The 72,089-nt window shown below is 37.9% G+C and overlaps 4 protein-coding genes across 4 annotated transcripts; 1 reads left to right on the plus strand and 3 right to left on the minus strand.

Moving 5' to 3' along the window:
• The first annotated feature begins 935 nt into the window (after nt 1–935).
• nrsn1 (neurensin 1) lies at nt 936–3,968 on the plus strand. Its single transcript, XM_085919067.1, has 6 exons — nt 936–1,016; nt 2,884–2,999; nt 3,096–3,188; nt 3,288–3,406; nt 3,547–3,734; nt 3,818–3,968. Exons 2-6 carry the CDS (start codon nt 2,901–2,903, stop codon nt 3,919–3,921), a joined length of 603 nt encoding a protein of 200 aa, XP_085775193.1. The 5' UTR covers nt 936–1,016; nt 2,884–2,900; the 3' UTR covers nt 3,922–3,968.
• Nucleotides 3,969–7,631: 3,663 nt separating this feature from the next.
• On the minus strand, nt 7,632–18,446 carry LOC147052160 (uncharacterized). The gene is made up of 9 exons (XM_085918266.1): nt 18,160–18,446; nt 17,517–17,571; nt 16,845–16,921; nt 16,475–16,609; nt 16,211–16,360; nt 15,956–16,010; nt 15,700–15,874; nt 9,146–9,213; nt 7,632–8,855 (listed from the first exon to the last, which is right to left on the minus strand). The coding sequence occupies exons 1-9, from the start codon at nt 18,444–18,446 to the stop codon at nt 7,632–7,634; spliced, it is 2,226 nt and encodes a 741-aa protein (XP_085774392.1).
• A 2,983-nt stretch (nt 18,447–21,429) lies between these two features.
• Nucleotides 21,430–32,325, minus strand: slc6a3 (solute carrier family 6 member 3). Its single transcript, XM_085917930.1, has 15 exons — nt 32,232–32,325; nt 31,494–31,704; nt 30,851–30,982; nt 28,610–28,826; nt 28,035–28,173; nt 27,711–27,845; nt 26,828–26,931; nt 26,112–26,236; nt 25,085–25,197; nt 24,590–24,718; nt 24,309–24,408; nt 22,867–22,967; nt 21,860–22,027; nt 21,678–21,749; nt 21,430–21,568 (listed from the first exon to the last, which is right to left on the minus strand). Exons 1-15 carry the CDS (start codon nt 32,316–32,318, stop codon nt 21,545–21,547), a joined length of 1,857 nt encoding a protein of 618 aa, XP_085774056.1. The 5' UTR covers nt 32,319–32,325; the 3' UTR covers nt 21,430–21,544.
• A 3,024-nt stretch (nt 32,326–35,349) lies between these two features.
• Nucleotides 35,350–44,895, minus strand: LOC147052162 (lysophosphatidylcholine acyltransferase 1). The gene is made up of 14 exons (XM_085917931.1): nt 44,489–44,895; nt 43,590–43,729; nt 42,826–43,040; nt 42,119–42,231; nt 41,508–41,568; nt 41,283–41,341; nt 40,783–40,817; nt 40,502–40,556; nt 40,324–40,406; nt 39,881–40,006; nt 39,542–39,695; nt 39,307–39,405; nt 38,647–38,788; nt 35,350–38,442 (listed from the first exon to the last, which is right to left on the minus strand). The coding sequence occupies exons 1-14, from the start codon at nt 44,609–44,611 to the stop codon at nt 38,210–38,212; spliced, it is 1,638 nt and encodes a 545-aa protein (XP_085774057.1). The 5' UTR covers nt 44,612–44,895; the 3' UTR covers nt 35,350–38,209.
• Between the last annotated feature and the right edge of the window lie 27,194 nt (nt 44,896–72,089).

The following is a 72,089-nucleotide window of genomic DNA, read 5'->3' on the forward strand; positions in this document are numbered from 1 at the left end:
GGCGGCGCACTACGGTTGCGCGTTCGGCGGTGCGCTGTAGTTGCGCGATCGGACAAAATTAAACTTCCTGCGCACTGAGGTCCACTTAAATTTTGGAAAGTACATTGGGACTTTAAAAATATTTTAGAAATTTCAGCGGCTGCTCTGTCACAATAATGCGACCAGCACGGTGCAGTTGCATGGTCGGCTACGTGCTACGGTTGCGCGTTCAGCGGTGCGCTGCAGTTGCGCGATCGGACGAAAATGGGCAAATGAAAAAAGTTACTTTTTTTTTTTTTTTTTTTGCTTGGAACGGATTGAACATTTTTTCCCATTATTTGTGAGGGGAAAACATGATTCGGAATTCGAACGATTCACTTCTCGAACAGCCTTCTGGAACGGATTGTGTTCGAAAACCGAGGTACTTAGCCAAAGAACAAAAAGACAGCAACAGGTTTGGGACCATGCGCCACAGAGACGTATATCCCCATACAAATAATAATAATCCCTCAGCAACTCGACGTAAACAGAAGCATCATCTAACAAGCCATCTGTCTCAGCAGATCTGTTCCATTATTGTCGTTGCCTGTGTCGCTGAATGCTGTTCTTACACGTTATAAAACACAGTAACAGGATATGAATGGGGCCGCAGTTTAAACAGATAGCGGTTTAGATTGACATTTCATGAAAAGCATGTTTCAGCCCTTAACTGCTCCGTCTCTCTCTATACATATATATCGGATTCTTGCATCCCGTATTGTTGAATTTTTAACGATTATCAGTCCTATCCAATCATTGCCTGGTTATTTATATACGGCTCTGAATCACGATGTTGTCATGGAGTTGGCACATGCGCAGCAAACAAGGGACTCTGAATCATGGACGGCAGAAAGGGAGAGAGCGAGACCGAGAGCGTAATAGAGAAAGAGAGAGAGAGAAAGAGAGAGAGAAAAAGAGAGAGAGAGAGAGAGACAGAGTGATGGGAGCCGGCTGAGCAAGCAGCAGCGAGTCATCGCTCTCCGAGCTGCTAATGACAGGTAAATTGCAGTTGCAGGTTTTAAAATACTATATTACTATTTTGAAAGCAACTTACGCGCTCATTTGACTATTTAGTATTGTTAACGACGTCGTCGACGTGCGTGTTTTCATGTCAAAACGAGTGCGTGCGTGAGTGCGTGCGTGCGTGCGTGCGTCGTGCGTAAATCTTAATTATATTATCCACATTTGGTTAGGACGTATCTTTCGATGGAAACTTCGGTAGTGTCGCTTCTCGATGAAATTAAAAACTACAGTAACACGAACACGAGCATATCAAATGAAGTAAAAGTTAATCCACGTACATTTGGATCAATCATGCTCTGCTGCCAATGTCCACATGCTGGGAAGTCAGTCGATCGGATTTTGTCAATACAGTCATTTTAAATTAAATTGAAAAACGCTCTGTGGTCTATATAGTATATCTCAGGGGGGTTGGGAGGACGCACGCTCGAGGTCTGTTCTCGGTGGAACGTCATATATGACGTATGTGCGTGTTTTCATGCTGTGGTAATGGCGTTCAGCACCAAGGACAGCTCACAGAAAACGCTGGATGCTAGTGGTGGGAACTGTCCATGACCCATCGATTTTTCTGGAAGTCATATCATAAGAAATTATTTATTATTTTGCTGAAGTCGAATTTCAGGTGTATGCTACCTGATTTATTTCATTTTATGAGACAGTTTTATACTTTTTCTCCCTACATTTGGAAACAAATGTCTGCAGATATCATGCACTAAAGCAATAAATAGGTAAATGTCAAACTAATACAGTTTAAGTTAGTGGAGATCTTGATCAATCTAGGGGTCTAGCACAGAAAAATAGCAACGTGGAGGAAAATGAACTGAGCTTTTATGACAAAGGCAACAACATGAACTAACCTTTTATGACAGAAGCACCAAATTCAGAGAAGCAAGATATTCACATCCATAATTTTATTTACAAGAATTGTCTGTTATTGACAGCTTCAAGAATGCTTTGTGATTAATATGCTGTTTTGTGCCAGTATAAAAATGTGGGAATTTAATTTAGGAAAAACAACTACTAAATATCACAATAACACAAATATATATAATTCTTTTCATTGTGCCAAGTTATCAAAATGAGTTTAAAAATGTAGCTTTTTTAACTTTAGTACTACTACTCGGGTACATAAATGTCTATGCTGCACATTTAAAACATTTTGAATACAGGACTTGAGTTGTGTATTTTTATTGGAGTATGTTCAACACGTCTGTAATTCTGTAAATGTAGTAGAGTATAATACTCAAATAAGTCACAGAAATCAGTGTACTTGTTTTCACCAAATTAGCAGGAGCGTTGGGGGTAAGACTTTTTCGTGCACCCAGATGAGCACTACACGGCCCTTAACACTAGACTAGATACGCGCTGGCACGAAAATAGAATTCTGCAGATTGCACAGGGGGCAGTCTACCAAAGGAGGGATCAGAGTTACACACTATAAAGGCATCTATTTGAGTTTTGAGGGCCAAGAAGAGGGCCTTGAACATTTCCTACATACGACAAATCTCATTCAACCCCCAATTTAAGTTGTTTGTCATACAAAGCAAACGTGCTAAGTAAATGTAATAATAATAAAATAATAAAAAGAAGCTTAGGGCACATGCCAGCTACAGTCCTGCAAAGGGTGTTGTAGTGCAAGGATCTTATTTAGACATGAGAATGCGCCATTGATATTCATTTTACATTTGCATGCACAACTTCAACGTGCTGTATAACTTTTATGAGAATGCGTGGGGGTAAATGTGTTTATGAATGCATAAATGGATTCATATGAGCATGTGCACAGTGCAGGGTTGTGCAAGACTGTGTGGGTGGATTCATTCATGCGTTACTCTGTTCAAGCAGGCAGACAGATGTGAAGGATGGCGTCTTGCTCTGAGATCTGTGGTTCAGAATATGGAGAGCAAGCCCAAGTCAGTGGCAACTGTCAGCAGTACGGTGTCCGCTCTTACCTTCACCAGGTAGAACAGACACGTATCTTTCCTCAAGAGAAAGTGTCAGAGATGAATAAAGGGCAATTGAGGTATTAAATTTAGAAATTCGTCTCTGTCATCCAGTTTTATGAGGAGTGCACAGCCTCCATCTGGGAACGTGATGAAGATTTTCAGATTCAGAGATCGCCTAGCAGGTGGAGCTCTTTACTCTGGAAGGTGAGATTAACCATTAGTTTACCCAATCTTAAACCTAACTGCTGTTAATTTTTTTACAGTACCTGCAAATATTTAATCCTTTGTTTTTCCCAACCTTAGGTCTGTCTCGCGTTTGGCACCTTAATCTTGTTTGCGGGCCTGATTGTTATTGTTGTGGGATATGCCACTCCAGCTAGAATTGAAGCATTTGGTGAAGAGGATCTTCTTTTTGTGGACAGGTATATCATTCAGAATTGCTTCATGGTGATTACGTTATTGTAGATCCTACCTAAAACTGTATTCATTTAATATGCAATAATAGGTGTGAACTATCCTGTATATTATAATGTATATATTTGTATGTTTTGTTTCTCAACAGCCAGGCAGTTAGTTTTAACCGTGCGCTAGACGTTTGCAAGCTGACTGGAGCTGTGCTGTTCTGTGTGGGAGGTACCTCCATGGCCGTGGGTCTCCTGCTGTCTGCCTTTGCCAAAAGCTACTCCAAAGAGGAATTATATCTGCAACAAAAGTTTAAAGAGCGCTTGGCTGATTTGCATTCAACAGTTGGTAAGGTTTAATTCTCCACCAAGAGACCCATTTCTGTTTAAAATACAGTTGTGACCAACACAGTACCTTTGATTTTGTCACAGGTACCCCCATAATGAGAGCACCAACCCCTGGGGAAGGAAAGGTGCCAGTTACACTTTCCAAGGTCCAGAACATCCAGCCAACAACTCCAAAGTCAGAAACCTGACAGTAGTCTGATTGAACGGGGATAAAATAGTGTGAGTGAGTGAATGAGAGGTGAGTGAGTAGATTGATTAGTGAGTGAGTCCATTAGTGCAGGGATGTTATAATCTAAAAGGTCAGCTCACATGACTGATAGGGTCAACTCTTCTCGCTGTTTGACACACAATTTCTAAGATTACAAAATTGACATTTCATGTGCATCATTGTTTTTGTTATTCAACAAAACACTTCAAGTTTGTGAGTGCTAGCCACACAAATCTAAAGTAAGACAAAGAAAGTAACCCAAGAACAAATCAATAGAACACAGCCACTGAACAAGTGAACATTTTTCTTTTCAGTGTCGATGAGAAATGTGGTACTGCGGGAGAGAGGCTGAACAGCAGGCGTTATCGATGCTTTGCTGCCATTTCACAATGGCCAAAGCGCCAGACATAATAACCAATCTAAGCTGCATGACATGTAAACATTGACTCATAAATTCACCAGCACTTTACTGTCTATATTTAAGTAAAATTAACCGTGAGTCTATCTTGGATAATTGTGTACTATTGGGGCAAATTAGATGAGCGAGACAGAATAGACTTGAGAGAGTGACATTTTCTCCTGACATGTTTGACCCTGTCTTCATTTAACATGATCAATAACTAAAACCAGAAGGCGTGATGAAAGCTACATAGAAGTTCAATAACACTGTCTGTTAAATATAAAGAAAAAGCACAGATCAGCTGTCATCATCATCATGGTGGGTTATTTTACTTTTAAAAGTGTCATATAAAACTTGTGGTCATATTCTACTTTTAGTACAGCAGGGATTCTCAAACATGGGATGTTTATACTATTTTACCTGGATTTAATTGTTACAAGTTGGTCAGAAACATACATATGTTAACGCTTTTTCTTTTCTTTCCTATTCTACAGCCCTCTTGAAAGTAACTAATTTGGGGTAAATGAGCCAATGCTCAACCTGCCCCATTCCATCATGCACATCTGTCTCTTTGTTACCTTGACAACCAGAGCTGGAGCTTTTTTGAGCTCCCAGGTTGAATTTTACTTTAGAAGCGAAGCAACGCAACCGGTCTTCAAGTAAACACATCGATTGTATTTTCACTATAAATTACACTTGTCAATCGATGGTGTATGTAGCGTACGACTTGCTATTCAGAGTAAAGGGTATTATAGTATCTGGCTGTTTCGTTAAAAAAATAATAGAAATGGATAGCAACCACCGAATCACACTTTAAAAAAAAAAAAAAAAGATGTGTTCTTACATACGTAATGAAAATGTTCGCGTAAGTTCATCTCTTACTCACAGTCCCGATGCCACTAGTACCCTCTTCGTTTTATTTATGTATTTTTAATCAAAGTTTGGTGATTTTGTCGAGCTTTTTTTTATCAGACAAACCACAAAGCTATATTATTGGTATCCTAAACTAAAAAAATTACCCAATCACATGTAACATATAATCTTGTTCAAAGACCATAAACCAAGATGTTAAAAGATTGAGTGAGAGTGTTTGCAGGTGATCAATAAATGTGCTCACAAGTAGTCTCATGATGTAAATTGTGTGTTTGGTATCATTCTTTTGCTGTCCAAAAGCTGAATTTTAAAGATATTTTTTGTCTCAAGAAAATCCTTATTCAGGGTTCCGTGTTGTAACTTGATTTTACATTCGGTGTATCTCCTGATGTAACTATACTCTCCCTAGTGGATTATAATGCATAAAAAAACTGAAGTCAATATCCACAATGTAGTACAGTATATCTATTTTTAAACATAATAAACGCTAAATATGCTGGCCATTTTTTTTTGCAAGACTGTATTCACATTTATGCAGAAGCTGTGTACTCTCTCTCTCTCTTTTATTGTTTTGATTCTCTCTCTGCATCTCTCTCCTTCATATACAGCACACAGTATATATATATATACACACACATATTGCTTGTAGTTATAGAGTATAAAGTACCACAGTTGTAGAGTTGTACAGTAGTAGTAAAATTGTTAAAATTGTTAACATATACAGTCAAGCCAGAATGTATAATTATTAAATGTACATATATGTATGTATATGACTCTTACTTCCCTGCATCTCTAAAGCATACACGAGTTGCCTTCAGTAAAGTAGAGTACAGTTTTCAGTGCAATCTATCAGCAGGGTCATTTAGAAAGGCAACGTATAGAATGATAAGTGTGCTATTTGAGGCGTCATTAACACACCCACATGTGCACACACTGAAAGGGACCACTGGACTAGATAGGACAGAATTAATGACACATCCGGAAATAGCACCCAGAGGACCATCACCTTGAGCAGTCAAAAGTGAGTCATGGAGCACCCCACCACCACCACCATACACACACACACACACACACACACACACACACACACACACACACACACACACACACACACACACACACACACACACAAACACACACACACATCTGCTCACTGATGACTCACACACCTGGAGTCCTAGACAGGATCAATGCCAAATAATAAAGCCAACTTGCTGAGGAAAGAAAACGTAGACCACATGCAATCTAATAACATTTTGTTATATGTAACGGTTGGTAGTTTGCAGGTTCTTCCTTTGGATTTCAAAAGCAATAATTTGATGGAAAACATAGTTCAAGATGTGCCATATCATACCATAGTATTTATTGTAATGGGAGCAGTAACTCAAGTTTAATTATTCAATGAAGGTCATTAATTATCACCCTAATGAATGCGGTTGGAAGTGCTTGTTGAGTCTGATTAGGAAATCCACAAGTAGCAATGATAGTAACATTCTTCTTGCACATAAATGAAAGCATATTTACATATTAAATTCCATATTAGATTTACATATAAATTATTACATTAGTCACACGATGATCATTAATATTATTATTAATCATCAATAGGGAGTGTTTTTATAAACTGTGTTAATAAAGAAAATAGGAATCTGTCTCAGTTATGTGTGGGCAAAGTGGAAATGGGTCAGAATTGAATGTCTGGGTCCTGTATGGGTAATTTAAGGCCTAAGTGAGCATCTATTGAGCTGGCCACCAAAGTCTGGGCCACATACTATCTAAGTGGAAATGCATTAGAACTTGTAACACAAACTTGTGTTGCATGGATCACAAAGTTAAGTTAGAATAAATCACTAATGTGTAGCTGGTTCTTGTGGCGTTTGTGTGTTAAGTAGGCATGGGTGAGAACTCATGTCTTGGTGATTCTGATCCAGATAAAGCAGATATAACTATAAACCGACTCGTGCTAAATTTTAGATTTGGCACAACTATCACTCAATTTATACGGGCTTCCTCAGGCAGACGGGGAACATTACAGAGTAATGGTATTCGTACAAATACATTCAAATAAAGTTATCATGTAGTAATGCAGCTTGAATTTGTATTCGTATAGTCTGAACGGTTATTATATAATGACTTTTTAATTCACATTTAATTAATAAATAATCTAAAACAAGCATAGATTGACAAATGAACAAAGTTGAATGGTCCACTGTAATGTTATGTCCTTCTGAAATTACTCACTTCAAGGAAGACATTTTTCATATTTCCATACATCTTGCCATTATTCAGCTGTTACACATCATAGCTAAATGCATTTTAACCACTTCTATTCTCAGAAGGTATACCAAGATTATCGTCAAGTACCGCATTCCTACTGTGCTCTAACTAACTATAACTATAGCTACCTTCATTGATCACTAGTTTTCTTTCTCTTTCTGGTCATTACCATTGTCATTTTTATCAGCGCAGTAATTGATATCATATCCCTCATTTGGACCTTCTTTGGTATCGCCATTTAGTATATTGTTTAAGTGTACAGTCATTTGGTCACCAGAAGATGTAACAGACTTATTCTCAACTGGAGTCTCATCCTTACTCTCAATGGCAAGTTCACCCTTATTCTCATCCACAGCTGCAGCATTGCTCTCATTTGGAGTCTCATCCTTATTCTCATCTACAGCTGCAGCATTGCTCTCATTTGGAGTCTCATCCTTACTCTCAATGGCAAGCTCACCCTTATTCTCATCTACAGTTGCAGGATTGCTCTCATTTGGAGTTTCATCCTTACTCTCAAACGCAAGCTCACCCTTATTCTCATCTACAGCTGCAGCATTGCTCTCATTTGGAGTCTCATCCTTACTCTCATTTGGAGCCTTATCTGCCAAATCCTCCCTACTCTCTGAAACTTCATCCTTACTCTCATTGGCAAGATGATCTACAGCTATATCCTGACTTTCATTAGTGTTCTCATTATTTCTCTTATCTGCCACCTCATCTGTAAACTCATCCCTCCTCTCATTGACAACCTCATCCTTACTCTCATTGGCATGATTATCTACAGCTCCATCCTTACTTTCATTAGTGTTCTCATTCTTTCTCTTATCTACCGCCTCATTAACCTCATTCCTACTCTCATTCCTACAGTCATTGGCAACTTCATCCTTACTCTCATCTGCCATATATTCCTTCTCCTTGTGTTCAACTGAAATCTCGCTCTGGTTCTCATCTGAAGCATCCTTCCTGACATTTGCTGTCGCCTCACTCACATCTGAACTCTTCTCCCTACTCTCTTCTGCAATGTTCTTTTTACTATGGCCTGAGGCCTCCCTTTTCTCATCTGGTGTCACCCTTCTCTCATCTGGGACCCTCTTACTTTCATTTACTACCGTGTCCTTCACTTCTTTTACCTCCTCTGCCTGCTCTTTTGACAACGCAGTTACTTCTCCCTCATTTTCATTCTTTGCCGCTTCATTTTCTTCTTCACCACCTCCCTTTGTTGGAGTAGTTGTCTCCTTATCAGCCCCTTCTCCTTGGATAAGTGAAGTTTCCTTTTGAAAGGTATTTTCAGCAGAGGCCTTCTGCTTCTCTTCAGCCTTTTCGCCAGACTCCTCTGATGATTTGGTAACATCTGATGCAAGGTCCTGCAACATAACGGAAATGTTCTATATATAATAATGTAATCATAATGAATGGTTTACTATTAAATACTGATCTAACAAATATCTACTACATTACAAAACAACTGAACTCAACAGATAGTGTCCTGTGAAAAAAATAGATATCCAGCTCCACTGTGACAACTTTAACTCAATCACTGATCAATAATGATCTGTGAGATCACATTACAGTTATGAGAAAACACCTTTAGCCATTTTTAAAAACATGCATGTCCGATAATTACCTTTGTGATAGACAATAGTCAAAACCGTACCTCTTCAGTTGACTGATCTAGGGATTTAACCTCTGCATTTCCATAATCAGTTTTTGAATCCAAGTCATCTGGGGAGAAAGATGTAGGAGGAAAATTAAATTGAATGTGGTCGAATATTAGCATGTACCAAAAATGTCATCATTTAAACAGCAGTTTGCATTACTGAAAAAGAAAAGAAAAACAACATACATTTCGACACAAAGACAAATCCAACCAGCGATAATGTCACATTTCTGAATTGTTTCATATTTAATGTTTATGTGAGTGAATTTAATGTGTAAAGTAATGTGAATATAGTTTACAGGTAAAGCATTCCAAATTGCCAGTAAGAAAACATTTAACAAAACCTTATATCTCTATTGTGTAGTGTAATTACTGTTGGCTACTCACGGTATAGCCCCTATTCTTCAGTCCATATCAATTGTCCATCATTTCTTAACATCAACTCCCATCATGTACAATTACACATTCAATATAAACATTCAGGTATTGTAATTGTAAAAAAAACACACACAAAAAAACACACAAAAACACATTCATATTAAAAAAAAGAAGCTTCAAGGTTTGTACAAACACAGTACAAGAGAGACACCTGGTGGTCTTCAGTAAACCACCCCACCTACCTCCCTCCACCGCTTGGTTTCGTGCAAGTAAACAACTTGTCCAAACAATTGAACTGTTCAAGAGAAAGCTGTAAACGTGTTTAAAAGCTCACGGGGGACGTATCACCTTAGTTGAGCTTATGGCCGGAGGCTAATGAAAACAATAAATGCATTGCCATCATTATCTTCACCAATGCTTCAGTCAAGGATGAAGAAAAAAAACCAAAAACATTTTCCTTTGAAGGGATAGTTCACCTAGCAAATCACAAAATCCTTATACTATTGTTTTATGAATATAATATTTCATTGATATTAGTTTAAGTAGTGAATTCCACGGCAAGTCCTTTTGCAGAATAATATGCAGCATTAAAATCAGACACCCAGTGCAAACAGCTGGCAAATTCTTCCTGCCAGCCTGAATAAAGACATTATACTGCAACACAGAATCAGCAACACAATGCTTAATTTTCATTTGAAGTAAACATTACAAGGCAGGTTTGCTGGAGTACGTAATTAATACGGAATTTGGAGCTTTAATGTGAAGATGTGCATCAAAGGCCTAAGAGTAATTAACCTTAAAGGTCATAAGAGGAATTCAAGTTATCGCTCTGATAAACACCGTAATTGCACACTTGTTTGGAAACATTCTATGAATGGGAAATTTCCAATAGAAAATAAACAGCAAAAGAATGTGCAGAGGAAATTGAGTAATTTGTGTTCCCTTTCTTCATTTAGCAATGAAAGTACAAATGCAATTGGAAGAGTTTCAAATGCAAAACTGATTGAAGTTTTGCTACGGTTGAAGATGAAACATTACGGGGAAAAGAACAAACCTTGAATAATATTTTATGGAAATAACTTTAATCTAGAGCAAGAGGAATATGATTGAGTAGCCAAAAGGAAGCTGTGGATTTGAAGAGCAGGTCATTAAAAGAGGATAATTAATAACAGCAATATACTTCACACATTTTGATTAAAGTTTTGAAACGAGTTGTGTCCATGTGTTTTTTTCTCTCATTATTATGCAAAAGAATATTGCCTCATACACACTATGTCAGCACAGAGTACTAATGCATATTTGATGACCTTTTGATTAAGTAAAAGCTTATCATTGAGTCTTTCATCACTATGAGATGTAGCCATTCATTTCTTAGACACAATAATTTGCCGAAAACAGCAACCCGGTTTTTATGTTTAAACAACAATAATTACATGTGTTTACAAGCCCTCTCTGAACAAAAAAAAATACACCTTTATTGAGTGCCAGTATTTTTGTGTCCAAAAAGGCTTTCAATTTGACACATTGATAAAAGAAAAAATAAACAAATCTATCTGCTGGATACTTGTTCTGATAAATTTGTTGCACCATATGTTTCCCCTATTCTCACCCATTGAACAAAGCAAAATCCAAAACCAGTATTGAAAGTGAAAACAAAAGATTCAAGTTTGAAATGTATCTTTTGGGACAAAAGTTCTGGAACCTTTCTGACAACCTTCATATGGGCCCAACCATTCTGTTTCTTTATTTAGTTCTTATGCAGATGGTTGATTTCTGTAAATACATCATTTTGCCCTTTAGATTAGACATGAAAGCTCTTTTCAATATTTGGCATAGATACCTTGCAAATTTGATCTGAGCAAAGCAGCTTGGATTTAAAATGACAGACATGAGGAAAATGTGAGTTAGTGAAAGTCTCAGACCCACACTCTGCATGTCACAGTTAACCTTGTACTATATGTCGCTGCTGAAACACTTGTTAACAGATTAATGTGGCAGATTAGTGCTGCCACCCCACACTTTAATCCCCTAATCCTGCATCAAAGGGTCATAAAATAAACCTTTTCCTGCTGCAATATAAATGGGAGATGATAAAGCCCAAATAAAGGAGGCGATATGGAAAAATGGCCATAAAAAAGCAACCACACACACACACACACACGCACACACTGCAAACACAAATAGCACATTGCTTACACAATCCCCAACAACGATCTGAGCAACAGGAAGAAAAAAAACATTTAAATTTTCTCATCCCACATCCTTTAGCTTTTGAGCCTCTTTTCGACACAGCCACACCATATTTCTCTTTGTGCACATGTCTCCTGTCTCCCAGAGTTGTTTTGCTCTGACAGGCATTATAGATACATATGCTAACATGGATAATTCCCCGTGGCAGTATGGCTTTCTATGACACGAAAGGCTCTGGGTTGATCTGGCTGGATGATTTGTCTGCACGCATGTACATACGGATGCATTCGTTGGATGAACAGCCTTTCCTTTCATGCTTTTACTTGATAATAATACATAAAAATTAACTACACAAAGCTCAAAATTTGAATTTTGGGAAGAAACATATGTAATGTCTAGTCAGTTTGACTGTTTTTAAGAGAGGGCATGGAGGGTTTGTGACTGGCTATTTTGTGACACATCAAAAAAAATTAAAAAAGAAAAGGTTAAAACTTAAGAGAAAACAAGCACAAATGAAAACACAAAACACAATTATACATCAGAGTTTAAATTTCTGAAAACTCTGTCTGTTTTGATGCAGACATGGCCCTAATCTTGCCTTCAAACGTAGATATCCGTCCTTAACTGGGAAAGGAAATACAGGAACATAAGTGGACATAATGATGCTCCATCATGTGACGTACAGTAAATTGAATTTGCTCCTGCTGCATTAACACTATGGAGCCTCGTACATGCATGAAAAGGAGGCAGTGGGCTTTTCAACATGATGTTTTGTGTGAGTGAATACCCTTAAGACTTCAATACTGACCCTGTCTTACCTGGCTCTATTTGAAAATCACTCTACACCTACACTATTATCTCCAAAAGGTCTGACACAAAGGAGTAGTAATATTCTTGAAAATAGAGAGTAAAAATATTCTGTTCAAAAGAAGACCTTGGATGATGAATTACTGGGTCTCGAGCAGTTCATCTCCTTTAATTGTAAAGTTGTCATATCTTTTCTATTGACGTGTAGTTTTCTTAAGTGTTATTTTTTCAGAGTTGTTTATGATCAACAACAAAACATGACAAAATGACAAAACAAAAGAAATGCTTGGAGAAGTAATTCACATACAGTTTTTAATGGCAACCATAGTGCTGAGAGGTGAGGTAAACAAGATGGGAAGTGACCTTGCTTGCCAGCAATATCATGTCCAGATGATTATGGGACAGTGCCCGACCAGACCAGAGATAGCTGATGGCACAGTAGTGATAAAAAAATATATATACGACTTATAAATATGGATTGTTCATTCAATAAAGAGTAGCAAATAAATCACAAAATTCTATTTTAATAAATAAACACATTTTACAATACTTCAATTGGACAAATTTTCTAAGTGTGTCTTTCTCATATTCTTATCTTAAAATTATCCGACTTGGCAGCACAGTTAGGGGGGGTACAAACTATACTGAATGGGTGTGGTCTTCAAGTGGCCGCAGATGCGTGATTAGTTTGTCATATTTAATGGGAGGGACAAGAGACGCTTTGACTGGCTATAATTAAACTCGGCTATGATCACCCCCACCGCGGCAAAGCTCTCCTTCGCTCAGATCTGCTGGCCTGGGTTCGTGTGCAAAATTCCCAACACCTAATCTAACCCACCTCTATGCCACATTTTGTGCTTTTAATCAGACTATCATCATAGGGAGTTGTTGTAAGACACTACACTCCATCTTATTATTTTTACTTCAAATAAAAATGTATTATTACCTTGCCTGGAGGGTAATTTGGAATTTGATCAAAACCTTGTTCAGACCAGAGCTAAGAAAAAAAAAAACATTAAATGTACAGCCCAATGAACACTGGACAGAGTATCTGCAACCATCTCATGTTGCCTTGCCTATCCCTCATCATGTACATCATGTATATATCTGAGGATCTCTCCTTCAAGTAACAGGCTCTTTTGTTGATTTCCAGAGCTGCAATTTGGTTCCAGTAAGGGGCACAGGCAAGTTCATTTCTGCTTTGATGACTCTAAATTGAGAGATTAACCAAATGATAGGCAATTATCCAAAGTCCTTACCATCTCCCAGCCTTCAATATGTCCATGCATTTTATCAGTACTCATTTCTCCAGCTATTCATCATATTTGATTGCACATGTACTCTCTTTTCTCAGTCTATTTTGTTTATCTTGTATTCCCTCCTTTAAAGGACTCCTTTATATTCACCTTTCATAACAGATCACATACCCTCACTTGTTTTAAGGCATCTTTCACTTTATTTGTTCCGCTGTCATCTTAAATTAAGTCTGATTCAACTAAACTGGTGACATTTTGGGGAAGAAAAAAGAACACATCTAGACAGCAGTTTGGTTTGATTGAAAATGAAAGTTGTTTTTGAGAAAAACAGAGAGAGTGAGAGAGAGAGAGAGAGAGAGAGAGAGAGAGAGAGAGAGAGAGAGAGAGAGAAAGAGAGAGAAAGAGAGAGAGAGAGAAAGAGAGAGAGAGAGAGAGAGAGAGAGAGAGAGAGAGAGAGAGAGAGAGAGAGAGAGAGAGAGAGAGAGAGAGAGAGACTTCATGACCTTTGCTGCATGAGTTGTTGCACCACCACTACCCTTTTGGTTGTGTTCTCTGTCACTTGCATCTGTGTTCACTCTAACGAAGCAGAAAAGTCTGGAGCTTTCAACATATTTTCTTATTCCCTTGGTTCCCACTAGTTGACAGACAGTAAAAAAGAAAAATAGCAGCAGACACAAAAAGTGTCCCCTTTGTCAGCACAGTCAGCGCCCAAGTTTCCTAGTTGCTTATTTCTTATTTATTTATCTCTCAGTTTTTATTTTCCGGTGAACCTGAAAAGCTTTTAATTGATATATGTTTTTACATTATTGTGATGTTATAATGTATGCTGTTTGGTCTACGACTCTATGCATATACAGCATTGCGATACGATAGCCAGAGGGCGGGGAGGGGATCGGATGTGGGGTATAGTATTATAGTAAGATTTGGCTTTAGCTCTAAGAGTGAAGGTTGAAAAACAAAACAAACAAACAAACAAACACACAAACATCTGTAAATGATTCAAGAGATGACGTCTATTATCCATTCATTCATATAATCTGTGGCCATTGATTTACAACATATCTGATGATTGAATATGCAAAAACTACATTTTGTGGCACATTGAAAGGTTTTACGGAACCATGGATCATTACATTTGTCGAAATTCTTAACAAAGAAAGTTACACACGCTCATATTTGTACAAACACTGAAAGCCTGTTGAAAGATTAAAACAAGCCTGACTCTGACAAACCAGCGGGTGATACAGCAGTGCAGATCCCTGAGGGTCAGCCAAAGCCTGTTGAGTCCTCTTATCGGTAAAACTGCAGGGAGCGTGCTTTGACCGGAAATTGTGGGCCTATTTACGATATCAGTGCAAAGGGAAGGTGACGTAATGTGTTTCTTGTAAAAGTGTTTAATGTCATCATTGCCTACAGTACTTTCACCATCTGTCGAAGAGCAACTGTGCCACTTAGTGGTCGTTTATGGAGGCAGCAGGTTACATAAGGTTGCAAGTGGCTGGCATTACGTCATTGTACTGAGGACATGTCAACAATGTTTGTATAAGGAGCCGTTTGAGCATTTATTCCAAATTTTCATACCCAGCTTGAGGTCCAGAGAATTGTAAAATCTGCCCTTAATTGTATGTTCACTTTTAACTGGCGACAGGACCGTTTTTTAATGGTTTCATCCTAGGGGGTTGAACTAGGGTTAGTGTTTTAAAGTAGAGTTTAAATGAATGGTTAGTGTTTTAAAATAGGGTCATGCAAGTGGAAGAGAATAAGTGGATTTGTTGTGATACATAAATGTAGCTACAAACACATACGACAACAATCATGAACATCCTATATGAATGAATGAATGAATGAATGAATGAATGAACAATGAAACGAATGAATGAATTATAAAACAGAATTTTGTTACGTTTTTTTTAGTATTACCTTTGTCACCAATAGTTATGCTCTGTCCACTCTTCTTCAATCTGAGAGAAAGGAGTCTGGCCTGGGAGATTTCTCTGACAAAGGAGGACAGTTGGTCACTGCTGCCATCGATGTGTGGAGGCGAAGCCTTTGACTCGCCTTCTCCACTGTCAGTGCTTCGGACCACTGATTTTCTCTGGAGGGAGATTAAGTCAGGATTACACTGACTGTGAGTGGCAAAACACTCAATAATGAGACATTGAAAAACGTTTCTTACATTTCCATGTTGCTTTGGGAATCTGTAGATTGGAGGCAGAATGCCCATTTTCATCCTGGGGGTAAAATAAATCAATATGTCCTATTTTTATTAATGACGTACTAGATAACCAACAACTATGGAAACTATAGCAGATAAACATGCAATTATATACATTTGAATTTATTTTTTATTTCTTTATTTTTTTTAAAGAAGATTTTCAATTTCAGCTGCAGTCTTCAAATACAGTGTGTTATAGTTTTATTTAGTGCTTACCCATTGACCTGCCGTGCTCCCCGAGGATTGCTGAACAGCAGGTCAGCATAGGAGAGCCTCTTAAATCTCTCTCTGCCCACGGCTACATAGAGCTGACCGCTCTCCAGCTTAGTGCCATCAGTCACCTGCTGGCCTTCATGAGTGTAAAGACTAGCACAGAAAAGAGAGAAAGTGTCCAATGGATTCCTCTTTTGCAACAATGACTGTTTAACAAGGCAAGGACAATATATTAGGATGGAAGATGATTTGCAATCATAGTAATACCTTCTCACACCACCGAGGACTCTCAAGCCCATCTTCTCTGTGATCATCTCTAGTATTTTATCAAACTGTCTCAGCATCCTCTGGTGAATGAGCAGCCTTATTGCAGGATTCATCGCGTCCCCATTTGCCACCACACTGAATATAAAATTATGAGCACGGCACAGAAATCACTCATTGAGGACTGGTTTATGCAGTAGTTCACATGTACTGTATTACCAGTTGTTGAACAATGTTATTTTTGCTATATTGCAATCAGTATGAATTGCTATGATATTGCAATGAAACATTCATAACCTAAATGTAATGTACAAATACTGTTTTTAGCGGCACAACAATGATGTGTTGTCTTATGAGGGGTACCTGCACTCACAATATAGGACATGGCTCCTTAATTGGTTTCAAGAATCTTGCAGACACACAAATCCGATTTGGTGGAAGTGGTTTGGCCTGAAGAGAAGTTACAAAATAATAATATGTATACAATATATTACAGAAAGAAAACCGGTTGCTTAGTTCCAGTTAATAGCTATTAAAAATGTACGTTATACATGAGGCCAGGTGGACTACCAGATTTTTCAAGGGTTCAAGATGATCTTTGAAGAAAAAATGTCTCTCTAGAAAAAGTACACAGTAGCCACCCGTTCAGTCAGTTAAGAGCTCTCATCACTGATTGACACAATCAGCCATATTAAATAGGGGGGGGGGGGGGGGTTGTGGGCCCTTGATTGGTACATTAATATGAACTGGTAATCAAAGAACCAAAAGTACTCAAGGTTGTATGCCAAAAGACATGCATAGTGTATACAAAGGAGCACAAAGAACTGTTATAATACACAACATTTTAACCAAGAAGCAGTCAAGGAAAAAAAACCTGGTCCTGCTCAGACTTAACATATAGCCAGGGTTGAGCCCGGATTTTATTGCACATTTTATTTGGAAAGGTGGTGAATTAATTATTTTAAGTAGAATTGAAGTAGTACAATTCAGGATACAGCATCCGAACAAAATAAAAATATCACACAATCTCACTTATTTGGCTTACCTGCAATGGAAGAGCCTGTAACATCCTTCTCTTTCTATAGCTGATCTGTAAATAACTACAGACAAGAGATATACAGTATATAGTGAATTATATATATTTATATAGTCTGAGATATTCTTTTCTCGTTATTGTCAATGACAGTAAGTTTTCTTTGACTTTGTGGGATTGTGAATATAACAAGAACGTTTCATCAATAAAAGTAGTATATACTGTTTAGATTATGTCACTAATAATGTATAGTTTTTTTGAGTGTTTCTATATTTGCATACATTGGTATTGATGACTAAAAAAAGAATAATAATCCGTAGCACAGTTTTAGCAAGTACTGTATGAGTGAACTTTAATATACAAACTTCATGGACTTGATTAAGAGGAGCTGGATGAATAGTGTGCATGCGATTTACAGCAGAACACCTCCAGAGTGAGCTGTTGCACTGTGGCCTTCAATAGGACTAATCTCATTACTTATATAAAGAGCTCTCTTATTTGTAGGCCATAGTGATACATGGGTCTCTCCTGATCTAATTTACCCAAAGCTATGACTCAGCATGGCTGCAGAAAAAAAAGTCAGACAAAGATTGCAAATAAATCTGAGAAATTGGTAGCAATATTAATTAAAATGCAAATGATATATGTAACTTACTCTAGCTTTTTGAATCTCTCTTTCCCTGCAGCGACGTACTGCTCCCCACTCTGAAGGTTGTCCAGGCTTTCCACTTTGTGTCCTCTCCGCGGAGTGTAGATGTTCCTTACAGCCCCAAAGGGCGCCTGAATGCCACTCGTAACTTCCTTCAAAAACGTCTCAAAGTTGCAGATTCTCCTCTGGTTAATCACGACTCTTCGTGCTTCATAATACGGGTCACCATTGCGGAACATAAAGATATTCTTCACCACCGGTTGGGACAAAAAGTTCGGCTTCTCCGAGCCCATCCTTGTGCGTAAAAGTACTTTGCTGTGTGATTTTTACAAAACGCGTGATTTTGCTCACAAAAAAAGAAACAACTCGCTTAAGCCATGAGTGTCAAATTATTTAAGAACGCGCATAAAAGGCTCAAAATGTCCAGTTGCAACAGCAATATACTTTTCCATGAGGAGAAGAGATGGCGGGGTTGTGCGCACTGCAAGCGCTCGCAGGGACCTGCGCCAAAGAGCCAAACGGACCTCGACTTAAGGGCTGCCTCTCATGAGACCTCATCTATTGGGACTTATATATGGGAACACACATTTCATTCCCAACCACAATCAACAGGTAGTAATATTGAGCTGAGCGCAAAAGGGTTGTAATTAAGTCAACGCGAGCTCCAAAATGCACAGAAAACGACAGTTAAATGCGCACCGTGAAAGCTGTGGAAATAAACGCACTAAAACAAAATATTGATCTTTACATTGCACCCAACTCCGCAGGAGAGAAGCTTAATTAGGCATCAAGAGACCCAGTGGAAGCCTATGGTTGCCAGTGACATCCAGAATATGTGACAAAAACATGTTTGTTCTATCTGCTATCGTTGTCAAGTGCGGCGACATGGAGATGTACACTGTTATTAACACGGCACTTTTCATGTTACACTCATTACCAACATAAATTGTGACAGACTTTTTATTTTTTTGATTAACACGTTCGCGTGAGTGTATGAAAATAAGGTTGATGTAATTCTGTCATGACTGATATGATGTGTAAACTGTATAATTATTTAGTGGCAAGATAAGATTTGGTCAAATACAACATGCGATTCTCTTTTAAAACCGCTTGACGGTATGATGTGCAAAAGTGTATAATTATTTAGTGGCAAAATAAGATTTTGTCAAACACAACATGCAATTCAGTTTTAAAATCGCTTGACGGTGCTAGAGCACTGAAAAATAAAAACACTGCAGCCTGTAGCATGTATGCACTTTTTTTTTTGTCTTGTAACTAAAAATAAATTGCCCTTTTTATCATATAAAGAATAGCACAAAAAATATGCAATGTAATCATCAGAAAAAGACAAAAAAAAGTGATATTGTTGTTAGTGTACATTTGGCAGCAAGTAGATTATACTATATGAGATGAGGCTTCATAGTCAGAAACATCACAAGGCAAAATACACCAGCACATGCGTTCAGTTCAGGACCCATGAAACCTTTAATGTGTTGACTGAATGCAGCACAATGTTAAACCACGTCATTGCTGAAATACTTGACAGGACTTTTGGGTCAGACAAAAGTTTAATTGGGTTATCCATGTAATTGTCATTGAGATCCTTCAGGCTAATATGTATCAACTTCACAGTAACAAAGTAAACACTTTTACACACATACGCACGTAAGGACACGCGCGCACGCACGCACGCACGCACACAAGCGCACATACATACATACATACATACATACATACACACACACACACACACACACACACACACACACACACACACACACACACACACACACACACACACACACACACATACATACATACATACATACATACATACATACATACATACATACATACATTTTCAACACTGCTTATAGTTTTGTCTATATACCATAAATGCAATTGACATCCATCATAACTATCATAAAATACAATACAATAAAATCTCTCAACACCACATAAACCCATAGGCTACATAGGCTATCAATATATAATTTACCTCATAATTTACATTTCACACCACCCATTTACCTAATCAGCAAAGAGCAGCCTTTAAACAGTCTTAAGAGTGCTATTCGATGACTAAAATTAAAGCTTTTCATTGAAACAAACTCTCAAATTAGGGATGGAATATATAAATATGAACAAGTAATCAATTATAGTAGCTCAGTTATGGTTAAATCTAATGTTTTCAGAGTCTTTGGTTGTTTAAATTAACAGTCTGGATAATGCATGTGTTATTTTGAGTGCTAATGCACATATAACATTTCATGCAACATTATTTATATTTTTATTATAATGACATCACAGTCAAGTTTTGATTTCTATTGTGGCTAACCCATAAATGAACCATTTTCAGTCCATTCTCTCGAAGGACAAAAATACTATCAAACACCCTACTTATGATGGTGTTGATGTGCCAAACATACTAAATTGGAAATTGACAAGCTTTGCAGCAGTCCTTATCTGATTTTGGCGCATTATATTAGAACTTAATATTTGTAAAATTGCTTATTTTCTACACAATATTGCAATTTCATTCTGATAATATTTTATGTATAAATTTCCATTTTATTCTCATTATATTATCTACCTTTTTGTATTGATGACATTTTATTCTGTAGTTTAATATTTTCAAACTGCTATCAAAGGCATGTTAATTTTAAATGAACGTTGAGTTTTAGAAAGTCTTATTGGGATTGTTTTATCTGAATAATTTCTAATATTTAGTTCCTATAAGGCCATTTAATGTATACATTTTGTGAAATATTTGAAATTAACAGTTTTAACAGTCATTAAAACAAGACAGTAAGTCATTCGAATAAATAGGCTTGTAAACATTTCAGAAAGTTGTAATCAACATTTGGTATGTTACAACCCTAAACACTAAATAAACATTTGCAATTCCATCATCATTACTGAGATCATTTAACATAGAATCTAATTAGACTCCTCAAGAAATCAAATCATAGTACACTGTATCCCATCCATGTTGATTTTATCATGCATGCAACTGAAAATATTTATAACAGCAATATTAGTAGTCTTCTCTGTCCTATTATGATGCTTTGTCTGCTTCTCTAGTCATTATATAAGATCTTCAAAGTTAATCTATTACATGCAAAATGAAGTACCCAGAGAAGATGCAAGTTGAACACCATAGTACCAGTTTCCAGTTCACTGATGTCAAACCAAAATGGGTTTACACACAGCTTTACACATGCACAGTTGAAATTAAAATCACACGATTATTTCTGACAAGTTTTTTTTTTCTGGCACTTTTAAATTTCTCTTGCTTTTGAGTCCTCCTCTCACCTCTGTGTCATATTTCAGACCTTTGCTGTGCATGCATTCATCCACCCTTCCTTCATATACATTTTCACTTCAGCATTCAGACAACGAGCCAGTGATGAAGCTATGGGAGAACAAAATAAGGCAATAAATTAAACAAGCCAACAATAGTCAAAAGATCAATTAGTTAATTGTAATACTTTTGATGAAGAAATGAACAAATCTGTACTCACTGTGAACTGACGAACTTCACCATTGTCTACCAAATGGTGTTCTGTCTCTGGGGTGATGGCATAAGCCAGTCTCTGCACCAGTAGAAAGGTGGATGACATTAAGTAAAAAAAATAAAGCAAAGTATAATTATATTCTGCAAACACTACTGAAACATGAGAGCAACAAAATGGCTCAGCCTTACATCACAAAACTTTCCAGGTAGGCTACAAAGTTTGTAGATGGCGTAAAGGGGCACCATGGTCATCGATGAGATGGCCAGGCACCATCCAAGCACGTTAGCCCAGGGAGGAAAAGTGTACGTGCCATAGTTGGGGGGGTTGAATGTTGCAAAGCTCACTACCACCATAAACTAAGAGAAATTGGGTGGAAGAAATCATCACTTCATCAGATCCAATCGTATTCCCGAAGACATACAAGCTATGTTGATTGAGTCTGCTAAACCAGGGGTTTTCAACTGGTTTTGTCCAAGGGACCGTCATTATAACCGAGAAGCAACTCGAAGACCACTGCTTTGGCTTAAGATTATTTTATTTTGCACCGTATACAGGCCAATAATTTGCATCTGCATGTCTATTTTTGGACTCTCTGCTACATTTGACATAATTTGGATGGGCAAATGATTCACAAAATTAGCTATAAAATAAATCAAGTCTAAATAATGAATACATTTTATTTTTAAAAATGTTACAATTATTTTCCATTTCCAATTTTGGGGACCACCTGCAATACCGGTACAGACCACTAGAGAGCGACAAACCACCAGTTGACGATCACCTTTGCATTAATGACCAAAGAAGGTAGTTCTCAGTTTTGCAGTGACCCCAGCACTAAACCGTCCATAAGTGTGAATTTGATTGTGAATGCTCGTTTGTCTACATGTGCACTTAAATTGGCTAGCAACCAGTCTAGGGTGTACCGCATCTCAGTCAGCTGGGATAGGCTCCAGCTCACCTATAGACCAGCTACATGCAAATTTATAGTATTAATAAATATGTACTCACACATTTTATTTTAACATTTTATTTTTTTTATTTTAAATTTGATTGTATTTTATTTTGAATTTTATAATCCTCCATATTTTTGTTATTTTATGGTAAAAAAAAAAAACTCAGATCAAAAGGTCAATCATTCAATAAAAACATTAAATCTAACGGTGGCCTATAAAACACTGGTACGAGAGTTACTTACCAGGAGAAAGCAAGGGCTGACAAATTTCCAGCACAGCCTCCAGTATCTGCCTGGCCTGTGACCAATCATTTCCTCAATGTCGTCACTGAATCGGTCCACCCCTGGAACACAAGCAGGCATTCAGAATTTACTTGGACTTTGCCAGCACCGTGTACATGTAAACTTTGCTACCCCTCTTCACTTCATCCTTAATACATACAAATTATGACTTATAATATTTTCAGTTATCTACTAAATGCAGTGCTTTACTTTGTAAGAAATCCTCCTAAATTGAAGTTTTATTTAAGTGTCTCAAAGTGTATCTTTTGTGGTAAATTTCTGAATTGTTTAAAAAATACGATTGCGAGTTATAAATGATACAACAGTTCACTTTCCAGAGCTTTCTTTCCCAGAAGGCATCTCTTGCTGCTGAGGTTTTTATTGAGATGGACACAAGAACGAAAGACCACAGTGGCCAGGGTTGAAAGGTTCTTGTCAAAGCTATGAGGAAAAGGGGGGGAAAGGCTCACCGAGGCCTCGGGCTTGATTTATCAGGCCTGCCAAGGTCGAACCCCACCAAACCCAAGAAAGAAGTTCAAGTCTGTCTTTTTTCTCCTGACCTTCAAATTTTGTTTATAATAATTTTTGCATGCTGCTGTTTGAAAATGTCAATCAATCAGACACAAGCAAAAGAAAATACTGTTGACCGCGTGTACAGTGTCAGAATCCTTCTCATGCGAAATTTGGTATTCAGGCTTTTTCTAGTGAAGTAAAACTAATTATTAATTAGGAATGGATGAGAACCAAAACAAGGGTATTTATGTACAGAACTCTAATTTAATAATTGCGTAACAGCAAATAAATGATCAAATGATAACTGAATAACCAGAACAAATTTTCCTTCATATCCTTTTTCATTTAATCAATTTTTTTTAAAAAGAAACGTGAATTACTTTTAGTGAGATAATTGCTACTGTATTTTGTTGTTTAAAATTTCAGAATTTCTTTTCATCATGAAAGCGACTAAGGTTTTCTGCTTTTATGTTCCAGTAAATGGCCACAGTGGTTGCTTGCAACAACTTTGCTCTTTATCTTTTCTACTTGTTTGGACTGGCATATTCAAAAACGAGAGAGCCACTATTGATTGCCATTTCCTGGAACCTTACAATGGCAGTTACCACATGATGACATGATAATGATCATTTAATAGACAGATTATGCCTCAAGCAGAAGGCACACTGAGGTGGCCAGAGACTAAAGTGGTGAAAACCATGTGTGTGATGACATTTTTGTTTCTTTACACTTAGGTCTAATAGAACTGGGTTACATTGAGTCACAGCACGTCTATACAGACAGATTTTTCATCAGAGCCCTAATATAACATCGGGAATGCCCGCCACGACAACATGAATGATCTTTTCCTCTCCTATCATTCTATTTTTCAGTTTCTCACTTTCTCTTACCGTAAAACCATGCAATACCGATAGCTTCAATAAGCACTCCAAACAGAATGGATGTCCCTGCGGCAAAGTGGTCCAATAGAGTAAACACATACATCCCACCCTAGATTGACAGAGAGAAACAGAGATAAAGTACTCATACTGAAATGAGTGAAACAGTACGCAGATTGAAGATCTCAATTACATAACTAGACTTTACATTTCATTAGATTATAACAGCTCCAGAAAATATTAATGGTAGTAGTACCATACCCCCTGAGTAGTAGTCTCTGCATGATACTTGCATTTGTAACGCAGAAGAGAGAGATGAGGAAGGTGGCGGACACGATGAAGAGGGTGAACAGTTCTCTGTGCTTATGGAGGCATTTGAATTCATCAATCAGACCAGTAATGACAGACTCCATTCCACCCATCTAAAAAGTACAACAAAAGAAGAGAATAAACACTAAAACTGTTTTTTACACAGCTGCTCAAATGCACATCCAAAACACTTCACATTAAAAAAGATTGTAGAATAATGTTAACTTGTCCTTGGTTATGAAGATTGGCAAATGCGTTTTTCTGATAGAACAATTTTTATGTTCAACAAGGGAGTTTATGCGGTTGAACAGAGCAAGGTTTAAGAGGGCATGGACAGAGAACAGAGAAAAACAGGACAATAGCAGAATAATACAATATATAATTATTTTAACATTCGATATTTGCAGAGGTGGGCATCGTCGTACATCCCTGACCCACGTGTCCAGTGTAGTTGTAAACGAAGGTGATTGCATACTCACGGCACTGTCGATGCCTAGCGTCAAGAGCATGATGAAGAAAATGACTGCCCACACCGATGACCCAGGTAAAGTGGCAATGGCTTCAGGGTAAATAACAAACACCAATCCAGCCCCTAAACACCCAAAAAATTGAACAACTCATCAAGTCCACTCCAAGAGCTGTTTCAAAAATAGGAAGTGGTGTAAAAATGTACTACTATTACACACATACAAAATCGTGCTCTGCGGTTTCAGCTCCGATATGCTGTTGACATAGTGGCAGCCAAAGACTGTAACTTGAATTAAATTCAGATGGATAACCAAATGGCCTGTACCTCAGTAAAACTATCAATGGGAGGATTTATGATGTTTTGACAGGAAGTGGACAGACTATTTTGACTTAACATAATCATGCAGTTGTTTTCAACACTGGTGATTTTGAAAGGTGCTGTCTCAGTCCAACACTGTACCGACCTTTTATCTATGATAGTGTTGTAAAACATCATAACTTCACTGAGATTTTTTTATATGCTAATTGCAGAGACCTGTTAGGTGTTTCACTGACATTTTGATTGTTACAAAAAAACAGCTAATATTTGATTGATGTGTCTCAAGTTCAATGGCTCATCTTCAAGTAATCTAATTAATTTCTACAGATCAGAAACTGAAACTTTTTCATTGTAAATATTATGGTTTGGCTCGACAGCATTATAGAGGACTCTTAGTATCTATCATATATTAAAAATGTGAAAATTCAGATAAAATGTTCGAGACATAAATTTCTATTGGTTGCCTGCTCTACTTTAGCCTCTTCTCATGTTTTTTTATTTAGTTTGTTTATTTACATTTCTGAACCCCGGTGTGTTTCCTCTACTTACGTCGATGCATAATATGTAGTGGTTCTGAATCATCTGATAGCAATAAGCATTCAGTTAAAAACTTTATAAATGAAAAAAATGCATGAAAAACAAATGCTTTAAAACAAATTGTAAATATTCTCACTCAACCCAAACTGTAATTCTTGTGTGTCATAAAAATAGCAGCATACCGTCTCTTGCAACCTTTTCCAGTGCCACGTTGTGCTTGTATGACATGTAGCCAAGGAAGGAGAAGACAACAAAGCCAGAGAAGAAGCTGGTCAAAGAGTTAATGGAGCTCGTGATGATGGCGTCCCTGTATGATTAAAACCAAATCAGACCAAGATGGAATATGAAAAGAAAGAATGCAGAATTACTTAATATTAACTAACATAACACAACATAATTAGTCCATCATCATCATGTTGATAGAGCTGACCAATGAAGACCTGCATTATACAGTATATTCCTAAATAGTAAAAATTGCTGGCATGTCCAATATTGATAAATAAAGATGCCCCGGCATTATACACAAACAAAACAGAATGTGTACACCCAATTAAAAACACAAAGCTTTAGTAAGTTTTTGTTTGAAATTTTTAGGGTTTGTGTGGAAATAATATATATTGCCACAGGACCTCTAAGAGCTTTTCAAAAAGGAATTCACAAGGATAGGCAGTGCAACGAGTCAGTTTAAATAATTAAATAAATAAATAAATAAATAAATAAAAATATGTTACTGTTATATGTTACACTGCAGGGTGTCAAAGGCATGGCAGGTTTCAAGGAGCTTCAAAGGGTATTGTAACTCACCTGCTGCCTTGTCTGTGTGTTTGTGCCTTGTTTGTATGTGCGTATATGTGTGTGTTTGCGTGCAAGGCAACTTCCAACGTGCGAGTCTCTTTACCTGTAGCAGTTGTTGCTGAATTTGTTGTAGCTGGAAAAGGCGATTAGCACACCAAACCCAACTCCCAGGGAGAAACAGATTTGCGTGGCGGCATCGATCCAAACCTGGGGGGGAAGGGCGACAGAAAAGGTGCACTTGTGTGAAGCGGCAAACAAAAGACACAGGAGAGGAAAAAAGGCCATTATTAGGGATAATTGCAGGAAACTCATTCAACGGCAATAGATGAAAGACGCTGGTGAATACAGGGGTAATTTTGCAAATTACAGAGCCATGCATCTATCTAATCTAATTCTCCAATTCCCTGCAATGTCTCTCTCTTTTTCACATCCTTTTTTTCCCCATATCTGAGTATTTAGTTGCAGATATTCTATGTAACCCTCATATTTAATTCACTGGTTTTCTGAATAGAATAAATATTTTCAAAGTTATGATAAGCGTCACTACGTTGACTGTTTCACGCCCTCCTCCCCTCCGTCATGGCCACATGAAGTTTCTGACCCCGAGAATGGGACCATTGCCATTTTTTATCGGAAGACAGATTGAGGAGGGACAAATGCTAAAACTAATATTACAATTCTCTCATGTACAACATCACATTGATAGCCATTGCCCAATTTCTAATGTCTGTCCCTAGAATGGTAAGAAATGTTAAGGCCTCCAATAAGGGATCATTTGTATACTTCTATTCCACTGTATATCTATCTATTCTACTGTTGGCTTTTATAGAAACACAATGAGAAACTATTACAGGAAAATGTACCAATAAAGTTTTTAAAAATTAATTATATAAAAATAGATGTATGTATTGTATTTCGCAGTCATCATTTATATCCCCACTGCTCTTCTTTTTTTTTCTGCACCCAAATCTCCACTTGGCTCTCACCTTGGCATCACAGAGTTTTAGGAAGTCGACAGAAAGGTAGGCCTTAATGCCATCCGTGGCTCCGGGCAGGGTGACTCCGCGGATGAGCAGCACAGTCAAGACGACATAGGGCATGGTGGCTGTGATCCACACAACCTGAGAGGGTCACAGAAGACAAATACACACATGCACACTCAGAAAAGTAGATACAATATGCACATTATAGACATCAAGATGGCTACACGATAATCCAACTACTGTATCGGAGCGAGTTCAATTTAAAACACCCAGTTACATCTTTAAACCTTCTGCACACACACACACAATTCTGTTTCAATTCCATACCTTGCCGGACGTCTTGACACCCTTCCACAGACTGAAGTAAAGCAAAATAATGACCACACCGAGACAGGAAGTCAACTGCCATCGTGGGCGACCCAGGTCATCAATACCGCTGCTATCCTGAATGTGGAGAACCCCTCGCCTATGGGAAGGAATATTCTGGTGAAAATCAAGAGTACACTGCTTCCACTGAAATATCCATAATTATCAGGTTTAAAACAAATTTAATAAGTAAATGATTCTTGATGACCAACTATCAAACCAATATGAGATATTTAATGTACGTATACCCTTTGGGTGTGTGTCTATAATAAACAATACATTTAGAAATAAAATAAGACCTTTATCAAGGTATAAAAAAATGACTGGTGATGTTAATGTGATGATTTAGATTATTACAGAAAGATTCTGACAATAAATCCAGTCATGTCTGCTGGTGGTTCACTGGAACTAGTGCACTGCCATCTGATTATAGTGACCCCTAAGTAGTATTTATGACCAGACTCCTTCTTTCAACACACTTTTAAACAAATCTTTTTGAAATAGGGGTTAATTGCATCTTAAAATAGCCAACTTACTCAAAGTACTCTTGAGCGGGCGTTGCCTTATAAATGTCACTGATTGTGCTGTTGTCAGCCCAGTCAGAGCAGTTTGGACTATTCCAAGAGTTGTTGCAATGCACCCAGGGGAGCTCGCTGGTGAATGAGGAGAAGAGGTAGTAGAGAGCCCAAGAGATGATGACATTATAGTAGAAGCCAACATAAAGGGAAATGAGGATCACTGTAAATCCAACACCTGTGACACAAGAACAGTCATTCATCATTTAAAGTAAACAATATGACATTTGAAAGTGAAATAAATATGTATATGCATTTATTCATTGTGAATGTAACAACTGCCTGATATAACGTAGGGCAAGGATCAACAATACTGTATATTTAAGTTATTTATTGGCTTTCATTTTCAACCAATTACCAGAAAAATTACCAGAGTCAAATTAGAATTCAAAAGAATTGTGGAAGCAATAGTTGTCCAACAGCATGCAGCCTCATAGTACGTCAATCTTCACAGACTCTCAACCTCCCTCCCTTTTCTTCAGATAAATTGATCTTGGGGGGGGGACCATCTTGTTGATCAGAATAATTACTGCCAATATGGGCATGTGTATGTATGCATTTGAATAATTACTGTTATCCCCCCACTGAGAGGCAGAGAATGACAGTGTGTGAAGTGTGTGATTAGAACGTCAATGTCTTCTGTGGAACCCAGACGGACAGCACATGTTCGCAGACAGGAGGCCCACGCTTGCATACACACACACACACACACACACACACACACACACACACACACACACACACACACACACACACACACACACACACACACATGCAACACAAACACACACACACACAAACACACACACACACACACACACACACGCATCCACAAACATACATCCACACGCTCTCTCCCTGTCACCCACAAGGGGCTTAAAGACAACTATGAGCCACCTTCAGGTTGACAAGGACATTATTGGATACAGGATGGGTGTCTGGTGGCATGCTGAGAAGCAACAGATGGTCTTGGTGATGGTCTGTCAATATATTTGCATGGAGACAGACCATCATCATATATCATATGGACTTATGTACACATGAAATTGATAGATGGAAATACAAAAATAAATCAATAAATCAACAAAATGAGGGGGAAAAAACAAAGATGAAGTAGAAAAAAGATTTAAAAAAAGACAGAAATACCTATATCCAAAAAATATTCATCAATATTGTTTTGCAGAGCACCTGCAGAGATTGTCAGCAACTATTTGACAAAAGCATCCAGACGATCGAGACAACAGTCTAAAAGCCTAATTTTCATTTGTTTTCCATCTGACTGCAATCCGAACCTGATGTTCTGGGAGGATAAACAATGCCTGTCCGTGCTTGACACAGACAAGTGAACAAAAGGAGAACTGGCAGGCAAGTGGGTAGACAAGCAGACACACATGGACATGTAGGTATTGAAGGGAAGTCAACAAGTTGACTGTGTCGTGGGAAGCGACATGGACACATGGACAGACTTTGATGGATAAAGTGGATCACGCAGGCAAAACATGTACAGTATATATGCTGACATGAGGGAAACACCCACACAATTGAGCGCCAGTACAAGAGTAGTTTTTATTATTAATAATTTTGCTGGCTCACTGAATCATATTGCTTCAGGGAGGTCAACCATATGCTCCCGTAAAATGTGAACATTAACGTTTATACAGCAGAATCCATTGCTCGCTAAAAAGCTAAACAACTATAGAATAAGCTGCATGCATGCAGGTCCAAGTGATGACGTTTGTCTATTATGTCCCCAATTCTCAGTTTTATTCTTTTTTTAAATCCTTGATTTTCATCTTTCCAAAGAAAAGTTAAAGGGAGGGGCAAGACGATGGTTTAGGGTCAAAAGAAAGAAATTGGATTGGGCCTTTGGAGACAATCCCGGACCTTATCCCAATAGAGCATGTATTTCACCTCCCAAAGTGGAGACTAAAGGGAGAACCCTCTAGAAGAACAACATTCCTTTTGTACCATCAAACAAAGTAGTCAATTGAAACAGATTGTTGTAGACAGACATTTTGCATAGTCACAAAAGCTAAGTGTAATATTGTTGTGTAGTACAATGTGGCTCACTCTATGATTCATATTGTTAAATTCATAATTTTGACAGTGTTTAAATTGAGCATTATCTTTAAAAATCAGATTCAATATTAGCAGCTTTAGATACTTGCGTATTGGGTGCTGGTGTAGCTAATGTGTGTTTACCTTTAAATATGGGACATATTTTCCAGACCCCTGCGGCTCCCTCTCTGTTGTACTGTCCCAGAGCCAGTTCCATGTAAAATAGAGGCATGCCCGCTATCACCATAAAGAACAGGTATGGAACCAAGAAAGCACCTGTACATACACAGACACGTTTTAATTCTATTTCCTGAACAGACATGTCAATAATGCATGTTAGTAACACTGAGCATCCTTCAGAACGGGGTGTGAGCTTGACGATGGCTACAGCTTCTAAACCTAATGAGAGCTCTATGTTAAACAGCCATAATTAGTGACCATAATTGTTGGAGCTAATCTATTCAGAGCAGCTGTGGTTGCTTTTTTATCCTTATTTTGATCTCTTGAAAGGGTTGAAAGAATTGGAGAAAAGAAACAGGAGATGATACACACTTACAGCCTTACAAAAGGGGAAACATTCTTAATTCAAGCATGTAAAACTTCCACCTTCATTTCACCTTTGTCAAATCTCTCTCAATAAAACCGCAAATGTAAACAGTGTCACCCTTCATTTCCACCTCAACTATTTTAATAGAGGAATCTGATTTTCTGTCATACTACCCATTCCTCTCTTTTTTCCCCCCATTACATCCAACTTCCCAAACTCACCCATCAGCTTTAAACTCACCTCCCCCATTTTTGTAGCAGAGGTAAGGAAACCTCCAGACGTTGGCGAGATCCACCGCAAATCCAATCACTGATAGCAGGAAGTCAATTTTCTTTCCCCAGGTTTCCCTTTCCTCCTCACCACTGGGGCTGGTCTGACTCGTGGTCGGTGCCACAAGGGTGGTGGAGGTGAACTGAACTCCGTTCTGCTCCTTCACAAGGATCAGCTCCACCTGGAAGGTTATATTCATGAGTTTCCATATCCACCATTGTGGTTTGAGCATAGTTTTCTATTTCTTCCTTGATTTCTAGCATAATGTATCAGAATGAATTTGAATAATGATACGGCATTAGAAGCTTAATTGAAAAATACTTTACAAAGATGGTAAAGCTTATTTTTGACTGACTTTATTATTGCTGATAGATGCGTACTGGTGTAGAATGCCACTGCATACACACTGAAGGTTCACACTGTTCAACTTGTTCTCTCAGGTAAAGGAACCAAAATATCAAAACTACCTCTCAATGTAATTCGGTGCAGTTCGGTACCACAATAAAACAGCAGATCAATCAAAAAACGTAATTAGATGGGATGAATACAATATAATATGTAATAAACTTAGGCAAATGTTACTTTTACAAATGTTAATGTTCTCTCACTTTCCACACTGTAATCATATTTAGCGCTTCATGAACGACGATGACACCACACATTATTACACCACACATGTAATAAGACATGCTGAACATCTTCACTGACCTCTTTTGCACCCATAGCATTGGAAGGGTTTTTTTCTGGGGCTACAACTGATGTCATCAGGTTAATCGGGACTCTATCCTTCAGCATGGAGGGGTACTCAGCTTTCGTAAAGGCAAATGACCCTGATTATAGAAAACAAATGTAGAAGAAACATGATAAAATTTACCTATTCCCCTGCATTAATAATGAAGATCCAGGAATACGGCAAGACGCCGGAGTACCAGAGGAAACCCATGCACGCAGGAGAACATGCAAACTCCACACACGAAGGCCAGAGTCAAGGTTTGAACACGTAAAATTAGAACTGTAAGTCTGTCATGCTAACTAGTTTCACACTAATGCAGTCTAAATGTCATACGCTCAGCCTAAAAAAAAATATTTGAAACTGTTTAATGCTGTTAATTCTGAGTGTGTTGTGATTACTTTGTTTCTGGATTTGCATACAAAATAAATATTAGAAATTATTGTCAAAACTCAACAGGGAGTGATGCAGAAAAGACATGGATAGGAGTGGGCGTATGTCTCGACAAGGCCACGGCTGCACGCTCAGAACGGTTTACGCTTGTTGATCGCCATTTTGCAAACACCCAATAAAATGGGCACAACATTCACTTTTTAGATTGAGTTCAGCTTTGGTTCACTAAAATTAGCTATGAGTAGAATATGCTGTAAAATAAACTGTTACAGTCACCTGTAGAAATCCCCAAGTCTACAAATTCAGAAATATACAGTCAATAAATTATGAAATAAACAAACATGAAATACAGTGTTATATTTCACCTAAGAAGTTCTTTTGAAAAAAAAAAAATTGTTTATAGTATAACTTTGTTTGAGATTTAATCAATTTAACATCCTTGCAATTTCAAAAGAATTCACTATAAAAACTATTTATAATATACTCTGCAAACATTACTGTAAAACTAAATGGACATAAAATTGTATTATGATATATACTAGTATACATATATATGCAAACAATTATCAACTGATATAAAACTCACCGTTCACCAGTATCAAGTGAAAAGCTCCCTCTGTTGACAATTTTGTTTGTCACCTTCCAGTTGTGTTGAGGTTCCTCACTTGGCTACAAAATAATAAATGACATATTAACTTTATATATCAAAAATCCTACTAAAACTATTCTAAATGAAATGAACAAAAATAGTGCAAAAAAAAAACAGTGACAGATAAGGATAAGACTCAAAAAGATCAAAAGAACTGCTGGTCAATGATGAAGTGGAATCCTCTTTGGCTACCAGAAGACCGTGTGGTCTGCTGTGGGGATCTGTCTGCAGGACCACTCTTGAAATATGAGGAACAATCAACAACACCCCCCCCCCTCCAGTCCCTCTGACCCCTCCCTCCTCCCATCCTCACCATGCCTTTGTCTATTCGTCCTCTTCACAATCCAAGTCACTGTAAATTTCCTCTGATAAGTATCATCCAGTCTCTGTGGAAATGGAGGATGTAAAAACAGAAAATATTCACAAGTACTTTCCGTTGAATTAACAATTCGAGGAATGTTGGTCAGATTCCACCCCCGCAAGTTACACATACATCTTTAGAATCAATTTGCCAACATGAAATTGAATATGCTTATGTTGATACTAACAAAACTATAGTTCCTAAAATGTCGTGAAAGTAGATGTAGCACAATTAACCCCTATCTATACTTGCAATGCCCAGTTGTCCTAAAATAGGTCCTGACACCTCGACCTCACCCATCCATCCATCCATTGTCTGTACCACTTTGTCCCAACGGGGTCGCGGGTGTGCTGGAGCCTATCCCAGCCGTCACCGGACAGTAGGCGGGGGACAACCTGAACTGGTTGCCAGCCAATCGCAGGGCACACAGAAACGAACCATCCGCACTCGCACCCACTCACTCGGACTCGTGTTCAATCGGCCTACCAAGCATGTTTTTGGGATGAAGAAACCGGAGTGCCCGAAGAAAACCCATGTGGCACAGGGAGAAGATGCAAACAATACACAGGGAGGGTGGAATCGAACTCACACCCACCTAACTGTGAGGCAGACGTGCTAACCAGTGAGCCACAGTCGACCTCGCCCATTTCTGGTTAATCCATAAAACAGAGGCACCAAATAACACAATCAGCCGGCTACCCACGGACAGATTTATGATCTTTATGTTTGGAATGACAGCCTGTTGCTTGCAAGCCAATCAAAATGATTAATCAGCCACTAAAGAGCAACAAAAGCACCCACACATCCTCAAAGGACAATCATCCATCAATCCTCAGGCCTCATATCAGAAATCATTGGGTCAAAGGCGTGGTGGGTGTATTTGTTTTTTTCTGCCGATGGTTCAGACAACTATAATCGAGTGGGTTGTTTTCATAAATGCAACAGCTGTGACCCAGAGAAAGGAAGGGCAGAAGAGGAGGCAGAGCAAGACATGAGGTGACAGGAGAAGAGAAATAGGAATGTCAGGTAAAATGAGGCAGAACATAGTCAACTGTTTTCCTATTTTCGCACAAAGAATCCAATCATCCTCATTCGATTAGCATTCATTGAATTTAGAAATATTGCCAGAACCTTACCTTTAGATACAAAACATTGTTATGTATATATAATATAAAGCCGCTGCTGACATAAATCCTTCTTCCTATGTCACCCTACCTGCTGTAACATGTTCAATATACAATTCAGAGATTTGTATGAAGCATCCAGAACGTCAACTGTAAGGAATTGGAACACATTCCTTTTCTATTGAGGCCACTGCCACCATTTCTGGACAATTAGAACATTGCCCCAAAACACAAACTTCCAGACAACCTGCTGAGAAACCCAGTGGGTGCTCATATATTTAATGAACACCACCCACTTGGTTGTTATTATTTAGAATATGTTGGTTGATGTATCAAAAAAAACAACACTACTCAAAAGCATTTGTTCACTCAACTAATCAATAAAGAAGAAACCAATAAAGGTTGTCTTGGTTAATTATCTTGAGAGAGGTCGACAGGAATCAGCAAGCCATAGATGTTTGAATTTCTGAGGGTGAATTAAAATGGTGTACCCTGTCTAGAACTCAACTTTAAATGACAGGTCAATTGCACACAAACATACTTATAAAAGACAGTCCTATTGAGTTTTTTTTTTTTTATTCTTAGATCCAAGAGTCACATTTACAAGTTACATCATAGCAGTCCTGAATAGACAAATGCAAAATAGCTTGCAATAATGACTCTACATCAAACGCATTTCTAAAACAAAACGTGAGTATAGAAAAAGAGGTGACGTAAAGCTACAGAAGAAACAGTTGTTTAGTCCATAAGCAGAGAACCATCAAAAAGACAATCACTCTGTCAAGAGTACATAACATCTTTCGTCTTTGGCTCAATGACGGACAAACTGTTTAGCAAGCAGCATAAATACAAGTTATTCAGAGGGACAGGAGGATGTTATATGTGTAAATACTGATGACATAAACATGTATTCAATCAATAAAATCTTTTGACATCCAAAAGTATGTTTTGTAGGCAAGAAATAAATAAAAGCACAAGGGGTACTTTTAAAAACATTCGATTCAAGGTGAAATCCTTGCCATTTGAGTGATATTTCACAGTCAAGTCATGTCTCCTCTCTGGACGTAGAAAATATTTCCTTCACATTTACTTGGAAATTGTGTATAAACTCCTGTTAACATCAAATACATTTCCACTGTGTGGCGCACGCAATTCTTACTCATTCAAATCTGTTAGATGTTTCAGAGTTAGCAATGTCAGTCATTCCCATGCTGTAAATGATCAACAATCCAAGAGTAAGCAGAAATGTCAGTCTAAAGGTTGTATTTTAGGCAAATTACCCAAGCTTGGTCTAAAATACAGGGAGTAGTGCAGCTTATAAACCTTTTTTTTGCCTACAAGGGAGAAACTACTGGTAATAAAAAAGGTGAACATGCTTTATATGTGAACTTTAGAAAATTAAGAAAACTAAAGTTCAAGCATGTAGGAAAACAAAAAACTAAAGGAACAAAACTACTGAGGAAAATACTAAAGGCATTGATTCAGTATTAAGATTTCATTTGAATATGCGTACTATGGAAGATTTGTGTCTTGTGGCCTATCATGCGGCACAATCACCTCAAGGCCTGACACATTTGTACACTTGTTTACTGTATGCCTAATTCAACAAAGAAAAGTGAAAAGAATAAAAATGTTACTATTTTTTTTTTTTTTTAACATTTCAGTTTGCTTGGAGTTGATTCTGATTGTGACAAGATTGTCAATACATTCTCTTATCAAGCATCAAAATGATATTCAAGGCTATCGGTTTCCCTACAAAATCTGCATTTCAGATGGGAGGAGTCAATTAGCATTGAGAGGACCAAAATAGTATATGGACTTGATTGGTTGAGTACAGCAATAAATTGTAGTATAATATGAAAACAAAATGTGGCTAATATTTCATCAACAAGAAAATCTACAGAGATTACACAGATCATAAGTAATGGCAGTGAAAAAATAAACTAAAACCATAAGTGGATATCAAAGATTCACAAAATGCCCAGCATTTGGAATATTCAAAGTACATACCAGAGTTCTTTGAAAGACTTAAAAAAGTGGAATATTGCTTTACTAAAAGCCATTAACGGAGCATGGTCTTCAGAAACTGTTATAATACAGAATATATATATATATATATATATATATATATATATATATATATATATATATACACACACACACACACACACACACATTATTATCCATTTCGTATTTTACGACAAAATAATCAAGTTAAAAAAATTCAAATGATCAAAATGAAAATCATTGCGTCATATTTTCAGGCTAGTTCCACATATGGCCTTCATACTAGCCTAGGGTTGCATGTCATCGTATGAAGAAGTTATACAAAAATAAGAACCTTTAGCCTATTTATTTTTTTTTCTTTCAAAATGATTGACGCTATGTATGCTCTGAATTGAATAGGGATAATAAACATGTACGGCATTGTAAGGCAGAAAGGGAATTTGGAATGACACGTCTCTTATAAAATCTGCTGAAGCCACCAAAACAAAATGTGCTTTCAACGGTCACACCCAAACCCCCGTTTCTGCATTTTAAAGCCATTACACCACCGACTGTAAGGTACAGACATAACAGGTGACATATTCACCAAACACATATTTGGTCCAAATTGTGTGATAACAATAAAGACGAGTGAATAAAAGTAGGCAGAACAGTACAGATGTCATTCAAACAAGACATGCGCAAAACCCAAAGTAAATAATGACATCATAAAAGTATATTTGTCATTTGTGTTACTGAACCCTGAGCTAAATCAAAAATATTGTATAAATATATGTATTTAACAAGCTCATAGCAAAAATGTACACTCAGATGACCCGAGTTATCCTCAAATTTAGCTTGAAGCAGTAAAATGGCTTCAAGTGCTACAATTGTCACCGGTAAACTCGGGTGGAACTTTATGTAAATATGCCTCAATACTGTTGAAAATGCCCACTCTCTAACCAAAAAGCAGATAACCATAAAAAAAGGGGAACGAATATACATTTGAAACTCATCACTTTCCCAAATGTGTTCCTTTCATTGTCAAGGCTTGATTTCCCCTTCCTATAAACATGCACAGCCTTTTCAAAAATGCAGCTGAGAAAAAAAAAAAAAAAAAAAAAAAAAAAAAAAAAAGACCCCGGCCTTTAGTAAGTGCCCTTCAAGTAATGTGACCAAAACAGCCGAAGTTGGACTCCTGACAACCTCCTCAAAAAAGGTCATCAACAAATAAGTAAAATTGCAATCATGTAGGACGCTACTTAAGAAAACCGTCTGGACACAATGCGAGCAACAGGGTAAGCCTGGTAAACATTTGTAATTGGTGAAATATAGTCCCTTTCCATTAAAAAAAACACAACCACCTACACCAAGCATGCATCACATAACAACCTCTCACCAGGAGAGATGTTTTGTTGTTCCACAACCGTAACCTTAACTCATTCAATTGTGTTTCTTGAGGAGTTCATGGATTGTGCTGTCATGATCATTGGGGCTGAAATCAGGGCAGACACCGTTAGTTATTTTGCTGTTGGCAGTGTCATGCGCATTGTGAAAAGCAAGGCTTGTCTTTGTTTGTTGATGCTGGCAGGTACCACTCAGGAGGCCAGGATTTTCAGGGTACAGGTATTCCTCTGCAAAGTCCATGTGTTCTTCCACAAAGCTCCTGAAACTCTCTGTAGATACCACAAGAGGGGGACAAAACAGAAACAGCAGAAAGCCTTAAAATTAAAAATAAAAGACTAATTTGTGCTGAAACAACCACTACATTAACAAAAGCTCAAAAATGCTCAACTCCTCATATTTTAATCATTGTGGGATGTTTTAATTTAAATCCAAATTACGTTCAAATGTTCTATAGTGTTTCGTAGATTTCTCACCAAATGTGATCTTTCCTGTGTCTTCACTGTCAATGGCAGCAAACAAGCAAGTGACACTGAGGTGAGTCACTCCCAAAGCGGTCTTCAGAATAACTGCCAACTCTGTCTCTGTGATAGCGCCATCCTCCTCAGCCTCAAACATCTTAAAAGTGACAGCGTATACAGTACATTACATAGTAAGCTATAAATTGATGATTCATCACAAACTATGAGTCACCTACTGGACTTGCTCTATGGCTCTGAGATGAAATGTGAGGTGATCATTAGGTGCCTTATTAAATTGAGTTTATGAAAAATACATTCAATTTTAAATAATGAATGGATTTGGGAAAAAACGAGGCCCACGTTTATAGAGCTTACTCAGCTTTAAGATCGATAAAATATCTGTAAATATAAATACGATTAAAGCTATTTGACACAACCACACTACGTTTATTTTTCATGACAAATTTTAAAACCTCAACCGGTTTAAATTGCAGATTTTTGCAAGCATACAGGACAAAGCAAAGTTAAAACATCTGTGTGTTTTGCCGAACAACAAAAACCTGTTGGCTTTTTAACATTTAAATCCAACTGTGTTCAGTAGGTGAAAGTACAAAACTATAAACACTATTCAAGTTGGTGCTAAGATTGGCTTGAATCTTAAAACAACTAACTTACCTTGAAGGCCAATTTCAGTGTTTCCAGACTTCTGGAAGGTCTGCATACAACAGATAAGGCTATCACATATTCTCTGATATCCACACTATTATCTTCATGCTAGAAAAGCAAGAGTAGCACAAATTAGAAAAGTTTAAAACAGTTACTAACACATTGCTTTGACATTACAACATTTACATTTTTGCAACGAAAATACATTCTTTAATCTTTACGACTTAAGACAGCAAACACTGACCTCATCAAAAAGGGAAAACATGTCTTGTAACATATCTGAAACGTGCACATCCAAGAACTGAGCAAAGTCTTCCAAGCAAAGCATCTTTCCTTCCAGCTTCCTGGCTCTGTTTGCATAATCCTGCAGCACCTTTTCAGTGTTTTGGGGTTTAAGCCTACAACAGGAAATTAATAAATATGTGCTCAAAAACATTAGAAATGCAACTTGCACAGTATTTCAGATGAGTCAGATAGTTGTAGAACTTCATTTTATAGCCTTACTTTGACTATTGCTTCTAAATTATAGACGACAACAGCGTCTATGCTAAGTTTCCTATAATGTGAGGTTTGAATAACCCACCCGAGTCTCCTAACAAGTTTGGAAAACTCCAACAGACAAGTTTCAACTGGCAGTCTCAACTGGCCTTCTGCCATGGCGAGCTGGCAGTCCTCAAAGGAGTAATCTGTGATGGGGACCTCGAGGGCTCTGCCAGAGTGATGATAAAAGCATGACTTTTAAGTATGGACAAGAGAAATAATACACTGCAGTGCTTATGAATAAGGAAAAAAAATGCTGTTAAATAAAAATTAAGGCAAAACATGTTACTTCTACAAAAAAGAGAAAATGATCACGACACTATGACTTTTGAATGAATTCAAAAGTATCTTAACGTAATAAAATTACATTAGTTTATATTATAGCACTTTAATCATATGACTTGTTTTTTTGAACAGGTAACTAGTGCCGTGATTGGCCTGGACTACATTTTCAAAGTAACTCCCCCAACGCTGTTCAAAACTTACTTGGCCATGACATGCCTCACATTGATAGCAAAGAGAGCAGGGTTCCTTTTCTCTTCCTCAGAGGGAGTGTAGATGGGAAGGAACTGCATAAAGAGACTATGGTTTACTTGCCATTCAATTAAGACTTTTAACCCCTATGATCTGCAATGGTGTACAGCATGACATGTTACACACATACCTCTATTTCAAAGACATTGTGTAGCTGGCATAGTGTCAGCCACAAGATTTTAAACCTGGATGAAAAAGAAAATGAACATAATGAATGAAAATTATACAAAATACTTGGTTTAGGTGTAGCTTCAGGGAAAACAAGCTTTTTGCTAGAGAACTGATTTCTTAAATCAATATTCTAGATGTATGTAACAAGACTAGCTTTACTGACTGCTGTTGTTTGTTTTTGCAAATTGCTTAATCGTCAAAGAAATGTAGTAAAACGTAGTATGAAAGGAAAATACTTACGCTCCAGGCCCTTGCCATGTCCAGGTGATTGTATCCTTCACAAGAGAAAATTGACAAGTAAATAAAATAAACTGTATTTTCGATGAAAGATCATTTTGAAGTAGTTTTACAATTTGCTAGACAGTCAAATACTGAGAAATATCTGACAACACAGACATTGTCTGATGCTTTGCCCAAAGCTGGCCAGCAGGTGTCTCTGGGATAACACATTACTACATATACTAACATTGACATAATTTCTATTTGCTCTCTTCTCAAGTTCTTACTTTTTAGCATACCTGTAGTATCCTCACTTAAAGATCATCAAACAAATGCAAATTCTATACAAAGATAACCCAAGTAAACTTAAAATGGTAATTTAAATAAATACATGAAAAGAGGGACCTTGAAAAATAAGTTTCTATCAAATCGTAATATTGAAGAAGGGAAAAATTAACATTAAATGTTTTCACTCATTCTGCCCTGGTACATATTTGTAATTGAGATTTAAAGATTCTTACCAATTTATTTGGGTATCTCATCACAACCGGTTGCACTGGTACTGCTGGGATGAAGGCCCCTACAAGACCAAAATGAAGACTCTTATAGCTTATGGTTTTTACAAACCAAGCAAATTCAAATATGTGAATGTAACATGGACATCGATAATACAATTTCTGACAAGATCTGTGGTCACATTCAGGTGCATAGATACATCTGAAACCAGGATAAAGAAGAAAGTTTACCTGGTTTAAAGGTGATTAGGCAGGATCTATTTGTACAGGTTCCTTCTGGAAAAATCATTATCTGCATGAAAAATGTAGACACAATGTAAATAAGTTTAAAACTGGAACAAGTTGAATCGATCAGAAAATGTAGAAATTGGAAGGGAAAAACAACATTTTGCAAACCTCGCAAAATGTTGTATCAATTTTAAATGTGTAATGCTGAATGTGCGATTAAGAATTAATGGTGACAATTTGTGGATTTTGGGAAAACTGAATATTTTTGGAATGAAAAAAAAAATGAAAGCACCCTCACGTGAATATTTGGAATATGTTGAAATTGGAATGGGGTGAATCGTAGGAACTATGAAGCACGTCAAAAAGGTGCAAGGAATAAAACAAAAGCACATAAATAAAGTTAAAGGCAAAGGCCTTCACACAATAAATCTTGAGTCAAAAAGCATCAGTGAAATGATTGTGTCCAACTTTGGAGGTCCCATTGATGAGTGATCGGTTTTTATCTGTCTTTGGCTGGTCAGTTTAAAACATCAACAGTGCTGTGGCTGGTCAATTGAAAACATCAACAGTGCTTATAAATGAACGTCAAGTGCCAACTTTTTGAGACACATTACCTGTGGCCATTCCCCTCCAGAGTGGGCTCTGCGCTTGATCTCTTCCACGGTCTTCTTTCTTGAGTCCTGGTCTGATCGTGATACAAACACTGGCCTGATGTACTTGATCAAAGCTGGGGGCAAAGACAGATACACAGCTGAGAGAAAAAAACTATTACAAAGGCTCGAGCAGCAGTCATTTAGACAATAATAATAAGAGTTAGGGCTGCTCAATTAATCTAATTTTAATCATGATCACGATTTTGGCTCCAGATGATCTCAAAATTCATATAATTGAGGAAAAACGATTTGGTGTTTCCTTTCTGAGACGTGCATGCGCAACTCAACCGCTACGCCCCCGTGTGCGTAGAGTGGACGATTTTGTGAACGTGCTCATTTTGGGGTAAATTAAATGGTTCTGTCATCCTATGTAATATGCCATGTGGTGTTGGGCCGTTCTGGAAGTTGTATTGGAAAAGCGGCACAAGACCAAACTGGCTTAGGTCATGAGACTGTACACTACGTCCTTAAGAAAAGGCTAATGAGACTAAGTGCATCCGTCATCAACAAATATCTCCACGGTGAACGCCAAAGTCGGTGTTGCAATAAGGCTTTTGAAATGATTAATTATAGTTCTGAGGCACAATGTTGTGTCAATCAATTTTTGTGGTTGACTGTTCAGATAATCTATAGGTTTCAAATGATAAAAATCTGTAATAGTTACTCACTTCCCCACAAGGGTATATCCTTGCTTTCAGCTTTCATGACAATAGAAGCCATAGTCATCGTGACTGGGATGGCATCAAAATAAGAAGAGTGGGGTGCCAGAGTGAGAATGGACGCTTCGGCAGGCAATGCCCTCTGCCCTTTAACAGTTATCCAATGAAAGCCACCCGCAAACCACATGACCCGCATGATGATCCTCAAAATGATGTCGACCAGTCTGAAACCAAGAGGATTTAGGTTAAAAGCTTGCGTTGATTGACTATAGATAGACAAATGTAGAAAAATATGTATCAAGCAAGTACATCATCATCATCAGTATATCATAAAAAAGTACAACAAAAAAAGAAATTAATGTTAAATTAGGGATCATGGTCACCACTTACCAGCAGAACAGTAACTGCCAATTTCTGCAAAGTTGTTTCCTCTTCAAGTGCATCCAGTTAGGACGCTCAACAGTGTCTCTACATCATTTACAATAATTCAGAAATATGGCTTGAATTTAGCTGTCGTCACGGGAGGTCACTCCTTTGCATGCATGACATAGAGCCATGTTTGGCTTAGGGGGATCAGGGAGGGGGCATATCCACATATATATTTAAAAAAAAAAAAAAAAAAAACCTAGAGAAAACTATTGTCACAATAATCTTTTTAGAATCAAATAATCATAACCCACTGAATCGTATTCTTTATAGAAACGTGAGGTGTCGAAAGATTCCAAACCCTAGTGAACAGCATTTCAAACATTCACACGCACCAGGGCACCTACCTTCTCCAGAGGCACTGAGGTTCAACAGTAGGCTCAGAGCGTCCCGCTGAGGCCACAAACGCAAAAGGCCAAGCCAGCAGCATCATAAATGCAGCTATGAGAAGACGTATGGGAAACAGCGTGACTGTCATAACTGCCACCTAAACAAGAGAAAAAATAGGGATGAATAAAACATTCAGCTCCTCTTTCTTTCGTTTTGCAGGGTTTATCCCCTACAATCTTGGCAGTCCTTTGGGTTCAGCCCTTTTATCATCAGGGTGTCAAGGAGGGGGGGGTCTATTGAACCAGACTCTGAATCCTGTAACTCTGAAGGTGTGATAGTCTTGGTTTGGTAGACTGCAAGGTCCAAGGTGAGAGCAGTTGGTGCAGGCAAGACAAACAGCTTCTATCCATGTGGGTTTGATTTGCCTGCCACTGTACATACATGTGCATTGGACATCGGCCATAGAAACTCTTGATTTAAACTCTTAATGTTACTAAAACTAACAATGTTTTTTTTTTTTTTCAAATATCCAACGCATTACTTGAGGAGCAACAAGCTTAGGCCCATCATGCAGGGATTATTTAGTCGTGACGTTCTTTCATGCTTAGAAGAGTCATAGAACTGGTTTTGTGTGTTTGTTTTAAACACTTGTGCTGTTCAGTACAATGCTAAGACAGTGACATTCAACTGGCTCGTTTATTTACATTATTTAAAAGTAGCAAAGAATACTGATTGCAACATTCAAGTAGCTAATGTTAGCCGGCTGGCTAGTAGTACTTGCACAGCTGACAGTTATGCATGCAGAAGGGCAAAATAACCCCAAATAAAAGTAGAGACAGCCTCGCCGCAATTTTATTTTTACCACAAACTGTCATAGCAGTCCACTTATACAAATGAATACATGCGTAAGAGTTACCTTTGCTTTTTCCATGGGGGTGAATCTCATGACATGTACAAAAGGGTTTCTAAACGGAGGCGCTTGGTCCATCTTCTTCCCATCACCCTCCATCGCACATTGTCTCCGAGTCCGTATCCTCATCCCAAAAACTAGTATTAGTCGAGGCTACTCTACGTATTAAAACACAAACGTGATCAGGAATCAAAATAATCTTTCCACGCGCAACGCAGTATTCACCCAATCTGTATCGTGCACGGTGGCTAATTAAGGCAACACTGCGTTGTTATTACTGCTATCTCCTTTTATCACGTACCATGGAGGGATAATGATTAGCTCAAGGATTAGGCGGAGTTATTTGAAGAAGTCTTTATCTTTACGCCGAGAGACGCCTCCTTTCATAGTGCGGTGCGCAAAGCAAACCGCTAGCTTGGGATGCTAACGGAGCCACGATTCCGCTGCCCTTACATTGCGCATGCGCATACAAAACTTGTCCATCCCAGATGGAAAAATAAAATAAAATATTTCAATCATCAAGTTACAACAAATAAAGCTTCTTTACGTATTTACATTAATTAAATCGCAAATGCAATATAATATAATATAATATAATATAATATAATATAATATAATTGAATGCAACACAACACAACACAACACAATACAATACAATACAATACATTGCAATACAATACAATACAATACAATACAGTACAGTACAGTGCAGTAAAGTACAGTGCAATGCAATGCAATGCATTGCAATGCAATGCAATACAATATATTTTTTATTTCATATTTCTTATGAATTATCTACCTTGTCACTAGGAACACTGCTTAGTTGAGAAATCAGCCAACCAAAGAATGTTTAAATAAAAAAAATGCTCATATAGTTTAGTTTGCGATCATATAATTTTTGCTTTCTATTTAAACTTGGTGTGGACAATCAACCGTACTGTTTGCCCCCCTTTTGCCCAAATAGTGATGGACCAGCCATCGACTCGACAATAGAATATTTGTAAAGAATCCTTTGCTTCCCTCTCGTGGCAATAAACTCGCTTCGCATAAAGGGTTGTTGCACAGGCACAGTGCAATAAGGCAGGAACAGCATCTCCTTGTGGTAATTCCATGTTTTTTCTATCCATCCATCCATCCATCCATCCATCCATCCATCCATCCATCCATCCATCTTTGTCTATCTGTCTGTCTGTCAGTCCCTATGTCTGGCTATTTATCTCTAACAACTCTATTGAGCTAAAGGCAAGTTTGAGCACTTAAAAAAAGTACAGTACTTAATAACATCAGTGTCTCATAAAAAAAATGGTACCTGTGGTTTGTGCAATTGTGTAATTTACTCATACATTCTCATCATCATCATGTGTTCACACTTTTTTCTCTTGCAAGTACACCAGGAACCAAGTCTTCAACATACACACACAAACTACTCCCTTTCCGTTTTTGTCGAGCATGCAGTCAAAGTGTGCCGTAGGCTGACGTATGAGGTAGTGACATTTGCATTTGACAGGAATCGGACGTGTAATACTGCGTAGGCAGAGGATGGAGTGTTAGGGAAAAAAAAAAAAAAACAGCAGAAAAGCTTTACCACATTCTACCTAAACCCCCACCCTCTCTGTTCAATCTCAAAGCTGATGTGCTTAAATTAAAAAGGAAGAAATGCAATTTAAAGACATGGGGTAAACAATCACAAAACACTTGTTTCTGGGGGAGACACAATTTGCTGGTGCCTTGTCCAATTTCTTATGGCCTGGAGGGCTGCTACTGCACTTTAACACCTGGTTGTACGCCTCTGATTAAAATTGTAATGTCAGTGTTGAATCAATCCATATGACATTTTCGAAATACTCGAAGTATCAGGTCATTTTATACATAGAGCATTTTGTTTTTTTTTATTGTTTTCATTGGGTAACAGCAAGGTAACTCACACTGTGTTTCAAGACTATGCCTTCCAACTGTTTTGTGGGGGAAAGGGAAGTTTCAATATCCTAGACAAGTATAAATATGTCACTATCATTGTTGTACCGATATTGTTTACGTCAAAGCTGCATATTGGTGCACTGCAGAGAGCGTATAACGACACAATTAACCATTTTCATCGCTGCTTTGGCAATTATTATAGCAGATAGGCCAATAAGGGGGTTTGTTTCTTTTAACTTGAAATGTCATAAAGACAAAACAAAATCATGGACTTCAATTCCAACGACAGCGTCTGGACATTTGCTTGCAACTTGCCTTCAAAGTGGTTTACAAAAACTGACACACCAAATATGTGAAGGCTATATATTTTAGGAAGGTCAAGGCTTTGGAATATTGAGTACAAAACACCCTTACACAAACACACACAAATATTTAGTACATCAAATTATGTTTAACATATTTTGCTTGTATCAGTCGAATAAAACAGTAGAATGAAACAAATTCTAATCTGATTCTGTGCTGCCATATAATAACAAAGAGAAAGAAAGAAAATTAAACTGTGAGAGGATGTCCAGATTTTCTAACCACTATTAAACCCGCATAACCCCCCAGGCCAAACATCTGAGGCCGAGTGACATACGGACCATTGTTTGCTTCGCACCACAGTAATGTTTTACTAGCCCTTGCGCCCTTGTCAATCAATGGCCGCTGTGTTCCAAAACATATTCAACACACAGAGAAAACACGTTGGCTTGAGGAAATGGATTGTGCGCATGATTGGCAGGCGACCCGCTGGATGTGTCAATCAACTGAAGCTCTTTGTTTTTGCTCCTGTCCCCACTCCCCAGCCTAAAAGGCTACGAGATTTGCTATTGTCATTTTTGCTTTAGTAAACAAAATGCAAACATATATACTGGGTAGTGGGTATTTCACTTTTAGTGCAATCTTGAATAACCTTTGTTATTTTGTTACATGTCTTACATCTTGTCATTCTGGACTATTAAACAGAGGTGGGGGATTCAAGTCGTAAACGTTGGACTCAAGTTGACTCGAGCTACTGATTTTATGACGGGACTTGCTTTGCAAAATCTTTTCTGGCATTCATGTGACTCGATTTGGACTCAAATGCTATGACTTGACAATTCATTCTGTGAACACATAAATCTTTTTTTTTTTTTTAAATAGAGCGCAACTTTTATTCATTCATTCATTTTCTGAACCGCTTAGTCCCCACGGGGGTCGCGGGCGTGCTGGAGCCTATCCCAGCCGTCATCGGGCAGTAGGTTGCCAACCAATCGCAGGGCACACAGAAACGAACAACAATTCGCACTCGCACTCACACCTAGGGACAATTTGGAGTGCTCAATCGGCCTATCAAGCATGTTTATTTATATGTTTTTTTTTTTGGTGATATGCTGGGCATTTTGGCAAACCATGGGCATTTTCGTCGACACACATAAAAATTTGGTGGCTGAAAAATACAGAACTTTATACCTGCTGGAAGCAAGTCCAAGATGTGGCATAGGTCATTGATAATCAACTGGCGGCCCGGGGGGCAAATACGAACTGGCAAACCATCCAATCCGGCCCGAAACGGAATTCCAGCATTATAGGGATCAAAAAGAAAATAGCTGTTTCAAGAAAAGCCTGACTCATAAATTTGAAACATGCTGAGAATGGCTGAGTAAGCAAAGTATCCCTTTAATGACGTTGAGTATCCGTTGAGTATTAAAAAAAAAACATTAAGAATGGCACCTGCTGTATCCGATTTTCAGTATATGGTTACACATAAACCATTATTACATGTTTACTTTCATTCATTAGAACCGTCATACACTATACTCCCACCACGTACAGTATCTGTATACAGTTTGTGGCAGGAGTGAAATTCGTGTGATAATGGTGGGTAAGTGACCGTTACTAAAACCTTTTGAACGGACGTTTGAAATCTGAGAGAACTACCTGTCTCTTCGCTGGCATCAAATCTAAGCAGCCTTCTTTCTTTTTTCTTCTTGCCGTATCCTTGTCCTTTCTTCCTAAATGATCTGTCCAGGTGCTGTGCCATCTCCCGGTTAAGACATGAATCCGTGCACCATATACATCATTTGAACGAGGAAGCCACTTTTCAGATCATGTTTGGAAGACACCCTCCGTCATCCGCTGTCTTCCGGAGGGAGATGAAGGGGCTTCTGCTTGGGAAGCTACTTTTGTAACTAAAGCCGCATGTTGGGCAGGACATTGTCAGTTGTAAGACAGGAAAGATCTTTGTGGCAAACACAAGTGCTTGGCTGTCCTTGTGCATGCCCGTCTGTCTGCACTGCTTTGCTGGACTCGGGCACCTGTACAGATGTACAACTGCAGTAGTCCCCTGGTCAACCAAAATACCCTACAAAGGCAGGCAACGTGTGAAGGCGGATTATCAAGGTCTTCATGAAGTCCAGTTTACGGTCTTCCTCTCAGAGATCGTGTTTGACAATAACTTTTTGTCTGACACAAATGATAGCCTTTTTAGAGGGGAGTCTGATATACTGAGAAATGTCACAATTTTTGTCTTACACACTGACTGCCCACCAGGTTTATTGAAAATGAATGAAATAAATTATATAACACGAAAACGAAAACGAAAATGTGTTTTATCTTTTATGTTTATAAAAGAAAAACAATAATTATAGCGAACATTTCATTTTGGTAATGTTCTGGTAATTAATTTATTTGATGAATCTTTAGGGATGACCTTTTAACGTATTTGCAGTATTTTCGTATTACAGCACAGCCAAAGAAAAAAAACATGACTATTTGTGAAATCATTTGCGATATTTTCCTGTCTCAAGTGCCTGATAAGGCACAAGGACAATCTGTGTGAATAACAGACCATTCAGTTTTTACAAAAGTGACAATCAAGTAGTTGCAATTATCATAACTTCCTGTAACAATGCTCAATTGATCCTGTGCCAGACTATCACGATACGTTTACTCTCTACAAGCATCACTACAATTCCTGAAGTATGAAACAACATCAGCAACATCATAATGTGGCAGGTGTTATGTTTCATAATTTAGTAGGAGTAATCTATTATGCATATAATTCAGCTAAAATGCATCTCACTAAAAGGCCCAGCAATCACACAAGCCTGCACACAAGAATGAAGAAGTGGCTGTAATTTTGAATGGTTCACTCTGTTCTTATTTAGCTGCAGACATTGTACATCTACTGATATACATAACCACATATTTTGTCAGTTGGGGAAAGGCCGAGATCATATTTAGAATTTTATTCAAATCATTTTGGTACGTTGTTTTTTTTTTTTTCAAGGGAACTGTCTCCTCATCGTTCAACACTGCAGCATGTCTTTTTTTCCCTTTAGATATATGTATAATGATGTTTCTGTTGTTACCCATACCAACATCCGATATTTTAAGTTCTACAGTAATTATTTTATTCCTATAAATCTACACATTGAATGATGATAAACCAATCACTTTTGGAGCCGTCTGACCAAGGGCTGTACTGGATTGCAGTACAAGTAGTGATCAAATGGAGGCACTCTAGTGATGCTCTTTCAACCACTTGGGAAGACCATGCAGGACACTGATGTTGTGTGAAAGCATCTTTTGGCATTCAAGTGTGTGGTAGCCTCCAAGTTATAGAATGTGTGTGACTGCAATTAGAGAATTGTGTTCACTACTGCACATATAGTAAGTAGTATGTTCACAACACATCATTTATCTTGTTGTGGTTGTACAGGACATGCATTTTCAAACATACACATTGTAGCTGTAGATGTGATCATAATATTCCCATCAGGTGATTTTTAATGATTTGAAAATAAACTGTGCCCAAGGGCGGACACCAAGTGTTGGTATTTTCGGATACTACTTTTTAATGAACTGCAGGAAGAGCTCCACAGGCGGATTATGTAAAGTTGGTCGAGTCGATGACAGATCATTGCAGAAAAGTGGTCACTTGCCTCTTCGTCTTTTTTAAGAGAAGAACAAGAACAACATTTTGAGACATTCATTGAAAAAAAAAAAACAACCAACCAAAATATCAAACCTCTACTTCATGGAAATACACATATTGCCTTGGAAGTTTAACATTCCATGTTCTTTGCCATCCAAAAGCAAATGACAAGGTTGTGGTAATATTTTCTTCCCAGCTAAAACCCATCTGTTGTACAGCCTGAACATTGTGTTAAAACTGTCACACCACAATGCTTGACATTGGTCTTGTGGTAGGAAAAAAAACTGCAAATAAACAATGGCCCTACATGCTCCTATCAAACTCTTCCTTAAATCCCCTCTTTTAACGTGCTTTCATTCGGTGTCATTCTTCCTTCTATCTGGAAGGGACTTACAAGTCTCTGGCTGCGACATAAGGGATTTCATGTTGTCCATTTCTAACAGATTACACAAGGACACGAGACAAAGGGACAGACACTTGGCCTTTGCATTGATTTGCCTCCATAAAGAGAAAGCGACAGGAAAAAGGGGAAAAGGAACGTGATTATTTTAGACATATGATACTGATGGTTCTACGGACTGAAAAAAAATATACTAAATTGAGGAGTATAAAAAGGAATGAATTTCTTTCTACTTGGTGTTTATCGGCAGTCCAGGGCGGCATCTTTATTCTAAGAAGGGGAAAATGCTAATCATCAATCTCAGGCTGTGTGCTATGTCTCTGTTTAATAGCTGATAGGGAGTCTCCACAGCCTGCTTTGCCTCTTTGTTTAAAATGACATATAATGGGACTCGGCCTTATCAGTGTCTCTGAGCCTTCTCCCGCTCCCTCATTCTCTCGTCCTCACTGGGTTTGTGGTCTATGGTAAAAGAATAAGGGGATGCAAGCCACGATTGATTTTGAGCCAGGGATAACTTAATCTATCAATTTAACATGACATGAATATGCAGCAGCGAGAGGGAGTGAAGCAGGGCAAGTCCAACCTCTTCAGCAATGACTAAAGGGGAGGACAAGCATACAGAAAGATGTAGGGTGACGTGTAAAAGGTACACCTAAATCTCGATTTTACGAGGACTTTGGGGTTCAGAATTTGGGAGGAGAGTTAACTTCTAAAGCGTGTTGTATAGAAAAGCATGTTTTTAGGACGCCGAACGTTACGTTAATTTAGGTAAGGCAGCCGAAGGGGCCCTTTTGCCGTTTGTCACCGTGAATTCTCACACATTCATCAAAGTCTAGTCATTTAGCTTGGTGGTGGTGGTGCCTCCTTTCGGCTTTTCCCCGAAGTTGTCGCCGCAGTGAAACACCCGTTTTTGTCCAGATGATTCGCATAAGAAGTGTTTGGCACAGTTTTTACGCCGGATGCCCTTTCTGACGCAAAGGGTATAAAATCGAGTTTCAGGTATATCAATTGATTGTATCAAAAATTATATTTTGATTCATGACAAATACTTCCTCATGACAGGTTAGACGCACTGCAGCCAAAAGATTTGCAAATCATGAGTGCACATCTACTGCATTTATTAAAAACACATCACTTGGGTGTGAGTATACGATTAAATAAGTGTTTAATTTTTTTTTTATAAGAGGCATAATCTAAGGACAATAGATTCTCATTCAAATCTGCTTCTGATATGTGTAACTATTGAAACAAAGATTACAAAAATATATAACACAATTATTTTACATAGTCTATCAGCACACACATTGTTCACATGTTCCAATGGCTTTACAACATATTTTGGCCTTTGTTTTTTTTAAACACATCAGCTATATTACCTAACTTTTGGCCTTGGCTTTTTTTAAACTCATCAGGTATTTTATCTAACTTTTATCCACCTTGTGGAATAATTACTTTCTATTTTATTTATTTAGTTAGGTTACAGATTTCATTACATCAAACACTATGTTGTTTATATTCACGAAATTTCTATTTACATTTATGACTGACTTTACTCACACAATTTTTTTATTGACTGGCTATTCCATATATTGAATGGTCAATTGTACTCCCATATATGCAACCAAACATGGTTCCTTCTTCAAAAAGTTTAGGTTTAGGTAGGGTCTACAGCAGCTTTTTCGTCTGCAGACAAGGGATGTCTTTAATATTGATTTTTGAGATGTTTTTTCGGGGGGATTAGGGCTATATAAATAATTTTGACTTTTCTTTTTCTTTTTTTAAGTTTCCAAACACAAGTGGCCTCAAGAGTGGTTAAGCGATAAACAAATAATCTTGCAAGATATTTCATGGCCGTCGTGTATTTAAAGATTGGTTGTGTTTATTATGGTTTCGGGTCAGCTACTCTGTCTGTCACATGATCAGGGAGGAAGAAAAACATTAACATGGAACACGGGCTGGAGCAGATGAAAGCTCTTGGCCTGACTGTCAGTGCTCTGAGGTGATGAGAGATGTCATTACTTATTCATGAGCTCTAAATGCGGTGCTGGGGAGATGGGCATGGCTGACCAGGAATCATGAGGGGCTGAATTATGTGCTGTTGGTGGTGGTGAGGTGGGGTGGAGCTTTATTAGATGATAAAAGTGTGATTGAATCAAACCCACAACATCAGCTGTGATGTGAACTTGATCCATCGCGCAAAATAAGATAAAGTTAAAAAAATATATATTGTAATACATACTAAACTCATCAACAGATGTTCACATCAAATTACCTAGTAGGATATTTTCAACTTTACAACCTAGTTGACAAGATCTAAAAGACACCTGAATGTTTACTCAAGGAAAAAAAAAGTAATTTTTTAATGTTCACTTGGAGAGTCACATTTTGGCTCAACGGAACAATATTGCTTACATTTGTATTTTTAGTCTCTTTCATTGACACCTGTTCATATTTTCTCCTGACACTTGGTGTGAACTCTTCACATCGCCTCAGTCTGCTCTATGAGTTGAGTTACACTGGAATGCTTTGACAAATTATTCTGTGAGCCATATATTCAGCTATCCGGTGACTCCGTTTCCCGCTGAATATGGGCCTTGTGTGCTCAGAGATGTGTACGCAGCTGAGGGAGCTTTTGTTTCAAAGCGGCTGGAAGGGATCTCTCATCAGCGGAGGGATCACAAGTTAATGGATGAGTATTATGACTTGTGTCACAAAGCCAAGGTACATCGTACGCAACACGTATGCACACATTTAGCAGATGACTTGACCTATACATGCAGTACAAGGAGAATTTTAAAAACTCCAGTCGGGTAAGTTTGGCTGCAAACGACTATTGTTACTAAAGTCATGATTAAAAAACAAAAACAAAAGATGAGCTTGTTTCTCTCCTTAGGGCAATGGGATTTTAAATGCTGTCAGCCACGGAAAGAAATGTGGTCAGAGCCGTTAAACAGCACAGGACTTTAAAGTCAATATCATGTAACTCTTTCCTTTTGATAGAAGCTGGTGTAAAGTATTTGCAAAACTAGAGTCCATGCACGGGAAAACATCACCACACTATTATTACTTCTAGCTTGTCACGGATAAGCACAAGGAAATATTAATGCTTATATAACCTGTACCATATATATTCTATTTAAATATACAGTGGGGAAGAAGTTGAATTGTCCCCCACTGACTCTTTTTTCCCAGTCCTTATCTGCATTTGCAGGTTTCCTAGATCCATCAATGTTTATGAAACCGGGGCCAGTGTAATTCTACCACATTTATCCAACTGGAACACATACACCAACATGCACATCAAAATGCATCAACACACACGTACACTTGTGTGACTTTTCCATTATGCCGTGAATATCTCCTGCATGAGGCTTATTTTTAATATCCAGATGCCCAGACAAAAATCTTGAATTATTTTTAGAGGAAAATTTTCAAATGTTTTATAGTAGATAAAGTTGATAGGGCAAGAAGGAGATTCTTTACTGGGCATCACAGAAAGATAACTCGGGTTTATTAATGACCTGACACTAGAACAGCCTAAAGTAATTAGGCTTTTTCCTGTCTCCTTCTCTACTCTACTCTCTCCCGTTTCCCTCCTCGATATATGGCTGAGCAAATTTGGGCGATTGTTTGATAAGCAAGGGGAACACCGGCAAAGAGCAGAATGAATGAGTGCAAGGAAAAGAGGGATACCACTGATGTTATCAAAGTTCATTTGATTTGTGGCTGAGAAAGCAAGGTGCCTATCGGTTGCATTCACCTGTGAATGCTTAATTATAGTGCACATGCAAATTGGCGAGTCATTAATAACATTGGATGAACTAATTCTTCTGTTCGGTTTTTCAGTGACACGCTATTACGCTCGTAACTTATTGGGCTACTTTCTTGAGACAAACGTAAGGTGGGAGGAGAAACAATCTGTTGATGTAATTGTTTGTAATTTTGTTGCCACAATGGCAACCAAGTCAAACCTAAATCTAAACAAAAACAAAAAAACACAATGTTCTGGAGCTACACTGGCCACTGTTGTTTTCCTTCATAAGGATTTGTAGCAACCACATAGTAAACATGACATACATAATGTGTTGAGTGACTTTGTAACTGCGACGGTAAAAGAGGGCCCATGCAACAGATAAATAAGAATAACAAATGATAAAATCATCAGCCTTAATCTATATCATTCAATTATCTCCGAAAGACACATTATGCCTGTCGAGCAACAATCGCTTTTAAACACCCATTTTTCATTCGATCCATTAGCGAAAGCATCTGCAATCTCTCTCAGAGCAGCTGTAGTCCGGTGATGGCGAAGCCGGACATGCATTAATACATGTTGGTCGGTATGTTAACTATTTAAATGTGATGTCATCCATCCTCTGGGTAGTCAGTCAGAAACTAAACATAATGTGTGTGTTAAGAGTTCGTTTCTAGATTATTTAAATTACGTGGTAATCAACTGTCAAATTGTATTTTAAACATTAGCTGTCCTGTGTGTCAATATTAATTGGGCTCATAACTCGTGTGTTTGTGTGTGCACGTGCGTGCATGCATTCATTAGACAGGACACCACAAGACCACCATAGTTGCAGTAAGCCAGTTCAGATAGTTCTAATATCAAACTAAATCAAAGAAATTAATATGATAATCATCATCTCCAAATCAAAAGATGAATGTGTGAACTGGTATACTTAAAACATGGGGATGGGCAACTCTCTCTGTGTTACAAGTGTGTATGAATGAAGACTCCCTGCTGACACAGTTCAACAGAAAGGTATCGTATCTTAATGCTGATGGGAAAAAAATGTCTGCATATTTTTGCCACGCATTGTAAATCATAGCTGAAATTTCACCTGTTGCTGAGCCTTATACCTATTAAATATTACAAAATAAATTACTGTATTATAAATTATTAAATAATACTAATAATAATGTAAAAAAACTGATGTGGTAGAGAAAAAAACATTGACTTTCCAGAAGCATTCATGAAGCACAAACAACATGAAGTTCTACAGAGAAGTGCTTGACATCTTCCCTTTGGCCACTTTGCAGCAGAAGCAGTAGCATATAGATCTCCCAGTGTATAGATCATAATGTAGAATTCTATAGCCAATTAACAGTGAGGCAAGCTGCCAAATATTGAAACACAACAGACTCCCACACACTTTACTTTGTTCACTGGACTTGTTCCCCGTTGCACATTGAGTTACTTCATAATTAAATGTGCCCGGTAGCAAAGGTTTTCTCAATCTATCTTCTCACGTTAATGCGAAACACAGGTATTGACTGAAAGGTTGATGAAGGTATTGTTCCTCATTTCTTTGAAGCATGTCAATATGTATTTCTCTGGATGCCTAGATACTAGATATATTACGTCTTGGTACTGTACAATGCTATTTATCAGTGAAATTTGTGTTAAGGGGATTTGGGCACTTCGGAGCGAATGAGTGTTTTATAGATAAATGTGGACTTATTCAGATGTCACAATCCAGCTCTTTTGTTATAGTTTTTGTTTTTTCTTATTCATTTTGTTTGTTGTGTTATTGGGGAAAAAATTGAAAACTTTTATGTGACAATTGCCTCACTTAATCTCTCAAGAAGGCAGATTAAGTCTTCTTCCCTTGCTACAGTGATGGATGTGTGTTTTAAGACGTGATTCAATATGTAGTACAGCAGATTAGCACTTTGTGTGTGTTAGGCCGACACCGTGTTTTACAGCCCTTACAACGACAGATATAGAGTTGAAATGCAAAACTAGCGAGCTCGAGTGTGTGTTTGTGTGCATCTGCAAGTGTGTGGTTGTGAGAGATTGGCCTTGGGTTGACATGATGTCCAACATGAGTGTTGTACAAGCTCCAGAAAACCATGTTGCTTCTGGTCTACATCTTCCGTGCATTTGTTCTGCTGTTACTAGGTTTCCTCTTGTGGTACAAAACCAGCACTTTCCTCCTCTGGGTAGCTTTCTGGCACATCCCTTCATCTTCGTTCTTGACTTTTGTGTGTTTGTTGTTCGTTGGTTTCTTGTCTGTCCGTTTATTTGTGTGATTATTTTTGTTTCATTTATGACAACATTCTGTTGAAATGTAGAAAGTACAAAAAAGTGGAAAGGCATAGTACTGAACAACTACAGAATTTTAACCATGTAATTATGGTTCAAAATCAAACATAGGGATGCTATCAATTCTGAATCACAACACGATCCCAACAAAAATCTTTACAATGGTACTGGAACTACATGTATCATTATTGTTGTTGTATTTTATTTGGATTACTGTGTGCTTGTGTGATCAATTTGACGAGTAACATCTTGCCATAATATACTCTATATTACATCGACCCCTTGATCTATTGAAATGGCTAGTTTTCGATCTATCCTCAATTTACTGTCTACAAAACCTGAAGTCTCTCTCTCTGTCTCCGTCTCTGTCTCTCTGTCTCTCTGTCTGTTTCTCTCTTTTTCTCTTTCTCTCTCTTTCTCTCTCTTTCTCTCTCCCTCCCACCCTCCCTCTCTCTCTCTCTTACTCACTCTCTCACGCACAAACAGACAAAGGGACCATTATAAAATGCCAATTCATATTTCATATGTGCCTGTTTGAATCTGTTTGGGCCACAAAGTTACAAATGGTGGTGATGTGGTTAAAGTATTTATGCTTTGCTACCCAACAGTCTATCCATTAGTAATACGGCAGCGTGAAAGGGAACATATTCTTTGTCTTCGTATATTCCATTTGTTGTCAGGATGGATTCACTCTTTCAGTTAGATACCATATGGGGATAACAACAGCTATCGTGAATGTGTGTGAGTGTGCATGTGTGTGTTTGTGTGCATATTTTGGTAGACTGGCGCCCATGCGCTCAGTGTAAAAAAGGGCATAACATCAATTCCGTGCCAGTGCAAGTCTGGAGTGTTTGGGGCCATGTTGCTAATTGTTAGAAAATCTGGGCGTGCCAGTGCATGAAGCAGCCTTGCCCCCAATGTATTTGCCAATTTGGTGACAGAAAGTAGTTGGCATTTGGCGTTAAAGCAGGCACATGTCATTTTCATGCAGGGGCAATGGTTTAGTTCAGCATGTTTGTGAATTTGGGAGATGCATTTCTGCCTCGCCCCCTAGCCCATCTGCAAATTTGGTGAAAAACTGTAGATCATATAATTGGGGGAAAAAAGCAGGTCTACTTCTTGGCACAGAGAAGGGCATCTTGGTATACTTTGAGAAATGTAACATTTATAACAGATACCAATCATACATAAAATTAGAGTTATACATTGTGTATTGTTTCCCTATAACTTCTTTGTTTCCACACATGCTTTTGTCACTGTATAATTTACTAAGATCATAAGTTTATATATTTCAAGCATGACAAAGATTTCAAGAAAATTCAGTCCAATTCATTCCAGTCCATTTTGTCATTCAATAAAATTGGCTTGCAGGCTACACAAATTTCTAGCTATAATTTTTTGTAACAACAAACCTATTTGTTAAGTCACTTGAGCAAACAGACAAAATTAACATAACCACAATGGTAGCAGTCAGGCTAACATCATGTAAACAAGGAGAACCTGATGCCGCATTAGGGTAAATGACAGTTAAAAACTAAGGCTTGCAGTGCTTGGAGCAATATGCCAAGTCGCAGGCAACAAAACAAAAGTGGTGATGTTTACAGTCGTGTGACAATGAACCATGCCAGGGAGAAAGGTAAGAATTAATAGTTACAAAATGAAACCCTACTTGGAACGCATGTTTACCTCTGGTCAAATGCATATTAGATGAATGGGTTAGAACTTCAAAACACAAGTAAATAACATTTTTTAAGCAACTCCGAGGTGCACGAGGGCATATTGTAATCACAACATGCTGGAACATAAGTCAGAAGTCTTTCAGAATTTATATAACACGGAAGCAACATTATTTGGCATGTAAGTGAAGGAGAGGATTTGAATGGAATATAAATAACTAATAAGAGCACAACACAAGTTTTTTACAGCTGCAGACACCAATCAAGATTAATTATTTCTGTTGTTAATTTTTTATTGTCTCAACACACAACGGAGAAAATGCATTAGTCACTTAGCATCTTTTTAATTTTTCATGGCAAGCTGCTTGGGAGGGAAAAAAAAAACACTGTAGTGACCAAAGAAATGACAACAAAAGATGCCGTGGCAAACAACTGCAAATAAGCATCACACAGACACAGATCGCTGCCTCTTAATCTTCTAAACCCTACATATTTTTTAAAAAAGACTGATGGTTTTCTCAAAAAAGTCATGAATGCTAATCCCATAATCAAGACATTGTGAATTTTTTTTTTTAAATCAGGCAGTTACACTCAATAGGTAGAGCATCTCTAAATACTTGTGAGTATTATCATTTTTAATAACCTTGTCAGAAGCCATTCATTCAAAGCTTTTTTGATCCTCTGTGACCTTTTAAAATTCTGCACATAATATCACCATACTAACTGTGTGCGACACGGCCCATGCATATTAAAAGCATACATTTTAGTGTCAAGTTATGATGATAATTTGTCTGAAAATATGCTCAATTAGCTATTAATCCTTTACCTCTGTGCAATTATCATTCTTTATGGAGGAGGGGCTGCCAGGAGTCTGGTTAACAGTTTGGTTTCAAAGGTTGCAGAGGTTTTGAATGTGATCAATAATACAGGCTTTAATGAGGCGCAACGGGCCCCCAACTGAGATGATTTCATCCAAAATGCATTAATTTCTTGTTTTATTAATCTGCTACCACAAGCTGAGATGTTCAAAGCTGCAGGAAGGCCAATAACCTGTGGTGCTGATAAGTGAATGGGAAAGAGGTAGGGATTCTGCGTGTATCTTCTCCAGGAATCATGGAAAACTGTCCATATCTGGAAAGTTATTAGAGTTGGCACCATCTGAATTTAAAACCATGCATGATTCCACTTTATAGCGATTCCACTTTATAGCGATTAATTTACATTTAATAATTTATGAATATTTAATATATAATTTATATTATTAAAAATTCAATTTAAGGATCTCTATAAGGTGTATTTCCTTATGAAGTGCTTAAAATTACATGGCCGTATAGCCTATTCGTTGAAGTCACTTTGAGGATTGAAATCTGTGCAACCCCCCAACGCACGCACGCACGCACGCACGCACGCACGCACGCACACACACACACACACACACAGTTGTCTATTCTCATTCATTTATAGTACCTTCTGTGGCCAAGAGATGATACAAAGGTCACGGAGTGTCATGTTTTTTAAAAAGACATTTTTTTTAAAGCGCTTGTCAGTTGACTGAAAAGAAAACCCTGAATCAAATCTGTGTGGATGTTGAAACCAGGGAAGATGAGGGTTAAAAGGTTGGGTTATTGAACCAAGGGAATAAAGTATAATGTACTATAGGAATGATAAAATAAAGGTGAGGAAAGCAAAAGATTGGTGAATTACAGATGTACCACTTTAGATAATCTAAATTGTCTTAAGCAGGCTCAAAAATACATTTGCTTTTATACTTGCGCACGTAGTTGGGAAAGACGTAATATTATATTGTGATTTACTGTTCAGTCAATTTTCTACAAAGAATATTCAGAGAATATGTTGAAAATGTTACTCAAAATACTTAAGCGATGCATTTCATCCACCCATTCATACGTTTGGCCTTCTGTGCCCTTTGGTGAGATCCTATTTTTTCCTTAACGACACCCTTCTCCATGCTCCCAGACCTACCCTGACTCCATTTGCATTCATTTTCATGATTGCCCCATGCCTGTCTCACTCTCCCCGCCTTGCCCTCCTATTACCTGCTTGTCCATTCAGCTCTACATCAGTCCACAGACAGAATTCACAATATTCGCCTCCTTTTGAAAACCACAGGCATGGTTGAGGGGAGCTGTAGTAGAAATCATTCAAGTGTGCTCGTTCACTTTTTTTAGGGGCTTGTCGTTTCACAACTACCTTTTTCAACAGTGCTGTCGGATAAGAGAATTAATAGGCATCACCTCAGTGCTCTTCCGAAACCACGTGTTTGTGCAGCCTTTGGAAATAGTAATTGAAATTCATTTTTTTTTCTGAAAGGAAGTATGTATTTTAAAACTGATTTTCTGGTGAAGAGCATATCAGTCACTGTTATAGAAATCGAGACAATGAGAAGTTTTAAATGGAGACACAGAGACAGTTAGAGATCTATGCCATCATTTTGTAGCATCAAAAGAAATTCAACTCAGATACACGTTATCTTCTAACCTTTTTTGACCACAAACAGCCAAATCACTGCCACACTTGCATTTTTGTTTCATGAGCATTTCCAGTAAATATCAGAATAACAAACAACCACTGAAGGAGTCTTAAAACACCAATGCAATGTTGTCTAGAACAACTGTTCTGGGAAAATAGATCCATGTGAAGCGGAACAGAACTTCCCCCTACCCCAAAAAGAAATGTCCTTTTCTTTTTTTAAATGAATGAAAATTTTTTGAAGACATGTTTATTATTTCAGACTCGATTCTGCTAACTCAAATCAGATAGTTGGCATCAGGTCAAAACCTTGCACCTCAAAAATTGTCACTTTACCGGAGCCCCCAAATAGACAAATTAGCATTGCATCGTGAAAGAGAGCAAGCCATTTCCCATATTTGGTCAATCATTTGCAAAAAAATTCACCCACACTTGTGGAGTGAACAGTACATATTTGACAATACGTACGTATATGTGATTTATGAGGGTTTGGCCCGGCCCCAGTTCTATTTTTTACCAACAGTTTAATATATATACACACACAATGTTGTGAGGTAAAATCATTGTCATTACAATATTCATGAGGTTCATTCCATTCCTCCCCACCCCCTTTTCGCCTTTCCTCCTCCTCTCTTGAATGCCAGAGGTGACAGTGGGAGACTTTCTTTTCTCTTCTCCATTGAAAAGGTTAATGCGCATGCCTCATATCAACCAGCCCGATTACATCCTTGGCCCATATTTTAAATACAATGGTTGATACTCCAAAAGTGACGTGTCCAAAACAATTTAATTCCAATTAATCATTTCAGAGGAAATAGTACCGCAATATCACAACAAATCTCACTTATATACATTTTCAGGTTTCATGATGTCCACAAGATGATTAAGCCATGACAGTTGTAATCCCAGGGAGGAACCAATATTTGGTCGTTTTGACGCATAACTTTTTCTTGAAGATTCTTACTGTTTCTATACAGCAGCATTGATAAATTCGTTCAAGGGATGGGTGAGTACCGATACTGGTATCGCATGGGTGCCGATACCAGCCTTATTTTATGATATCTGTACTCACGAAGGCGGCCAATACCATGATTCGCTTGGTCTTGCATCTGTTTTACAATTAGAAACTATAAATTAGAAGAACAGAATTTTGCCATTGATTTCATGCATTTTTTAAGGGAAATTTATTTGGTATTAAGACTTTCTTTAAAATGATCATAAAATTGTTATTGTTATGTATCAAAAGTAGGTGATTTGTTGTATCGGTACTTTGTTTCGGTATTGGTGACTACTCAAGTATTGCGTATTTGTCCTGCTTTCGGTCTGAAAAAATAAGTGATATGGAATATCTCCAATTATTTCACTGCCTATCAATGTTGGAAATATGATGAGCAGCCGTGTGTCCACAGTGTAAAAGCATCCCTCACACGTCTCACATTCTTCCACAGTACATATGTCTCACTCTTGCGCTCTCACAGTTTCAATTTATCGCTGGCTTTCTAACAAATAAAAGGACAACAAGCAAGAACATCTGCTGGACAGACACAAACATGCTCGCGCACGCCTTCACCCTGGCGCCTCTGCTGCAGCATCTCCACACCACAAACAAGCGTGCGGTTGTTATCGCTTCTTGCCATGCTCGCAGAGTAAAGTTTAAGCTGATTCAGTGACAACTCAAACTGAGCCACCCCAGCATTTTCTTACAGCAAGGCCTCCTAATCTGCCAGCCTGGTGTGGCAATGGAAAGTGGTCTGCATCCTAATGCAACAGAGGAGAGAGACTCCAAACAGCACAATTAAAAAGATACGGTTGTGTTTACACACTGGCCTGTGTAAGTGCTGAATAAGAGACATAAACAGCTTTGCCGCAGCCAGTGTAAGTGGCCTGCTACGCCTGCTGAATATCAGAAGTGTTACTGTAGCTTTGTAGCGCTGCCCACAATAAACCTTGTGTTGTTTGAAAAGCCGGCATTAGACAGCAACAACTGGCATCGGAGAAGTGAAACGATTTGATTTTGTCTAATCTGGTTGAGGGGGGGAAATAATCCCTCCATGCACTGTGATCGCTTGGATGTGCTTGCTTCTGTGTTTATGCAAGTTTGTGTATGTGTGCTTTTGTGGGATTGTTTGCCAGACATTTGTGTGCATCCGAGACAGAGGTTTGGATGCTTAATTCTACGCTTTTGGTCCTTTGTGTGAAATTGTCGATATGACCATATCCATTAAAGTTGCCATAGTTGTTGCACATTGTACTGACAATGACAGGAGAGTGATCTGGCGCTCCAAATCCATTGTACCCTCACAATTTTGCTCACGTCCTTGTGGACCCATCTGAGCTCCATTGTAAATGGCACTGGTTATATGACGAGTTCAGATGTAAATCCTCACATTCTCTCTGATATCTCTCTGGCATCCTGTTGTCTCGATCTCTGATCACTTATCTTCTGGGAAGTGTTGCACTGAGCCAGAAACAACAGCCATATTAGCTTTTTATATGTATTCCCCCTAAGAGCAGCAATGGACTGTGTCAGGCCGATTGGTTCCCCCAGCGATTCTCAGGGAAGGATTTGAAAATTGAAAAACAAAACAAAAACAAACAAACAAAAAAACTTTGGTTCACACAAGGCTGTTCAATTGCTTGCTACCATTATAGTTCCTCTTTGATCGTGCGCTCGAAGTAAACTAATCTCACAAGCTTTCATTCATCATAATCCTGGATCATGAAATACAGATCCATTTGGACGGTTGTTCATCCCAAAACTCTTTGTGAATTTTTCATGCCAAAAATGTGATGTTCATTCATGTGTTGTTTTGTCTGATGAAAGCTCTCATATGTTGCATTTGCGTGACGGATAATCAGGTGTTTCTATAGACGAAGGTCCGCTGTCACTTTGTCTGCAGGGCAATGATATGCAGTCACACACCCAGTCACCTCACCCAGGGAGAGGTGACAAACAATACCATAGTGGCTCATTATAATCCATGCTGACACACACCACGGAAGGGTAAAATACTTTGAGAACAATGTTGGGTGTTGGATTTGATTTTGTGGATTAAGAGGCGACTGCATGTAGTATATTGCCATGTTGCACCTTTAGGCTTGCAGACAGTTAACGGAATCACAATGAGAGTCTGAATTAAACCAAATTCTATGACTTTATGTCACTTCTTATTTACTTCTTGGAAGTGGAAGACAGAACGATGGTGGCTATAGAATAGTGAAAGAAGTATTTGTTTGAGTTGATAAGTCAAACAAGCTATCCAGATCAATGGTGACATTGTATTACATAAACAAAAGCAAATGTTCCTGTCATGTATTTATTGCTTATACTATGACCCCACATCAAGACACTGCAGATGAGAAGAAGCGTGTGACTTATTTACTTATCTAGCCTCTCTGTGTGTACACTCTTGTCAACAAGATGTTAACACTCAAAGGGGAAAATAACTGCAAATATAAACATGGCAAGGAACATTTTAAGGTGGAACGAACATTTTCTGACAGCTTGACAATCACCTGAGGGTGAAACGGATTCCAAAATCCCTGTCCAACCGGCCACACATTTTTCTTTCTTGCTTTGACTTCTACACACCTAAACCTACATACACGTACCACAGTTTGAGGAGGCCACGTGGGGAGCGAGACAGTCTTTGGTCAAGAAGCTGCACGCTCAAGCAGAACTATCTGGATGTTTCCCCTCAGCAAACTGCCGGTATCGGTGGTGACAGATAGACAGACTGACTCACTCTCCAACATACTCATAAAGATGACTGACAGATGTGGATCAAGACAGTCACAATTTCATCGTAAATGTTGCGCTATCCAATTAATGAAATAGATTTTACACTGATATTGTGCAAACACCCCAAAATAAAATGGTGTGTAATAAGACAATCTCAGTTGCTATAGGATTAAAATATAATTTATATGTATTTACGATGCCCAATCAACCCATACATAGTACTGTATCTTGGTAAGTGGGGACTCTTTTCAAAGCTAATTTGAAAAATTATTAGAAAACTATTTAGGCATCTCACAGATCATAGTAAGTCAGTGGATATAAATACTGTAGATATTAATAGTAAATATTAATTAAAAACAATATACAACACAAAATAGAAGCTCAAGAAGATGATGAAGAGGAAAGTTGGAAGTTTTTTTTTTAGAAAATGAAGATCACATTTGTCTGACAGAGTTTGAAGAAGAGGGTGGAATTTACCAAACGTCAAGACAATCCTAGGATTGGCCACTCTCAGACCAGCCATGGGATCAATCTGTAGAAGCAGCCAGCAAGTGAAGAACTGTCAAAACAAAGAAGTCTTCTTACCCAAGGAAAGAGCCACTCAAGAAAAGTGACAATGCATTGGAATGCCACCAGAGCCAACTATTTTCCCCTTCCTTTTGCCTCATATTTCTTCTGAATTTTAAACATTATTTCCAGGATTATAAGATAAAAGGTGACAGCACTTATTGCCATCAAGATGATGTACACCAGTACAGTATTTACCCGATCTCACTTTTACAACATTAGAGCTATGATGTGATGTGGGCAGTAGACAAAAGAAAACCCCTGTAAAAGGTACAAGAAATACAAACAATGTAACACAAACACAAATCTTTCCCCTACTATGTTGTATTGTATTTGGTGTTGTATAAATTGGCATGAATGTTTTTAATTTCTAATTTTATAATTATGTACAAAGAAATATACATAAATAAACCTTTCACTTACAACCTGCATTTCTACCACATATATAGAGCTTTATTTTAACTTTAATATCTATGATGGTTTACCCAGCCCATATGCTTTTTTAGTTCTCTTTTCACACCATAGAGGTCACTGTTGCTTTACAGACTGCTTTAAATAGCCAGTTTCAGTGTTGTCCTATCTTGAGCTATTGTCACCCTAAGAAAATGTTCTTTGCATTGCTATTAAATGCATCACACAACAGTACTCTTCATTTACTATTATCATATCAGCAGGTTTTCCACCTTCAAACTATCTCAACATAATTTGTCATTGTGGCATTGCAGCACAAAAGCATATAGTTAATACATTGGTCATACATACTAAAACTTTAGTTTGAGCTCTTGAACCCTTGTGGTTCAATTCGTTTTCCTCATGCAGCTTTGAGATTCTGGCAGTTGAAATTCTAACAGTGAATGGGGCTCTGAGGTTACAACAAAGTGTAACCTCAAACTAACCACAAACACTTTGTAATACACTTGAAGATTCCCTGTACAAGGTTTCAGCATGGAAAAATGAAACAAAGTCCAGTCATTGCCGAAAAATTATAGGAGCTCTAGTTCTTCTTCATTTCAAGACCATAAAATATACATTTTAACAATGTACAGTATTTAAGGAAGTAATGCACTTCAAAACACATTTACAGACTGTAACAGTGATACACGCATTTTGTTAATTTGACAATTTCTTTTAGTATAGCATGCAGCGCAATGTTTAAAAACAAACAAAAATAGAAGAATCAAACATTTAACTAAAGGTGATGAAAAGAAATTATGATTAATTGCTTTGGAAAAGAACAGTTAACCGAAACCACACTTATGCCTTTGCAAATATTGTGATGGCCTGAAGGAATCGGAAGACTTAAAATTGTGCCAGCAAGATGTCTAGCTCCAGGCCAATTCTTTTCACATTTATTTATGGCTCCTTGATGAAAGTTCTAAAACAACTCAACTAGGCTACAATATATTATGGGGAAAAATAACTATTGAATCCAATGCATTTAAGATCTTATAAGTGTACTCATTTGGATGCTCATGTGAACAAAATATCTGAAATGCTGCAAGAAACAGGAGTGTTTGCATTCAGTTGGACACATATATTCAAAATGTGTTTGCATTTATGTTGCTCCTACAAGCCAGCACGCAAGTGTCCAAGTGTCCACATGACATGCTAAATAAGTTCAACACACCTCAGCACACACTGACAACCATTCACACATTTAACACTTGAACTGTATGTGCCAAATATTCAGGCTCTGTTGGCTTGTTCTGGGGTCTAGACCAGACCCCCACCACCACTACCACAAACGTACACACTCTCCCCTGAAGGCTCGTTTCCATCAACTGACAAACACAGAGCCAGCGTGGTCTCTACCCATTCCATTTTTTAAAATAAATATAAATCCATGTCAGTGTAAATGGTTAATTATCTGTTTCGCTGAGTGTCAAACTTCCTGCCTGCACGGTTGCTCATACATACGCGTACACAAACCCAGCCATGGTAGATGACAATGGCAGCAGAATGGCACACAATCTTTTGTCCTTAAATTTCTGAATCAAAAATAAGAATTCATGGGATATGAAAGATGAAATGGGCGTAGGAAAAAATACAGTACATGACATCGGCTACTTCTAACTTCCCTTGTTAAAAGTCCTTAAAGGTAAGTTGGAATGTCATACTGTGTGATCCCTTTCGCAAAGTGGAGGTTTTAGGAGTGATTTTGGTGTGTAATTATCTTAGCAACATCTTGTGCTCAGTGACAAGCAATCAGGCGAGCCTCCACAGAATGGAAGCATGAAACAAAGAGTCATAGCCTTCATCATAATGAATTCTTTGACTTTGATAAGGTAGAAAAATATTATCTTGAGTCCGTCTGTCTGTTTTTAATTTGATGTATCAGACCTTATATGATATTAAACCCCAGACACATCTGCAAACCTGTCAAACAAGCAGATCTAATTAATGTCAAAGGAAAGGAAAGGTAAATGCTAACCTTTACTAATATGAAGCTTAATTCAAAGTTTTTGTTAAAACTCATAGAGCATGGCAATTTCAGGAGGATCATTTTTTTTCATACTGTCGTATTGCTCTCTGATTTTGTGGTGGGAAGGAAATCAATAATTAACTGTTTGTTTTGAACTTTGAATAGATGTAAAAAAGACACTGAACCATAGTTTAATGCTTGTTTAAAGGTGAGAGCAGTTGGAAGACCATCTCTCTGCTGAAGTAATTATAATATTTGATAATATAGTTAGCATCATTGTTAAAGGAAAATGATTAATTTCATTTCACAATTCAAAACTAGTTCTTCGACATGATGAAAACTTCCCCATTAATGATTCACTTAGTTTTGTTTTACGGATGTGAGTAACAGAAAAGACATTTGACTGGAAAGACATTTGACAAAACTATTGAGACTCAACTCATGTATGATTCATTTTTACTGATCACATTTGAATCATGCACGCATATTCAAACTGTTTGACTATAATTACCATAACTTTTGAACTATAACTTGCTCCAGATTATAAATTATACCAGTCAAAACATTTATCATGGAGAAGAAAAAAATAATAATCACACTTAAGGGGTAATTTGTTTTACAAAAACCTAGAACGAGTTCCAATTGGGTGCAAAACTTCCATGTCCACTGTGGAAAAGTTTCCCTTTTGAATTTCAAGTGACTTACCTAGCTCCAATCCTCCGCTACATTGTGGCCAAAGGTAGAATCCTGGTCTGCTAATCTGACTTTTGATGCTGTAAATAGAAAAAGAGGAAGCTAATTTAATTCATGAAGGTATCGCATGAATGTAAATTTTGACATTGATATGCCAACATTCTCCTCAGCCTTGACGTTTGTTGATGTTGTGATCAGCCGCTGTAGTTGTCTTCACCTGTATGTTGTCTTCGGTGAAAGGTGTTTTTAAACGAAATAAATGAAATCATCTTCAATATCAGGCAGCAAAACCACAAACGCAGCAAATCACAAACAAGCACTGACCAAAAGAGCCAAAAGAACGGCCTAACAAAGCATACCCAGAGTGGAGGAACGTGGTGTCATCCCCCAGCTCCTGATTTCAAGCAGTCAATGAATACAAATGGTTTTCATCACAAAATTCAAAGTTGTGTTTATATCGCTGCAATATTAGCTACTACATGCTGTAGTACCAGGGTTTGAAAGAGTATTCTGCTTGTCCTATCACTGACTGAAGTCTCATTGAACAGCTGCCATACCGTAGAAAGGGTAGAATGATTGAACTCAGAGACTCCAGCCAAATCTGTTTTGTACATATGCATGGCACTCTTGTTTAGACGACATGTAAATATAGAAGAGGAAGCAGTTCAAACACAGATTGCACACAATGTGCAATACTTTCACTTGATGAACAAAGGGAGGAGAACTGCTGTTATGCGAACACCAAGGTATTTGCATTCCAGTTTTTTTTTTGTTAACCTTGAAAAAACAAATTTAATGGGTGGCGACCAGTCCAGGGTGTAGCCAGCCTCTCGCCCAAAGTCAGCTGAGGGGCTCCAGCTCAGTGAGGATAAACATTATAGAAAATGGATTGATGAAAGTCTGGATTTATCTTGAAATAAATACAATACAAGACATTGATGCAGCAATTTTTTACCAAAGCAGGGGAAATTCCAGGCCATGGAGAACACAATAGATTACACACTCTGAAGGAGACGTGCCAGGGGACAAACACTTTCTACTTTTTCCTTATCCGAATCATATTTATTTTATTAGGTCTATTCTCCATAGGCTTCACGGTGGCAGGATAGCCATGCGTTCAGACACTCCCTCACATACACACACATGCACAAACGTGACAGGACCCCAGATCTCCACTGGTGCATGTAGTGATTCTATTTTTTGTCCCTTGTGGAGTTTTCTTTCCCCCCTTTCATCCACTGAGGATAGCTAACACCAGCAGCCAGACATAATTAGTACTGGAGAAAACACAAAGAGCGCTGGCTCCTAATGACTAGTAACATCTTGGTGGTTTGGTGTAGACTTTTTGTGTGTGTAATTTGAAAGGCGGTAAAGATCAATAGCATTCAATGAAAACTAATTGTGAAGCAGAAAAGTGGGCAGCTGTGAGGCATCTTTTAGGCTATGTGACGGGAAACCACGAGGAAGATTTTTTTCAGTCATTTAGGAAAGCCCTCTGAGAGTAAAATTGTGTGAAACTGTGCGTGAAAAATGGCAGAATAAAATACCCATAATTCTTCCATTATTTAGTAACTTTCAAGCAACATGGAGAGATGGGAGGCAGATGGCAAGAGAGAGTAGGAGAAGACTGTCGTCCCATTGAATGTCTACAGTTAGTAATGTTCCACATTGCTTCATAGACGGTGAAAGAGAAAGACCACTGGAGACAAATACTAAAGCTTTAATGAAGGTAGATTGGATCCCACCTAAATTTTGGGAAATTATGAGAATTATTAAATTCAACGTTGGTTTCAAGACACATCTTTGCCTTTTAAAGTTAAGGGAATTTTCTTTTTGTTTGATGAAATCGGCTTTTCACTTTTGGGCCATAATTCCAAAGGTATGTTTACGCAGACAACACAATTAAAAAATTCTGCACCAAAACAAACAAATAAAAAAATAAAATAAAGGCAACAAAAACTACACCAAAAAAACAACAACAACAAAACCTGGAGACCGATAAATCCTGCTAAGCCCATTTCCATTTACAGAAGTGATTATTCCTTTACAGACTGAATAAACAGGATATCAATGGAGAGAAACAGTCTGACCACCTGACACTGACTACTAACATCTGCCAATTGGGGCATATTTCCAATTAATTCGATTTGATGCATACAACTATGAAGCAACATATTTAACGTTTTCTTATTAAAATGACTCCTTAAAAAACATCATCTCTTTGTTTCACATTTGCTGACTGCACATTTGTTTCCATTTTACCGCATTTTCTACTATATTTATAACCCTTGTTATCCTAAACACACATGTACACACGGGGCCAATCACACAGAGATTAGAGTGCCCAACGAGCACCAACCACAGCCAATGCACACATCCACACATCCAGCCACACACATTTCAGTTGGCCGTGGTCATTGGCAGTGACCTTGCTATAATCTCTATCTAATTATATACACAGCCAGGTTTACTGTTTAGAGGCAGAGACCTGAGAAAATATAACCTGCTAATCTTATTTGGTCACAGTGGTAATAACCTGTTGAGTAGGCAGAGAGAAGCCCGGGGCTTTCGCTTCAACTTAAGCAAATATACCCTCAATAAGAGTCAATTGCACTCATACTTTATGCTGTATTTTCCTTGCAGCCATGTTTCTTTTTTTCAGCCGCACATGGGTGGGGCTGCCCACCAGGGTGGGGGGAGGATGTGAATTTTTTGGGTATTGTCATTTTTTTAGTAGTTATGTAATAATAATTAAACATAATTAATATTAATATGCAACATATACTAGTCATTTTATTTTTTATTTGGTTGAAAAGGTATTATACACTTGTGTATATTAGTGTGTGCAGTTGCGTGTGTGTGGTTGTGTGTGTCACATAAATCTGTGTTTTAAAACAAACTAAAAAGTTTGATTTGGGAGAATCAAGAGGAACATGAAGAACGGAGGCAGCCTCAGCAGAAGTACTTAGGTGCAAAGCTCCTTAGAGCACAAACACATAAACAAACATCATTGCCAGGTACGTACATGAGAGTCCTGACCATACTCATCCTCACACATGCAAGATCATCTGTAACACTGTGCAAGTGTTTGCTAATTAATATTAGCAACAAAGTTCTGATTTATTTCTATTTGCACAACCACGTGTTAAAAATAGCATCTAAGAACTGGCATATTTACAATTACCATAACCTCTCCCGGAGTTATTAACCATTTTGTCCAATTTAATGAACATTAAGTTATTACAGAATTTCCATTTGGCCTTGGTTCTGTCTTATTGTGTGTGTGTGATGTGCAAGGACACACGGATGCTCAGACCAGAATACAAGTGATAGAATGTATTCCCTCACCAAAGGAGGTGTGATAGAGTGCGTGTCACAGACACAAGCTTACACCGCCACACACATTATGTAAATAATGCATGTGTCTTAAAGGGTTCAAGCCACCAGAGTTGGCCCACTCCAATTATGAAGGGTAGCACTTAGCATGGTTCTCTCTTCATCTCGTTTACCAGGCTCACCGCTATGAGTTTCACCAAGGTTCCAATTCAAGTCACCACAACCACTATACGCTCATGTACATATTAGTATATACGTATATGTGTATATCCGTATATGTATATATATATGCCGGAGCCTCTCCCAGCAGTCATCCGGCAGTAGGCAGGGGACACCCTAAATTGGTTG

This window comes from Syngnathus leptorhynchus, chromosome 8 (genome assembly GCF_054491065.1).
Source record: "Syngnathus leptorhynchus isolate UIUO chromosome 8, UIUO_Slep, whole genome shotgun sequence".
Lineage (NCBI taxonomy): Eukaryota > Metazoa > Chordata > Actinopteri > Syngnathiformes > Syngnathidae > Syngnathus > Syngnathus leptorhynchus.

What these genes read in the sequence shown, in the direction of transcription:
- nrsn1 (XM_085919067.1), top strand. Translation starts at nt 2,901, where the DNA reads ATGGCGTCTTGCTCTGAGATCTGTGGTTCAGAATATGGAGAGCAAGCC. An exon ending in TCCGCTCTTACCTTCACCAG is followed by an intron (nt 3,000 to 3,095) that starts GTAGAACAGACA and finishes TCTGTCATCCAG; the next exon opens with TTTTATGAGGAGTGCACAGC. An exon ending in TGATTTGCATTCAACAGTTG is followed by an intron (nt 3,735 to 3,817) that starts GTAAGGTTTAAT and finishes ATTTTGTCACAG; the next exon opens with GTACCCCCATAATGAGAGCA.
- LOC147052160 (XM_085918266.1), bottom strand. Translation starts at nt 18,446, where the DNA reads ATGGGCTCGGAGAAGCCGAACTTTTTGTCCCAACCGGTGGTGAAGAAT. An exon ending in TACAGGCTCTTCCATTGCAG is followed by an intron (nt 16,922 to 17,516) that starts GTAAGCCAAATA and finishes ACTTCTCTTCAG; the next exon opens with GCCAAACCACTTCCACCAAA. An exon ending in GGAGCACGGCAGGTCAATGG is followed by an intron (nt 16,011 to 16,210) that starts GTAAGCACTAAA and finishes TTTTACCCCCAG; the next exon opens with GATGAAAATGGGCATTCTGC.
- slc6a3 (XM_085917930.1), bottom strand. Translation starts at nt 32,318, where the DNA reads ATGCTGAAGGATAGAGTCCCGATTAACCTGATGACATCAGTTGTAGCC. An exon ending in AATATGTCCCATATTTAAAG is followed by an intron (nt 28,827 to 30,850) that starts GTAAACACACAT and finishes CTTGTGTCACAG; the next exon opens with GTGTTGGATTTACAGTGATC. An exon ending in TCAGCCCTTGCTTTCTCCTG is followed by an intron (nt 22,028 to 22,866) that starts GTAAGTAACTCT and finishes AATTTCTCTTAG; the next exon opens with TTTATGGTGGTAGTGAGCTT.
- LOC147052162 (XM_085917931.1), bottom strand. Translation starts at nt 44,611, where the DNA reads ATGAGGATACGGACTCGGAGACAATGTGCGATGGAGGGTGATGGGAAG. An exon ending in CTGGAGGGGAATGGCCACAG is followed by an intron (nt 41,569 to 42,118) that starts GTAATGTGTCTC and finishes TTTTTCATGCAG; the next exon opens with ATAATGATTTTTCCAGAAGG. An exon ending in CACTGAAATTGGCCTTCAAG is followed by an intron (nt 38,789 to 39,306) that starts GTAAGTTAGTTG and finishes GTCACTTTTAAG; the next exon opens with ATGTTTGAGGCTGAGGAGGA.